This window comes from Melanotaenia boesemani, chromosome 3 (genome assembly GCF_017639745.1).
Source record: "Melanotaenia boesemani isolate fMelBoe1 chromosome 3, fMelBoe1.pri, whole genome shotgun sequence".
Taxonomy (NCBI): Eukaryota; Metazoa; Chordata; class Actinopteri; order Atheriniformes; family Melanotaeniidae; genus Melanotaenia; species Melanotaenia boesemani.
In genome coordinates this window covers 10168414-10240502 of record NC_055684.1, presented here as the reverse complement: position 1 = coordinate 10240502, position 72089 = coordinate 10168414, and the positions used below count along the sequence as shown (strand labels likewise).

Sequence of the window (72089 nt, the reverse complement as noted above, 5' to 3'; positions counted from 1 at the left end):
TATTACTCTACTATTAAAACCAGGTAAAGACCCGACACTTCCATCCAGTTACCGTCCAATTTCATTAATAAATGTAGATCTTATAATAATCAGCAAAGCTTTGGCCAGAAGAATAGAAAAAATAACCCCTCTAATAATACATCCTGACCAAACAGGCTATATTAAAGGTAAACATTCCTCTACTAAGATGTGTAGATTAATTAACATCATAGATTATTCTACTCTACATAATCTGGAATCCACAGTCATTTCTTTAGACGCAGAAAAAGCATTTGACCAAGTAAACTGGAAGTTTTTATTTACAACATTAAACAAATTTGGGTTTGGGTCATCTTTCATAGATTGGATAAAAATATTATATAACAACCCAAATGCATGTGTGAAGACCAATGATCAAACTTCTCCAAGCTTCTGTTTGCAGAGAGGCACCAGGCAGGGCTGCCCACTTTCTCAATAACTCTTTGCTATTTTTATTGAACCCCTAGCTGCTGCCATAAGACAAAATAAAGAGGTTAAAGGAACCCATGCCAAAAATATAAACCATAAGATAAGTCTGCTGATGTTATGCTGATGATGTATTATTTTTCCTCCAAAACTCACCGACATCTCTCCCCCAGACAATCACACTTATTAACACATTCTCATCAATATCTGACTACTCTATTAACTGGTCTAAGATTATTGTTATGCCCATTAACTGTGACCTACAAAACACACCCAATACTACAATACAGTCTGGAAACATTAGATATTTAGGCATAAACATTTCCCCCAGGTTATCAGAACTAACAAAGCTAAATTTTGTCCAACTACTTAAAGCAATAGAGGATGATCTATCACGGTGGAGGCGCTTACCCATATCACTCATGGGGAGGGTTGCCACAGTTAAAATGATAGTTCTATCTAAAATAAACTACCTGTTTTCAATGATACCCACTAAGTCATCCTCCAGCTGGTTTAAGTCACTGGACTCACATATATCTAAATTTTTATGGAAAAACAAGCCATCACATATCAGTCTAAAAACTTTACAACAGACTAAAGATAGAGGCGGATTGGAGCTACCCAACTTTAATCACTTTTTCTTAGCTAACAAGCTGCAGTACATCTCCAAATAGCTTAAACCTAGCAGTCTGGATGAACCATGGTTAGATGTAGAGCAAGCATTGTGTGAGGATGTGTTTATCTCTGACCTGCCATTCATCAGCTCAGCCATCAAAATACATAAGTGTTTTAAAAGCATCAATATCAGTTCCTCTTTAGTGGCTTGGTGGGAATTTCTAAAAATAACCAAATCCTTCACTTTTTCCATGTAAGTTTATACCCCTCTGGAACAACCCTGACATCCTGCAAAACAAAAAGCTTCTCAATTTCACTCAATGGAATAATAAAAGAAAATAACAGTTAGAACATATAACAGAAAATGGAAACTTCTTCTCATTTAATATTCTCACTTCACAATATGGAATCAGTAACAATTTTTTTTAGAATATCACCAGCTTAAATCTATTATATGTAAAAAATATACCATCAATCAATTAAACTTACAGCTACCTATTAGGGTGGCAGAATTCATGAATCTCAATGCCCCAAAGCTATTATCAAAAACATATAGACTATTATCTAAACTAGAAGACTTCTGTCTTCCAACTTCAAAATGGGAGGGTGCCTTATCCAGTAACTTTAATAAAGATGAACGTTCACAAATATGTTTAAACACTTTTAAAATGACTAAGAATTCAAATATGCAACTAATACAATTCAAAATTCTGCATATAACTTATTATACAGAACAAAGAATGGGTCTGTCACAATCAAGCATCTGCTCCCACTGCAATGAAAACACAACTGACAGCTATCTCCATGCCTTTTGGTCCTGCACACCTGTCCGCAGGTTCTGGCTTCAGGTATGTGAAGACATGTCATCATGGTTTAAATGTACTATTCCTGCAAACCCTGCACTGTGTCTAGTACGTGACTTGGGTGACATTAACATGGCAATTAACTCTGCACACATGATATGCACAGCATTATGCATCGCAAAGAAAACTATCCTTGTGAACTGCAAAACCAAAAATAATCTGTGTATCCAGCAGTTTAGGAATCTCTTAGTTGACCACATCAGTAGTGAGACAATGTCTGCCTGCTCAAAGAACCATTTAGCTGAATCTCATTCCCTCTGGTCCCCTGTGCTTAGCTCCATCACTCAGTGTAGATGGAGGACTGTGACCTCTTTGCTTTGGGGGTTGGAAAATGGCCGGGAGTGACTGGTGGTTGCGGGTTCTTTGTGGTTTCCCATGGTGCAGGACCGGGCTGCTCTGCGGCGGGGGTGGCTCTGGGTCCAACCCTGTCAGGGGCTGTGGGGGTCAGCGGTTGGGGTTGCCTCGTGGCGGGGGGTGAGGCCACTGGTGGCGCCTGGGTTGGTGGGCGTTGGTCCAGGGCCGGGCAACCGGGCTATTCTGGGGCAGACTGGGCTTGGTGCGCCAGGGGTGGTGCGCCGTGGATCTGGGCTCTCCTGCTATTCTCCTTCTGCTCCTCTCCTTCCCCCCTGGGTGTCTGGTGGGTGGGTGTCTTCTGGGGTTGGTGGCGGTTCGTTGGCTGCAGTTGCTACGTGGCCTGGCTGGGCAGGGCAGCTGCCTCTGACCTGTCTTGCGCTGTCCTATGGTCCACCTGGGGTGTTGCTATGATGCTGGACAGGACAGGTTAAAAAAAAAAAAAAAAAAATTTTAGAAAAGAAGCAAAATTGTGCAAATGCTACAGTGAGCTTTCTTTGTGTGCATTTTAATTTAAATATAGGATGTTTTGTCTTATATTTGACATTTAATATTTGTGATTTTATATCAATAGACAGGTCGTTACTTTAGTCAGGTTTGTGATTTAGTCAATAGAATCCTCAGAAAGATGCTTTTAAACCTAAAGATGGGGATGTGTTTTTTTTCACTGACCTCCCAAGACATTCTTCATTGCTCATGCAGAATTCATGCTGAGGAAAAGAAACAACTCTTTTTATAGTAGTTTCAGCAACTTGCATTCACCGTTTTTTAATTTATCATTGGAGCTGTGTGATGTTAGATTGTCATCTTTTTGACTAACTCGGTCTTTGGAAGATTCAGCTCTTGCTGTTTCTTGTCATGGCAACTAAATGTCAGCCACTTGCTAATAATACCAATGACTTTACTGGCTCTGGCTCTTTTTGCAGCACGTCATTTTTCCAGCCTGAAAGACCGACTGGACTCTTCATTAAGTCTGTATCAGGAGCAGTGAGAAAACCACGCATGTCCTCCAGACAAATTCATCTAAAAAAAAAGAAAAAAAAAAAAGAAATAATAATAATAATAAAAATAAAAATAAAAGGAGATCAAAATCTGGAAAATAAATAATTGGTTAAATAAAAGAATATTTTAATTGAATTATTCTCCAGTTTTTACTTGCTGTTTGAGTGTTTTTATGATTATTTGCTATTAGTATATTTATCCAACATAAAGGGTGAGTGATTTACAAGTCTGACAATAGCTGTCTGAAGAAGGGAAGAGTAGACATGGTATTAATTTGTGAGACTGTGAGCAGAGTGGAAAGCAAGGCTCTGTGTTGCATGGTGCATAAAATAGGCTGCTACATGAATTTGAAAAAACTGGTTCTTCAAAGAAAGAACATATCAGGTGTGCGCTATCACTGCTATGTTCAACATTTCATACAAGGGAGAATGCTCATTAACAAGGTGTTTTCGTTTTAGCGGCATCATAAAAGTGGAGATAAAATCCAAAGTGTCACTTTCCCAAATAAAAATAAAAATTAGAGACTGTCTGAGGTGCTGAATAGATCGCCTGCAGGTAGCCTGAAGCAGAGCTGAATCCTCCAAGTCTACATATTCATCCAGGGCAAGAATTTTGCTTCAGTGTTGGGAACAATTTAGGATTTAGGTTCCTTCCAACAGTCTTCACATTTAAAGGTTCGGGGCCTCTCCCTGATTGTGATCCAGTCACCTGAGGCTTCCGGTCCTACTGATTCATTTTCACAGCAAATTTTGATTCAGTTTTAAAGTCCAGTGACTAGATTGGCATGAGTTTTAGTCATAACTTAGTCATCCCAATTTGAATTTTAAGCTGAATAAGCTATACAGACAAAAGGTATCCAGTGAAAACTGTTGCTCTATCCTGCAGGGCGAGACTGTGGCGCCATGGCGAACTTGGATAAGATGCCATGACATCATAAATTAGTATAAATCCCTTAATTCTCATCCAATCCCCGTCACCCTTGCAGGGATTAATCAGGGTCTAGCCCTGAACAGATCCATATGACCAATTCTGGTCTAGCCCAAAGCCCCGCCCACTTTCAATAGGAAGTGCTTTTTTTTCAGATGCTGGGGTCCTTCCTCAGGAATGAAACCAACACTCTAGAAAGTGCTTCACAACAGGTCAAACCCGTTCATTATACAATAAAAATTTCAAGTTCCTTCGCTAAACGTAACCTTGGCGAAAAGTGGTCCGACGCCATGACACAGGAAGTCCTTGTAACTGACCCATTGTACCGATGATCTCCACCAAACTCACCACAGAGGAGTGCAGTCAGGCCGGGAACTCAGCCACATTGGCATATGCTGGAAAAATTGCAATATGGCTCTACAGCACCCCCTACAAATATTTAATTGATCATAACTGCCCACTACATTGGCCGATATGGCTGAAATACAGGATATTGATAGAACTTGGCATGATGTACAAAAAAGCCTGTTGGACCTATACGATAACTTCAACAGGAAGTCGGCCATTTTTGCATGTTTTGCATGTGCCTTGCATTTAAGCTATCTCCTCCCAGGCATTTGATCCTGCTCGCTTCAAAATCGGTCTGAAACTCCAGAGGCATGTGTGGTCAAAATTTATCTAAAATTTTCTAATAGGAGGTGGCGTTCAGCGGTGGCGCCTCATCAAGTTTTCATGTTTCACCATCAAGCACGGAATCCATTATTTCTGACATACAACACTCAGTCTGCACCAAACTGCATATATATATATATATGTGTGTGTGTGTATGAATATTCGGCTCTTTGGTTCAGTCAGGTTGTTTTAAATGTGTTTATTCGAATAACAGGGGGTCTTTATAGGAGCACAGCATCAACTGCTCTTCAGTGTCAGAAACCAAAAGTGGCCCAACTGATTAAATTACATGCAAATGTAACAAACAATCAGTCTTACCTCGAAGCACTGCTCCAACCCCAAACAAGCTGCCCTCAGGGGAGCGAGGGCAGATCCCAACGCATGACCCCATTTTGTTAAAAATGACCTCTCTGCTGGTTCTCATAAAACTCAAACGGCCCTCAGTGATGGAGTAAAACCAGAGTAGATAATAGATGGAGAGGATTAGACACTTCTGGCCTCAAGGCAAACCTGTTTTCACAAAGTGAGGCGTATCCAGAGGCTTAGTTGGAACAGATGGGGACAGAGTAAAAACAAACATCTGTCACAGCTGGCACTGCCGTCTCTCTGTTTGCCTCGTGTCCGGTCTTTCACATTATCTCAAGTGTTTGCTGACACATATAGTTCATCTGATTCTCTTCCTATATGTCTCCACGTCCTGCCTCATTATCACAGATCTGTTCACATCATTATTGTTTTTCTTCTCTATTGTTAAAGATGATGCACAAAATTTCAGTTCTTGTAAAAAAAAAAAAATAATAATAATAATAAGAAGAAGAAACTACAAATATCTGAGCCACAGTTACTAACTTTCTTACATTTTCTGATGTTTCCCAAAAGTTTTTTCTTTTTTTCAGAAAGTGAGTGTAATACCAAAAAAAAACATCTTATAAAAACATATAATAATAATCTATAAGAATAAAAACAACAATTGTTATAACAATAACAATAATCTTTCTTTCTATAAGCCAATAAACATAATTAGGACGATGTTAATATTAGATTTAAAGCGAAAACTGCAGGCTTGGCATTGCAGCATCCCTGTGGTCTCTCTGCAGAGCGGTCAGAGGTCACAGAGCCTTGTGGAAGGACATGTTCACTGTGTTGAACATAATGACACCGAACTGGAAAGTTTCATTGTGGGAGAATCCTCTCCAGACCACCTTGCTGCAGACGCCCCCTGTTCCCCCACCAGAGAACTGCAGAACACATAAAACTCTCCCCAAACTTCCAGGCTGAAGAATTAATAAACACAATCCGCTCCCATCACATACTGTACAGCACTTACCATCTCAATGCAGAGCCGAGTGAGTAATGTGTATTGGGAAGTGTCTTCAGGCAATTTTTCTCTGTCAGCTTCATAATTTTCAAACCTCAAAGACTGTCTGTACACACACACACACACACACACACACACACACACACACACACACACACACACCACCCTACAGCCCACACACACACTGTCATTCAGAGTCAGCATGAAAGCACCTGAATCTGAAAGACTACACACACTGCGAGCCCTGCTTACATAATGAAAGCCCAGCACCACAAGTCACCTTTAATGGGCTTCAAGCTGAACGCAGGACTTTGTAACTGAACTTTATGTCAACAGCACAGATGAGATTTTTCCCACTTAAATCCCCGTGATAGTAACTCACGGAAACACAAAAAGATGTAGTGCAGAAACGAAACAAGCTAAGGTCAGAGGAGCTGCTACCAGAAAGATGAGATTTAATAATTTAATCCTCTTTTATCTCATCTGTGTTACAAAATAGAGTAAAGCAATGTGGACTTCCTGTCCACTCAGTGCAGGCGTTCCAAGGAAGTGGCTCAATGTGTTGTTGGGGTGTGTTTCAGTATCAGCCAATCAGAACAGCTTTCCTGATTCTCTTCAAAACCAAAGTTTCCCATGAGAAGGCTGAGTGTGTACACTGAAACATTCGGGTGGATAACTTGTCTGTGTTTATGATACACTCTGAAGATCTAACCAGCATATGGTTAACTGGATCTGTGCAGAAGAAACTAAATCTTCCCACCAGGAAACTCACAAATTAACATGTAATGTTTTGGTTTTCCTGCTGTGCACAGGACGATTTCTCAGCTCAAAGCTGTTACCAGACAACTGGTGGAACAACACCAAGCACTTCCTGTGCTCCATCATAACATGGAGCAGCGCTGGCAGCTGCAGGGATATTTTTACTAACTGTTCCAGGATCCCCGGCTACACCCGCACTGCTGCACTGGGTTTTGTATGTTTGTCTTCTGCAAGAAACGCTAATTGTTGTTAATTTTATGTATGACAGTATTTAGGTATTATTTATTTTTACGTGTTAGGGGGCCTGTAAAGTGTAACTGCACCAAGTTTAAGTTTAGTTTGTTCTTTATTATTTTAATTTGTTTTCCTTTTTTGCTGGCATGTTTTAAAAAATGTTTCTAGCTGTAAATAACTGAAACTGCCAAAAATGAAAATTAAATGCAGAAATATAAAAGTACTTCATTAAACTTATTAATAAAACAATTAGCTTTGTTTTCCAAAAAATAAAGAATAAAAAAAATCATTAGGTAATTTATAAAATGTGACAAATTGAAATTTCTTTTGTAATTTTTAACTGCTGCACTTTATTGCATCAGTGTTAAGCTCCCTATTCTGCCGTTTGATTTAATGTTTTATTTATTGTGCATGAAATGAAAACAAATTGTATTCAAAGAACTAAACTGATTTGTGTAAAATCATCAAACCTCATTCATTTATTAAACAAGACTAACATCAGTAGCCTTGATTGACAAAGTAGTTGCTCATATAACAAGATTTGATTTTGTTTTTCTAAAGTTTTTAACTGGAGTAAGATGAATTACAACAAATTTGGCTCTAAACTCGGTAAAATGCTGATCTGATGTAAACTGATTAAATTGAACCAACAAATGGCAAAATGTGTTAATTTGACATTGTTAAAAAAGGGTTATTGTACTTGATTTACTTACGTAGAAATGTGTGCCATCATCAAGGTTTGTTCATCCCACAGATTGTTTATTTGAGTGAGAAAATAAATGGGAGAAAGTCAAATACGTGACTTTTCCTACTTTGGTTCCTGTGCAGACATGAAAATAACTACTTTTAAAATGTAGCCTCGCTGTACTTTATATACAACACACACACACAAAAAACAAACCAGCAACCAGGTATAATAGGTGAAAATGTTCATATGAGATGAGGTTAAGGGGTTTAGAAATAGTTACTCAAATGTTACTGATAACCAAGTTTTTCTTTTCCTATTTTTTCTTTCTGAAACAATTTCTTCTAAAACGCTTGTTTACAGTTGATGTTCTTTTCACCTGCTGGCCAGGTTTAGGCTTCGATACAACATGGTTATGTTTAGATATTGAACAAAAACAAAACGCTACTTTCAGATCAGCTGATCATTCTTCATGTAAACTTTCAGCTTGTCAAACATCTGGGTTTTAGTTTTTCCAATTTAGCTTCTTTCTCCATCTATTTCAATCACGGACAATCTCAGACAGGTTAAAGCTTTAGTTTCCAGGCGAGCTTCATTAAAGAGAAACTAGTAAAGCAGGTTTTTACGTTGTATTAAGACAGGCCCATATACCATGTAGTCTGGGGGGGAAAAGAAGAATCTTCCTGCAAAAGAAAAGAGAGAAATGTCACAATGTCTTGTGAAAGAAATGAAAACATTGGACATTTCAGAAGAAAAATTAGGTGAGATTATCGTGAAAAAAGGTGAGTGCGTGATTCAGAGAGCAACAGGTTTGTTTAAATAAAGGCCTGTGTAGGAAAGTCTCCATCAGGAAAATGGATTGTATTCAGAAATAATATGTTAAGAAGTCACTGATGAGCAGTAAGCAGGTATTTAAAGGTGTTGGTGAAGCTTTCCATCAAAATACTCCAAAGGCTGCAGATGTACATAAAGCTGTATCTGGGCTTCCCTTAACCAAAGCCCACAAAGAGAAACTTTTACAGTAGACTCAGAAATACATGAAGCCTACTTTTCTAAGAGTTTTCTTCGCTGATGAATGCATTCACTGGGTCGTCCAGATGGAGGTCTGGATGCTCGGTGGAAGTCCCAAAAAGGCTGCCACATCAGCGAGGTGGTGATGTTTAGCACTAGAATAATGAGAAGGTAGATAGTACGAGCTTTTAGGGTGGCTTCTGCTAAATGTTCAGCATCTAACTGACCATCAGTTTATACCGAGGTGTAAAGTGAAGAAGCGTTCCCTCTCAGAGACATCTCAGCCTCACACAACACTCCATCCCACGTTGCAGAAATACCAATGAATCTTTGGCTGTTATGGGTCTAAAAGAAGGAAAACTCATTGTGTGGTCACAATCATCCCTTGACCTTAACCTTTCTGAGGGCCTGTGGGGCATCCTTAGAAGAGAGCTCTATGAGGATGGGGGGCAGCTAATCTCCCCAATGAGATCCAGGCAGAAACTATGCATGGACTTAAAAGTTCAATAGATGAGAGTTTTTAAGGGGATATCAGGAAGGGTTCCCATGTCAGCATGGAACTGGATCTTGAATTTTTTTTTTAATTGTCTCCTTGGTGGAAAGATACAACATGAACATGCAGTGTTGCCAACTTAGCAACTTTGTTGAGTTTTCAGACCCCTCTAGCGACTTTTTCTGGTTATTGGAGACTTTTGGAGACTGATGTGAATCAAGGTAGTTTATTCTTCCCAACGAGGAGCGGGTGCTGCGCAAAAGCACTGATAAGAGGCATGGTCTTCTCGCAGGAGCAGCAGCAGCAGCAGCAGCAGCAGCATCAGCAGCTGTATTCAAAGCAAACAACGTTCACCTCTGTTTCATCACCAGGCTGATAATGAAACGTATAAAGCTGCTGCTGGAGGATCCTGCGCTGGCTTACCGTCAGAGTAATGTCTATTAATAAAGAGTGTGGACAAAAATATTTAAAAAGTTAAAAGTGGTCTGACATATTCCATACTTCTAATTAAAAAAAAAACAAAATACACTTAAAAAAGCAGAACTAAAAAATAAAGAAAATATTGACAGAATTATTACTATTTTATTTATTTATTTGGCTTTTCTAAACTTTTTTAGGTTGTCTTTTTTTTTTATCAATTTTTGCCTTTCCCACTACGTCCCTCTTTATGACAGCACTATATGTACTAGGGTGATTATGATAATTAGTGACTTCTAGTAACTTTTAGGACAGCCAATAGCTACTTTTATTACTGAGGAGTTAGGAACAGTGTTAAAATGTCACTTCTTTAAAACCTGTTTATTTTCTAAAACATTGTCAAAACATTAATGCGGAACACTGGATTTTGAGTGATTGGACAAAAGCTGTTTCATCATTAGTAGTTTTGTTCAATGAAATCCAGATTATTTTATATAATAGTTTTAAATATTTAAAAAAAAAAATGTTGATATTGATTATCTAAAAGAATTGAAGAAAAACAATAAATGTAGAATGACTGTAGAGCTTTTCCGCATCCATGTAGCAACCACAGGGGAAAAGAAATGTTATGTATTTGTGGTCTGTCACATGTCCTACGCATCAATACTTGTGTGTTTTAAGTGTATCACCATCATCAGACATTCAGGCATATTTTAGGTTCTCCTTCAAACCTCACCCAGTTTCTCACTATGGGAGGTGCCTTCAGCTTCCAGTGAAAGATGTGCCGAGGTTAGATGATGTCTCCCTATGAATGAATACAGTTGATTAGGATGACTTGAAGAAGAACTTTCACACACATTCACACACTTGTTTATTTATTCTTGTTTGTTTTTTTTCTTTTTATCAAAAGAATCCTAAGGAGAAGCCGAGGATGCTAAAAACAGCCGAGGGTTTGGGGGATGAGTTGTTGTGCGAGATGCTCAGATTAGTGCCCGTTCACTGACGTTGCCTCCGGGGCGTCCAGGCGGATCCCGGCAACAGAGCCCATCATTTAAAGAGTCTGTTCAATCCGACTGCATCACAAGCCACCGTGTTGCTTTCTCACATCTCACATGAAGCAGAAACAAAGACTTGTTAAAAACAAAACACAAACACAACTGTCAGAGGAATATTTAAAGTAGCCTGGCTTTTTGATGGATGAGAGGAAAGCAACACAGTCACGCAACCGTTTTTAGAAACATCTTAGCCTCATTCATCTCTAAATGAAGGAGGCATAAAGCAAAATTCTTTTTTTATGTTTTTGTGTTTTCATGTTGAATGCCTCCATCTCATGCTCTCCATCTTAAACTGGATGTTTTATATGTTGCTTTTCAGAATGCTGTGAGGCTGCTGCAGGAGCTGGTCACAAACTAAAAATTAGAATATTGTGGAAAGGTTAAATATTGAAGAACCTGGTACCACACTAATTAGCTAATTAACTCAAAACACCAGCAAAGGCCTTTCAATGGTCTCTTAGTGTAGGAGCCAAAATTGTGGTAAGGATAGTTGAGATGTTTATTGTAGGTTAGGTACAGAGAAAAAAGTTTTTTTGACCGTCACCAAGTCATGTCACTAAAAAGAAGTTGCCACAGTAAGTGCCAACTGAGAGATGTTATAAAACCCAAGGGAAGCTTGGCTCAGCAAGGTAGAGCGGTCGTCCCGTAACCCGAGGGTTGCCGGATCGATCCTCGGCCAAGTTGGGTTCATGTCGAGGTGTCCTTGGGCAAGACACCGAACCCCTAATTGCTCCTGATGGGTCGTGGTCGAGCGCCTTGCATGGCAGCTTCCGCCATCAGTGTGTGAATGTGTGTGTGAATGGGTGAATGTGATATATAATGTAAAGCGCTTTGGGTATCATCCCAGGTACAGTAAAGCGCTATATAAATACGGACCATTTACCATTTAAAGATACTTGGAACAACGTAAAATAAAACCACAAACACAGCCTGAGGCTCCGGTGATTTGTGAGTAAGGAAAGGTAACATATTTACGTGTCAAGCCAATCTACCCTCACCTCCTGTTAAAAGTTAAGAGTGGCTCTAAAGTAAGATCAGTGGTTGCCACTACACTCAGTCTAGTTCTGTTGGTTACACAATCATGGGGAAGACTGCTGACCTGTGAAGAGGAAGATGCGATACGCCAGACCCAACAATGCAGAAGAGCTGAAGGCGACTATCAGAGCAACCTGGGCTCTCATAACACCTGAGCAGTGCCACAGACTGAAGGGCTCCATGCCACGCTGCATTGCTGCAGTAATTTAGGCAAAAGGGGCCCCAACTAAGTATTGAGTGCTGTACATGGTCATACTTTTCATGTTCATACTTTTCAGTTGGCTAACATTTCTGGAAATCCTGTTTTTGCATCGGTCTTAAGTAATATGCTTATTTTCTGGGATATTGAATTAGGGATTTTCATTAGTTGTCAGTTATAATCATCAAAATGAAAAGAAATAAACATTTGAAATATGTCAGTCTGTCAGGAATGAATGTCTACATTATACAAATGTCACTTTTTGAATGGAATGACTGAAGTAAATCAACTTTTTCATGATATACTAATTTTATGTTGAGCACCTGGAGCTAAGATTAGATTATTAGACTTTTCAGATCATTGATGGGACAGAATGATAATAAGGAATAGCAGTAGTCCGATGCATGGACTAGTTTTTCTGACTGATAAATATTGTTGTAATGGCAGAAAAACAGCATCAAAACTAAAAGAGTCAAACTATGGCTGCACTGAAGAGACTGAATCAGAAAACAGGTCTGAACAGTTACTGCTCATCAGGTCTTTTTTCCCCTTCTAAATTACATTCATCACAATCTGCCCTCACTACCAAGCCTCACCTCAATGTGCAGATTTCTTTTTCCTTCATCATCCACACCTCATATTCTTTGATTCTCAATGAATAATGCAGGCCGAAGGTGTTAGTCTGAGCCCTGTCAGGCGCTATCTGCAGGGCAGATTACAGCTGAGGTGTGATTTCGGGATCAGTGTAGTCTGCACTGTCCCACCGTATCAAACACACAATGAAGGGAATGATGGAAGATGTGCATGTGTGAAGGCTGGCTTGTGTCTTATTTATTCATTTGTGTAAAAGTATAGAAGAAGACGCCATACACACAGTGATGTTAGATTTTATTCATTCGAAGAAGTTCAACCCGCCACGCCTCAAAGCAGATCCTCCTCAATGAGGTTTAGAAACATAAAGGGATGATTTGGTGTGTGTGCCTTGACTTCGCGTCTCATGGTGTGCTGCAGGCTGTCAACTCATCTGTTCAATAATACCTGTTCACACTGAATCAAAGACAGTTCAGTCTGATTTGTTTGCAACAAAACTTTTACTTTCCCTGTTTTTTATGGGCCTGCTCTTTTCACTTTTATGATGCATCCAGTCTGAAAACTTTTGTTTGTACATTAGGACTGCAAACTGGAGTGTGTTCAGGGTCTTTGGTTGCACTTCATAATGCAGACCAGAACTACTTTTTCACCAAGACAAATCTGGTAACCCTACATTAACACAATCAGTTGCTTCATTAGAGGCACTGTGACATCTGTTATGTGCATTTCTGGAGCGGTCACTCCCCAGCAGCGTCCCGAGGATGAGAAACCCAACTATGCAACTGCTTCTTCCAGCATGCCGCGTGACATTGCAGCGGAGTTTCACTTTACACACAGTCTAGCAAGCAGATATGAACACACAAAAGGCTGCTTTAAACATGCACCATGGCTGATTCAGCAATGAAACGCAAGAAGACATTGTAGTATTGGAGGAAGTAAGGAAAAGACAGAGAGAAAGGGACAGAGAAAAAGGTAAGAAAAGAGGCACGTTGAGACTGTCTTTTACTGGCTGGAGAGAGCTCACAGTGCAGGTAGGATGCAAGATGGAGGCCAAATCAGCCAGCAATACTCGGAGCGTCTGACAAAATTTGCAAAAGTTCTGTAGTGTAGTTTAAACCTAGTTAATGATTTATCATGTTAGATCAGTAAACATTCAAACTCAGTTTAAAGGGGCAATAAGTAGAAATTCATTATTTTTAGATTGAAGGAATTAAAAAAATCATTGTGAAGAACTAGAGGTGTAACTTCATCTAGATAGCATGACGTCACACACTGTCTCTCTGTATTGATCTTCAGCCCCGTGTTTACGAGCCGGTCCGGCCGTGTGGCCATGTGTTCATGTTCATGTAAATTGCCGCCTCCTCTCTCCTCTCGGAGCCCTCAGCCCTACCTTCCTATAAAAATCTTGAACAAGCGAGCAATGGCAGCTCATTTTCTAAGCAAAACGGTGGAGAGCAGAATGAAACGTTCACCTGCAGATGACCAGGATCCTACATTACCTATAAAGAAAGGAACATAACATGGATTAACATTGACCCTGTGCTTCCAAAGTGGAGAGCACTGCGGGGTCTAAAGAGGCTACAGTTTGACTCGGAGCTAGCTCTCTTTCTCCTGGACAATAAGTAACAACATAAACATTATAAGTTACTGCATGTTCCAGAATGTGGTGATATTATTTTGCCCAGTGTGTTTGCACTTTGTACATTTGTTCGCTGATAAGGCGAGTTGGGGGACAGGGGAAGAGGTAGAGGGAGGTGTGGCACATCACACACTTTGTTTCTGTCTACAGGCAGTTCACAACAGCAAACCTTGCTGTAAAACAGTTTTGCTAAATGAAATCTTTCAGAACACAGCTGTGATGTTTTTAGTTTCCATTTCCTGCTGTGCTTCCTGTCAGACCCTTTCCCATCATCTTCATTCATTTTCTGTCTGTTTTCCTTTACTTGAGGACATGCCATTAATTCCACCATCCTGTTGGGTTCTCTTCTTTTGCAGATTTGGATGAAGAACTTTACATTTGGATAGGAACACAAGTAGAGGCTGTTGAGAGATTCAAAATGACACACAAACTGTACTAAATAAATAATTGGAGACACACAACAAACCCATCTGGATGGATGTCTTTATTTAGCCTCTTTCAGCTCATGAGTTTCTTGTTCCGCTGCTGGACAAATGAGGGGCTTTGCATGTAATCCATCCATTTCCTCCTTATTTGTCACAAATCTGAGGCAGTAAAACAGAAGAGAGGAGGCAGATTGTCAGCCGATGTTTTTCTGTGCAGTGGACTGACAGCACGTCAGATTTCAGAAGAAACATCTCAGCACATTTTGAAATGTGGAGTCAGGACTGACCTACATAAATATGCTGAATAACCCCCCCACTGCTTCAATCACCCCCGCCAAGCTTAAAGCCATCAATTATTAATTCACATGCCTTCATCTGCAGACTGCAGACTGTCCAGTGTGAAGCACAATCAAAGAGAAAACATCTCCGGCCTCATTTTAACTTCAAAACAGAGATAATTATTTTAGTTGTTTCCTTCTTTTGTTTGGTTGTTTGTTTTTGGTTTTGTTTCTCTCCACTTATTAGCAAAGAGAAAAAAAGGCTTCACAATAGATGTTTAAATTATGTAGCATTACAAAGTGTTCAGCAGCCATCATGTAATCAGTGTTGTTCGTCTCTGTGATTTAAGTGAAGCTGCTCAACATCAACTATTATTACAATGAAAGCAGCGGCTCAAAGAACTAACCAGCAAACATCAGACCCATTTGTCCCAGTTTGAGCTGTCAGGTTTTATTTGAAGCCACCAGGAGACACGCTTTCACAAAAACATCAACATCAGCAACCTTTTTTTATCAGATGATTACTGGGGAAGGTTGAAAAGTTTCTCAGATTCGCAGTTTGGTAACATTGAGGGAAAACATGGAGGCTGCATTTTAGGAAGCAAACAAGCGCTTGATAATCACAGTGGTGAAAAAAAAAATCAATTCCACAAACTGCTCATGCATGAAAAACACATTCACCTGAAAGAAATCTTGACAAACACATAATTTAAGTTAAAAGTTGAAATGATCAGTCGGAGTATATTCGTCTGTTCTCGAGGGTCGTGGAGCTAGAGTTTAATACACGGGGTGGCCAGAGGGTGGAAAAGACTTTTTCAGGAGGAGCATGATTGTGTTCCTCTCTCCAACACACACTTACATACATTGCTGTGATAAATGTGTTCACATTAGAGAAACATGAGAAATAAAACATCTTTACATTAATGATCTGGACCACCAAGTTTAAATATTTGAAAAAGTTCAGTCGTCACATCTGCTGGTTTTATGAGAGATATTAACACCATGGAGACGGTTGGTGAGATGATGATATATGAATTCTGAATTATGATCTAGAACATGGTAGAGATTTAGAACAACATATAAAAGTGCATTACATGCTGCATTTACTGACCATTGGATGTGACGTTTATCCGAGGGAAGGTCAGTTAATAAATATTAGTAGTTTTGGCTCTTTCTGTTGATACAACACAGTAAAAACTAGCACATTTCAGGCATATAAAAACTCATGAATGGTGATAAATCATGATTAATTTGTAAGCTGTGATTAATCTGATTAAAAATTGTAATAATTTGACAGCCCTAATATATATATATATATATATATATATGTATAAAACATTCAGTATGTATATAAAGTAGATTAGTTTTGTAGTATAAAAAATTTACTAACCTGACTGATGTGCAACACATCCTCTAGATCCGTTTTTCTCCTCTGCTTTGTACATTCATTCATTAATTTAATTCATACATTCACATTAACGAGTCAGAGCTTGATGAGGAAGCCTCAGGGTTATTTCTTCAATTGAATCAGGTATGTTGGAGCAGGGAAATATAAACTATGCAAGCCAGAACTCTGGTCTGGTTCCCTGATATAAGATAAAAATGGACTTTATGTTGATTTCCTTAACCTTCTCTAACATAGCAGAGTCTGGTTTAGATCAATTACACAACTTGCAAACAGACACATGAACCATTTAATTTTGTATCAGAATGACTTTCTCCGTCATGAAGTTAAGGGACTTTAGAAAATTTATCTTCTACTCTGGATAATCCCATGTGGAAAAAAGCAGACAAACAGCAGAGACAGAAGGGAGGGGTTTTACTAGATGCAGGTCCAATTTCTTGGTGCTGTTTTTTTTTTTTTACTGTGCAGATAAAAAACATCTTATAGTATCTATTCTTTGGTTTTCTGATAATAGAAGCACCCTGTTGATTATGCATGCTGTTATCTGACTACATGCACGGCGGTGATGAATGCTGTATGCATAGGGCCGCATTTTCCAAGCACCCTTTGATGTTATCTGTTCTGACAACAATGGAATCAAAGGACAGACACAACTAATAAAGCAGTACACTTACGCAGCGTGAGACTCTGTAATCCTCTTTGCATCTGGTTTTTATTCTTAACGATCTCACACAAGTCTTTACACACTAAATGGAATATGTGCACGGAGTACAAACACACGTGTGTGGATTCATGTGTATTTTGTCCACAGACAAACACACTCGTTGGTTTGTGCAAACACACACCCAGAGACCAGCAGATCAGCTGGGGAGTGATTTATTTGTGACTTTGTGGTCCAGAGGCCCGCCCATTGTGGGTTGGCATGGTTATAAACATCACGCTGTGACCTCATATCCTGTCTGTGGGTTTGTGTCTCAGCAGGTGTCTCCAGAGGACACTTTACAAGTTGGGAAGTTACTTTGACAGTGTCCTTGAAATTTCTCCAATGGCCCCTGGAACATGTCCCAGCTCTAATTCCATTGACCAAGAGGTTAAAAAACACTTTAAAGATTCAATAAAGTTCATGTAATTTGGGTTTTTACAGGATTTTGGCAACATTTCTACACAAACCTGAACTTTGTGTGATGGAACTTGATTTTTTTTCTTTTGATTCCTGCTTGTGCAGGTTTCTTTCTTGCATGTTAGAAATTATCTGGCTTGTGTGATTGAATGTGAATGAATCACCTCAAACATGTAACCTGTAATCTAAACAGCGCATTATTAATTGAGGACAATTATGGCTGCCACACTATATAAAGACAACAGCAGCTCCGACACTGAGGCTCTCAGGGGCAAAGAGGACACTCTGGTTGGTGAACCTAGCAGGTGTAAGAGGCCAGTGAGAGTATATTGTTAAGAGGGAACTTGGGATGGAGGTGATAGTGAGAAACCATCACAAACCAATCACATAGTATCGAATAGTACTTTTTAAAACAATATCAAGGAAACCTGGAAGGACTTGCGCAGTTTTTGGCTGTTCGAAGTGTAAAAACTTCAATTGTGGAAAAAAAATGAATGCAAAAAACATGAAGATTGTCCATGTATGACATTGGTGGAGGGTCAATGGTTGATGCTCTCTGTGGAGGCAACATGTTTGCAAAGGGGAGGAGCAACACTCAAACAGAGCCGAGGAGAAATTATATACTGTCATGTAAATAACATAAATAGAAGGAAATGACTCATTGAGGGAAAAACTGTGAAACGTAGGGTTTTTTGTGAACAGAAAATAAAAATCATTCAGTCAGTAACATTAATATATCACATACAGTATTCTCCTGCAGCTGAAACACTAGACACAACAACACAATGTCAAATATCTGGACTTTTATATGCATTTAGATCTTGTTTTGTAGATATTGTATTTTTTTATTTTTGTTTTTGAATTGATTGTTGTTTTAGATTTTTTTTTTTTTATCAGATACGTTGTTTGTCATGCATATCTGGCATGTTTCAACAGTAATCCTTCCATCTTCATCAGAGGGTTAATGTTGTTTTCTTTCTTTCTTTATTTTTTTCTGTTTGAATTTCCGGTTGATCTAATCAGTCAATCCCATGGCAGCAGTTCAGTGTATTTAGTCATGTAGAAACGATCAAGACGACTTGCTGAAGTTCAAATTCAGCATCAGAATGAGAAAGAATAGGAATTTAAGTGACTTCAAGAATGGCATACATGTGGGCTTTTTCGAGTGTTTTAGAAACTGGTAATCTACTTGGACTTTCACACCATCTTCTGATGGCTCCTTCCAGCAGGATAATGCACCATGTCACGAAGTCCAGATATCTCCAACTTTTCTCTTGAACATGATTATGAGTTCTCTGGACTCCAACGGCCTCCACACAACAGTCACCAGCTTTGGGATGTGGTGGAACGGAAGATTCTTATCATGGATGTGCAGCCGACAAATCTGCAGCAACTGCGTGGTGCTATCATGTCAGTATGCAGGCTGCTCTCACAAACTTTTTTTTTTTTTTTCTTTTCTTAAGAAAAACAGCGCCTGGATATTTGTGTATATTCCTTTGAATGATCGAATGTCCAGGTGACTGAAAGCACTTAGTCATGCCATCTGTAGGACTTGACAACAAAAACTGACCAGACAACAAAAAGACAGAAAATGCAAAAAACACGCTTTTAAATATCTTTATCATAATATTACTGAATTAACTATAATACACCATGAAAATTTTGTACACTTGCATTGAAAGCGACCCCGATTCAGACATTCTCACTTGACCAAATTTATATTATCCGCGGTTATCAGCACATTCATAGGGAGCAGTTGGCTGTTATCATTTTGCCATATTGCCGATCAGCAGCAATGATCCAGAAAGACTCCTGATCTTGACAGACTGGTATCCAGTCTGCCAGCAGACCTCAAATCCTCTGCATTTTCAGACAACATGACATTTATGACATTTAAACTGTGACTATGATCAAACCAGAAATGAAAAGGTTGCTTCTTGTTCCCAATGGACCTTAAAAATTAGATTATTGAATACAAAAAAATAAACTTTTTTTTTTTTTTGCTACCGTGGTTGTTATGGACCACGGCTGCTATGACCGTTGCTATGTACATGGCACGTTCCACTTCAGTTTTGCCATCTGCCGACACTGGGCTGTGTTCCATTTCAATTTACCGTTGTTCAGCGGAATTAGGGTTAGAGTTTTTTTTTTTTAAGAATTACTATATTCCTATACAAAAACGTGGTCACTATTTAATTTTGCAGATCTTTACAGATGACTTCTCTTATTAAATCCTACTTTACTTCCATTTATTTAATCAAATTGGATTACATTAAAACTGCAGCTGTGCTTATGCACAAGCAAATACTGAAATGTTTTATGTCCAGTTTAAAAAGTAACAGTTAAAAAACAATTTAATTTTACATACCAGGTCTTGCACACGCTCTCTGAAACTAAGGCTCTGAAGGTCTCCGTCAATTAAATGACTTTGGCACCATGCAGCTGAAAAAAATCAGCACCAAAGTTGTAGTTTTTCCAGTTTTTAGAGCAGCTCTTAAGATGGGATTATGGAGATATAAATTTGTTTAATGAATCAAATACCCAATAAAACCAAGCTAACTGTTACACTACTTCCAGATAATATATGCTGATAAAGGTAAAGATGATGGTTTATTTGAGATATATATGGCCTAATTTACTAAGATCCCTACTAAAGAGTGCAAAATTGCAATGTACACAAATAGATTGCACATATTGTTTGTTTAGAATTTGCAGGTGATCAACTAACAATGTTGGCACAACTGATAAGAGCCGCAAACAGCAGCATTCAAATGAGTATTTAACGGGCTTTATGGTTTCTCCATGGAGAGTTTAGAAGGACACCAGGAAGGTTGCAAACACAAAATGAAATTTGGCCTGATGGAGCTATAGCTATTAGAAGAATCAAATGAAAATATTGCTGATCTCTAGCAAATAAATCTAAACGTCATTGGTAGGACTTTAAATATGGAAGAATTTTTGCAAAAAAGTAAAACAAAGAGACCAGATAGGGTTGATGAGAAGAGGTAGGAAAAAAGAATTTGCATACATATTTATATATATAAAAAGATTCAGCAAGAGATGTCTCAATTCCAACAGAAGTTTGAAGAATACCTAGGACTAAAAAAAAAGAGGTACAAAAGAGTGGCAAGTGAAAGTAACAGTGGTGCCAGTGGCAAGCCAAGCACTTAGTGACTCCCAAACTGGAAATAGAGAGCACCAACAGATTTCAGGAGCAACATGTGAGTTCTCTGTCCTGAAGAGCACAGTTCAGGGAAAAGGTGAAGATGAGACAGACTCTTCAGGTTTCCAGACCTCTAGTTGAGGACCTGAGCTTGACAGATGGACCCACATTCATTTTGATTCATTCTTAGCTAGTTTGTGCCTTTAGCTTACCAGAAACACATAACTGTCATAACATGACTTACTTTATAAAATACTGTTGTTACGGACCCCTTCTGGTCTAGGGGTGGAAGGGGTTGAGTAACACAACAAGCCGGTGTTAAGTCAAAATAAACAATGATTTATTTACACAAGGTTCAATATTTACAAAACTTAAAATGTCCTTTTCAGGTGAAATATAACAATAATAAACAAAAGGAGTCCAATAAAAGGAGAATGCACGCTAACCGGCGGCAAATTATAACTCACTTATACAAAAACATAAAGGAAACTTAACCAAACAAGAATCTATAGAGTCAAACAAAAATCAATATAACTAAACAAACAATCCTAAATAACAAAAGGTGGGGAGTTTCTCCTAATGAGAAAACTCCCTGACAATCATTCTATTTAATCAATCAATAAGCAATCCATCTGTTGAACAGTCCAGTCAGAATACCTAAAGTTCAAAGAGCAACCAAGTGTCCTCAGACACATAAACTATACAAACAGCTCAAAGAACCACACAATTGTTAAACTCTTCACAAACCACTCAGAGAACCCAACACGAGGTGAACTGTGTCCTAGTGACACAGCTGCCATGAATAATGACAGGTCCTCCTATTTAAGGGCGAGGCATCACACAATGATTTCCAGCTGGGATGAGCGGGAGCAGTAGCGAGCTATCGGTGAGGTGGAGGGGAGGAACTGCAGCTTCTGGTCCACAGCCAATCCCGAGGCAGCACTGGCCCAGCAGTATTTGCATATCCATAGGTGGAGTGACAGGCCAATCCAAAAGGCCAGGGGACGTAACAACTGTTCATAACTTCTATGGAAAGAATTTCTATGTGAAGCTTGTGTGTTGAAGGGCCTGATCTGGTGGAATTGGGTCTCTGATTTTTGTAAATGATGTGGTCCTGTTATCTTCTTTGGGCCATGATCTCCCTACTCTCACTGGAGTGGTTTGTAGGTGATGGTGAAGTTGCTGTTATGAGAATCAGCACCTCCAAATCTAAGACCATGGTCCTCAATTAGAAAAGGGTGGTGTGTCCTCCACACTTTTCCAATCAGGAAAGCGATCATGGCTCAAGTGGAGAAGGTGAAGTACCTCTGGGCTTTGTTCAGGACTGTGGGAAGAGCAGGAGACCGGTATTATGTTTGGATGATGTGGACTCTGCATCAGACTGTTGTGGTGAAAAAATGAGCAGAGCCAAAAGATGAAATCTCTGATTTATTGGCTGATCTATGATCCGATCCTAACCTATGGTCATGAGCTGTGGGTGGTGACTGAAAGAGTGCGATTGTGGATACAATAGGCTGAAATGAGTTTTGTACTCAGGGTGTCTGGTCTCTCCCATAGAGAGAGGCACAAAGTTAGACAAGGCAAGTTTATTTGTATAGCACATTTCATGTACAAAACAATTCAAAGTGCTTTACATAAAAAATAAATAAAAACAATAACAAGTGCATAATCAACAAACTTTAAAAGAAATAAAAGAAATTAAATAAAAACAGAAAGAAAAAAAGCTAAAATAAAATAGATAAAATTCAAGAAATAAAGTTCCAGTGTTGGGGATTTAACAGTTTTGATAAAAGGCAGCAAATAGAAAAGTTTTTAACTCTGATTTAAAACTGCTGAAGGCTTCAGCAGACCTGCAGTTTTCTGGGAGTTTGTTCCACATGTGAGGAGCATAAAAACTCAACGCTGCCTTGACCTTAAACCATTCAGTGTTTTGTAAACTAACAGAAGTCAATTCTTTGACAGAAGCCAGTGTGAAGATCTGAGGACTGGAGTTATATGATCCACTTTCTTGGTCTTAGTGAGGACTGGAGCAGCAGCGTTCTGGACTAACTGCAGCTGTCGGATGGATGGATGGATGGATCTAACTGCCCATAAAGTCAGCCTACAATGAGCCTGTGTTCATATGTTTGCTTGTAAGTCATTCAGTAGATACATTCACGAATACCTAATTACACTGGGAACACAGATGTTTGGTTTTGTTCATCAGCTGTCAGGCATGAAGCTGCCTCAGCAACAAAAAAAAAAAAATAAACCTCCTCAGTGATTATCCAAAGCGCCTCATAATATTCTATTTTCTGTCTCATACATAATGCTGGAAATAGCACTGAGAGGAAAAATAAATATATAAAATCTTCAAACAGCATATGTCGGGATAATTAGTGAACTCAAACAATTAGCATCTTAGACACCTCGCCAATTATTTTCATTTGCGCATTTCAGAGTGGTGGAGACGGAGAGAAGGTGGAAGTTAAATGAGCTAAAAAAAGGCAGTAGGAGGCAAAAAAAGAGGGTGAAATACAGAAAGTATGACAGGAGAATGAGGAGAAAAGACTTTAAAGGAGTAAAGAGGGAAACATTTCCTCCCTTGATTGTAAACAGTCATTTAGCAGCCAAAGACAGGTGTAAAAATAAACTAGAATAATTAATTGGAGGTGGATATAAGTGAGTGGAAAACTCCCTCAAGGACAATAAACACTTTCTGGCTGAGATATTTTCAGCTGGTGGAATAGAAGACGACTTTTGTCTGCGGTCTGTCCAGGCTGGTCTCCTTCTGAAATGGTGGAATGGATTGTTTGAGGTGGACCTGATGAATGTTTAAGCACTTAAAACATGTTAAAGCTGGAGAAAAATCATTATAATCCACCATAATACAGTCTCTCTCTCTCTCTCTCTCTCTCTCTTTCTGTAAATAAATGTATATTTTCCACAGATGTCACCAGACGGGACTCTGTATTGATCAAAATGAAATATGAATTTCTTTCAAACAGTCAATCAATCAATTTTTATTTAAAGTGTACAATCAACATGAAACACATTCTCGATACTTCACGATTAAAAGCAAACAGAAGGAAGCATATATAAGGAAAAACATAAAACAATAATAAACAATAACCAACAGAAACGAGAGTTTCTGTTGAACAAACAATCAATCTATCTAAGCCCCTCCCCTTCAAAGCCTCCTGAAAAGGAAAGTTTAAAGGCCTTTCTTAACCACACTGAGTGTGTCTGCCCCCAACATCCAAGCTGGAAGACAATTCCACAGGAGAGGAGTCTGATGACAGAAGGATCTACCTCCCATTCTGCTTCTGAAGACTCTAGAAACCACTAATAGGCCTGCGTTCTGGGAGAGCAGAGCTCTGGAGGGGCAATAAGACGCTATGAGCGCTTTAGATAAGATGGTGCCTGACCACTTTCCAGAGTAGACTCAATGAACTTTGGAAGTTAAAACAAAGGGCTAACAGGATCTCAGATTTTAAAATGTCTCCTGAGTTGTTTCCTCTACAGTTTGTTTTGGTTCTTCCTTACCCTTTCACTCCTTGGTTTAAACACTGAAGAGCCATGTGCAGATGTGTTCTGAGTTATGAGCAGGGCATTTAAAATTTCATTACCAATGCTTTAACTGCAGTGGCCAGTAAAGCTTGACTGGAACATTTTTTTTTTTCATGTAAGTGTAAGGGTAAATAGTTTAACGAGCTACCTGATAAAAATCAAAGTGGCTGGAACATCAAGATTCAAGAAGATAACGCTAACGTTAGTGTGCAACAGGCAATATTAGCAGCAATCAGTGCAGTCTCGAATGAAATTGTGATAAAATTGCAAATACTGCCTTTGCCCACTCGGACCAACGTCACTATTTACAAGACACTGTGGAAAGACGAACACCAGCATGGAGGCTACAGCGAGTCAGGTCAGAGCTGGAGTCAGTGGTGAGTGGCTACTCTGATGCTATTAGCACTCTAGAGGCTGAGATGATGATGTAGTGTCTACTCTGAAGGAACACTGTGAGGCCATGGAGGCGAGGTCTCGCTGTTGTAATTTCCAAATTATGGTGGTGAAGGAGGTAGAGGTGACAGACAAAATAATGACTTAAAGTCACTGTTTCTCGATAAAATACCAAGCACACCCTAGTCTTCACAGTAAGTTCACGGATAAGAATGTGCCACAGTGGGCTGTAGTTGCCAGACTTCACTACCTCGGGGAAAAATAAACTATCCTGGTGGGATCGGTTTTTACCATGTCTCTTCCTCCTCCTCATTAGCACATACCAGGTGCGATCCATCAGTGCTGACTGCAGGGAGGAGCTGATTGCCTGTATATCTGGGCAGGTGCTTGGCCATCAGTGTGTGTTCTCGCTTCCTGGTGTTTTTGTGGCAGATCGTTAGCTGCCGTGGTGGAGGCAGTTGAGCAATTCAGCTGATTCTACTGTGAGTACCGCACCCCTCTCTTTCCCCTGTCAGATTTTGCCCATCTTCGGATGCTCATGTTGGCTTTAACTTCTTTGCAGCATGGTGGAGCGCTGATTACTGTGATCGGATTGGAGTCACCTGTAACGAGTGGCTTCACCTTTGTGGATTGGCTTCGTCATCTATATGGTGGCTGAATGAGCTGAACACTGGGTGATTCTGTATATCTTCCTGATGCATCCCATGCATGCTGCTCTTTTTCACCCTCTCTCTGTAGAAACTACATACATTGTTAAAGTGGTTGTCCTGCTAATGTGATTTTAAGACAATCAAAGCAATAATAATATGGATGTGTGTGTGTGTGTGTGTGTGTGTTTCTGTAGGCCAGTGAACAGGTGCTAAGGGCAAGTTCAATCACTTGTTACCAATTGAGGCAAATATTTTAATTTAATCCAACTATTCTCTCTTGTTCAGTGTGGTATCCTTCTATAAATGTAACAGGTCATATACTGTGGAAGTACAGGATTCCCTGTTTTTGTAATAATAAACAGTATAATGTCCTGGTAAATTTCTGCCAGGACATTTACAGACATTTTCCTTAGAGTGTGCTGAAATAGGCTTTAGCCTATTAGATTGCAGCTGGTGGCATGGGTCACTGGGCCGCCCTACTCTGCCTCTAGCCTCCATAGAGGCGTGGTCGCATTTGCACCATCACACTCATGTCTGATCACTTCTCATTCCTCATCCTCTGCATGCGGTCCAGCTTTTGTCTGTCTGTCTGTCTGTCTATCTGTCTATCTCTCTGTCTAATGATTAATTTTGTTGTCTTTGTTGTTTGTTTTAGGAACTTGTCAGCTTGTTTACCAGTTAAAGCTGTAGGGAATCCTCTATTCTGTTGCTGTTGTATCTTTGTCTCCTCTTTTCTTTTTTCTATTCTCCTTTTTTTTTTTTACTGTATTCATCACATAAATTCCATAATTCAAAATAAACAAATATGATTAAAATAACTAAATCAGATTATCCAGAGGAGCCTTATACCCATTAAACTCCCCTTGGCGAAGCAAATTTGTTCAGCACAACACAGCAGCTAGTAGTTAAGCTGGACAGGACAAGTTTAAAAAAAGAAAACAAAAAACAATGTTAACACTTAAAATGTAAACAGCTACATTAGTTATTCTTCTGTCCACCTTACCACCTGGTCTGGGATCTGCTGCATTCTGCATCAACATGGGGCTCCATGGGTTTTTGCTTGAATTGTCTCTTTTTAAAGCAGAAAATATAATTGGGGCATCTTTCTTTTTACTTAGAGTCTACTAATGAGAAATCAAACTTAAGAATTTATTTGCTTGATGCCAAGTTGGCTGTTATATACTAAAGACTGAAAGCCTGTTTGTGTAAGCCATGGGCCACTCCTGGGTGAGTTTTCTACATAAATATTAACAAATGAAGTCTTCACACATCAGGGGTCTCATTTATAACCGTTGCGTACGTACAAAATGGGGCCTGAAACTGGCGTACGCCTCTTTTCACGCAAAGGTTGTGATTTATAAAAAACAAACTTGACGTGAAAATGTGCGGTCTTTCACGGCAGCTCTGACCCATGCGTACGCTGGTTTTGGAGGCTGGGGGAATTGGCGACACAGATGGAGAGGTGGGGAATTAACAACACACTGCATCCAGAGTCCTCTTGTGGCAGCGTGGGGTCCTGTCACCATGTCTCCAATTAATTTTGCGCTCTGGCTGTATGACCGCAGATGTGATTTCGGCTCACTGGTCAGCGTGCATGACTTCAACCCGGCAAGAGTTCATAACCCGTCTCCGCTGTCTATGCGTCCTGCTACACTCTTCCACATCCAATTTCTCTATATTGCAGGAGAACAGACCGACATTAAAAGGCAATTTGCAGCAATGTTCGGTTTTCCTAATGTAATCGGCGCAATTGACTGCACTCATATTGCTATAAGGGCCCCATATGTCGATGAATTCATGTATGTCAATAGGAAGCATGTGCATACTATCAATGTTCAAGTCATATGTCAATCCAACATGATGTTGACAAATGTAGTTGCACGATGGCCTGGCTCTACACATGACTCTTACATCCTAGCGCAAAGCAGTGTAGAGAAGAGACTGCAGGCAGGCGCTGTACGTGATGGCTGGCTTCTTGGTAAGACAATAACTTTATATTGACAACCAGCTTAGCCAGATGCAGACCACTGATGCACTGTTTCATTGAAATGCAGGGGACAGTGGCTACCCCCTCCGGCGCTGGCTCCTGACCCCCTTCCCAAACCCCCAGAGCGCAGAGGAGACCCTGTTCAATACCGCTCACTCCCGTGCGCGCTCAACTGTAGAGCGCGCCATCGGCCTTTTAAAATGCCGGTGGCGGTGTCTGGATGCGTCAGGGGGTAGATCATTGTACCATCCCCAAAAGGTGCGCAGGATCGTGAGGGCGTGTGGCGTGCTGCACAACCTGGCACTGAGGCACGGCATCCCACTACCTCCTGGCCTCCCCCCTCCTCGGAATGCCGACCCTCACCCACAGCCCCCTCCCAGACACAGGGAGTTCCAACACGGGGCACGGCTCTGTGAGGAGGTCATGCAGCGATTAAGCAGACAATAAGGTTCACTTTTTCACAAGCTCTTTTAATGTGTTTGAAATGTCGAACATAATGTCACACAAATTATGCAGTGTTGTTCTGATTTCCCTCAGTTCATTGATGGTTTCTTTTTGATCTCGCCATGGTCCGCTCTGTCCCGCTCACAGAGTTAACTGAGGTAACTATGTGTTGCCACTCACGACACTTACTCTTATTTGTCACGCCACTACTGTGGCTACCAAACAAAATAATTTTTCGACTCTCCACCTCACTCACTAATGCATCGATTTCTGCCTCTGTGAAGTTGCGTTTTTTGGTTCGCTTCCCTGCGGTTGCCGTTGTTCATGGATCACAACATGGATCAGCTGGCTCATTTTAATACACGCTGAGCTACTTTGCATGGACCATTTATGGTGGAAAGTGGGTGTGTAGTGGGCGGAACATGAGCCAAATTCACCTGCGCAAACTTCAAGGACGAGTGTGATTTATAAAGGGGAAATTGCTTGCACCTGTGCGTACGCACGGTTTTATAAATCAGAATATTTTATGGCATACGCCAACTTCCGGTTTTGGGCGTAAGTACACTTTTAGTAAGAATCCTACGCACAGTTTTATAAATGAGACCCCAGAACTTTCATCCTCATCTGTGTAGAACACCTTTCTTTCAGCACTGAGCTGTTTAGCACCTCATCCCACTGAAGGGAATATCAATAATGAGAAGTAGTGGAGAACATATTTCTTTTTCAAATTAAATCAAAATCTGTCAGAGTTTACTGAGGATGCCTCAAATGTTGATTCAATTAATTCCTTTTCATGTCAGCTTCAGAACTCAGCATTGATCTTTCTGGTTTTCAGAAGGCTGCAGAATCTTTTAATATTAAACAAATAAACAAACTAAATGAAGCTGACATCCATGGAAAACTCTAAAGACTTTTCCCTGCGGGAGCAGAACAACTGATCAATAAGTGGTTATGGTGGATAGTTGCTAAAATGCTGCAGCCTCAAGTCTTTATTAATTTTTTGTGAGTCTGAACATTAGGAATCTTTCAACCTGAACATAGCTGTGAATGAGTCAATGATCAAAATGACATCCTAAATCCTCCTCAGGCTTCTGCTACAACTGATTGTCCATCTGTTCACATGCTTTGTGTTGAGGATTCATTCAGTCAGATAAATTTGTCAGTTTTCATTTTCATTTCCTCCCTGGAGCATTAAATCACATCTCACAGGACAGAAAATATGAAAAGACTCACGGGTGTTGGTATACCTTTTAAATTTTAGACTGGTAAAGAGTGGAATATGAGTAATGTCAAAATATGTTTTAATTCAAATTCACCATCCACTTGCAGGTTTTTCCTACAGAACCACTTTATTTGTTGGTTTCATAGATTCAACAAGGTGTTGGAAACATTTCTCATGTAGACAGTAGCGTTAGCCAGTTATTGCACAGAAGGACCAGCTTTATTGCATGTTTTTGACCAGTTCTTATTGGTGTAATTTGCAATTGTTCAGTGTGTTTTTTACTCTGGGAATGAAACTGTCTCTAATGGCTAGACACACGGGGGGTGACCAGTGACAGTGACAGGTGAAACTGAACACACAGGACGTGACAAACAGCAGCGACGGTGGCAGTGCCTCACACCCCGCTCTCCATCTATCACTTTTCTTTAAGAAATTTGATTGGTTATGATATTGGAGGAAATTTTGACCTTTTCAAAACAGCCGGTGAATTGTCAGAAATCTTGCTGTTGACTCTATTGTACAACAGAAGAAGACAACCCTGGGTTCATCCTATTTTACAAACAAGGAAACAACATGGTGAATATCATCATTTGATGGCGGACCTCACGGCTGATCCAGATAAATCCAGGTCCTACATTTAGACAAATTCACCTTGGCGCCACTCAGCTGCCTTTTTATGTACATCTCTATACTATTTGTGTGAAGTATTCTAAAGTATGGGAAAGTCAAACACAACTAAAATGATCTGCTCTTCAATGCTGAAAGTGTTTTTAGACAGTGCTGTCTAGCCTGCTCTCAGCTCATTGTTCAGTCAATGAAGCCCCTCGCTAGTTGGTTGTAGTGCCATGCGACAGCAACAAAAATTTAACATTTTTCTATTTTCTAGTGTTGCGTTGTGAGCCCCCATGTGCATGTCCATGTGAACGAGTGCAACATTTCACATGCACAAATGTCGCCTGTCGCTTGGCTGGAGGAGGACAGAGATTTTCCTCTAATCACGCAAATTCCATAGGAAATGTTGGAGAAGGAGCAACGTCGCCTCCTATGTGTCAAGCCCATTAGTCTACGAGTCCGGGCTCTGTGTGACCTGTAGCGCCATCCCGAAGGTAACAGCTCAAACAGGTAGTAAGTGGGGTGAGACGAGTCTTTGCTGATGTGTTGAGCTCTGCTGAGGTAGCGAGAGCTGGTGATGTCCTCCAGGCTGAGCAGAGAGCAGCCTGTGATCTCTTGGTCTGTGTTGATCACTCTCTGGAGCGCTTTCCTTTCCACTGCCGAGCTCCCTGCAAACCACGCTGTGATGCAATATGTCAGGATGCTCTCTATGGTGGCTCTGTAGAATGATACCAGCAGCTTCTCTTACAGGCTGTTCCTCCTGAGCACCCTTTGGAAATGGAGTCACTTGTGGGCTTTCTTCAAAGCCACCGTGGTATTGGCAGTCTAGGAGTGGTCATCACAGATCTGCATGCTCAAGAATCGGATAGAGTGAAACCTTTTCACACAGTCCCCCCGTAGAGAGGGGGCAGATTTGTTCTGCCCCTCCTCAAGTCCAAGATGATTTCTTTAGTTTTTGTATTATCAAGTGGGAGATTGTTCTCTGAGCACCACACTGACAGTCTGTTGACCTCTTCTCTGTAGTCAGACCCATCCTCCCCTGAGATGAGCCCAACCACAGTGGTGTCATCTGCAAACTTTTTGATGGTGTTTGAGAGGTGGGTTGGATTGCAGTCATATGTGTAAAAAGTGAAGAGGAGAGGACTCAATACACAACCCTGTGGGGAATCAGTGCTGAGCGTGAGGGTAGAGGAGAGGTGGGAGATTGTGGGGAGTCAGTTAAGAAGTCCTTAATCCACTGGCAAGAAGAGGCCCAGATGCAGGAGTCTCTGCACTAAGATCTCAGGGATGATGTGGTTGAAGGCAGAGCTGAAGTCCAGGAAGAGCAGCCTTGCATAGCTTCCCAAATCTGGTGGATGTGGAGGCCATTGGAGTACAGTGAACTCATTGTTATGTTCTAGAAAGTAGTTGGAGATAATTTGAGCTTTGTGACATGGAGCATTATCCTACTGGAAGGGGCCATCAGAAGATGCCACACTGTGGACATAAAGAGATGGACATGGTCAGTGACAATACTCAGGTAGGTTGTAGTGTGTAAACCATGCCACATTGGTAATATTGGGCGCCAGCTTTACAAAGAAAATATCCCCCACACTATTATACCACCAGCACCCTGAACCGTTAATGCTAGTCAGGATGGATTCATGCTTTCGTGTTGTTTCCACCAAATTCTGACCCTACCATCTTACTGTGGAATGTGGCTGAAATGGAGACTCATCAGGCCAGGCAACATATGTCCATCTTCTATTGTCCAGTGCTGGTGGGTCTTTGTGAATTGTAGCTTCAGTTTCCTGTTCTTAGCTGACAGGAGGCACCCGGTGTGGTCTTTTGCTGCTGTAGTCCATGTGCTTCAAGGCTGGATGGATAGATGAATATTTTATTGATCCCGAAGGAAATTTGGGAGATAGGCAGTTTCTGAAATACTCAGACCAACAACCATGCCATGTTCAATGCCAAATCCTAAATCCTCTTTCTTCCTCATTCTGATGCTCAGTTTGAACCTTAGCCAGTCTTCTGGACCACGTCTACATGACTAAATGCATAAGTGAGTTGCTAGTATCCTATGAGTGTACAAGACCACTCTTTTTTGATAATCTGGCTGCTGAAAAGAAATTGTTACAGATCTTCTTATTGTTGTATTCTGACAGGTAAGCAGGAGAGGTAAGCAGCCTGTTGAACGATTGAGTATAATTAATGTATAGCAAAGTGTGCATGTGAAAATATCTCTATAATCTGGCCTGCAAGCCAAATGCTCATAACAGCAGCCCATAATAAGTCTGAGTAGATTATTTCAGCTTATATGGCTCGAGCATTTCAGCAGTTCTGTCCACTAACAGACTAACAGAATCTCTCACAATTAAAATGATTCAGTTACTGGAACACAATAATTGACTTACACATCATATCTGTTGTCTTATCAACCTTGACATGTTTCATCAGCCAATTTCTGATGATGAACATCTAATAAACAATAAAAAAATTCATGTTTGTTTCGTTTGTCGTTGAAGTATTTCCGGCAACCGGTGATGAGCTAACTGGCTATCTGTAGCAGAGAACTGGTTAAAAGGGTCATCCAGCCCCAACTGAGTGAAATGGAAGATAATCAGACCTATATAAAGATGTCTCAATAAAATTAAATAAAGTCTGCAGTGTGTCCCATGAGATGGTGCCAACTTTGAACACTACTGTTTACACTGCTCAGACTCATATTTACTATATGTGGACACAAAGATTAAGGTCATGGTCTAAATAGATTAAACTGTTTTTAATTTAATTAATTTCATCTTTATTTCTGCATCACTAACTCACAAGATACAGTCCAGTTCAATTAAAACAAATCCATTATATGATCCGTTTAAGTTGGATTTATGTTTGTTTTCATATAAACCAATAAAAAAAAAAAAAAAAAAAAACAAGCTACGGAAACCGACAGATCGTATAAAATCTTCTTTTGGATTCAATCTTCCATCCTGAGCTGCACAAGGGGACAGCTGAGAGGAAAAGATCCATTTTAACAGGAAGGAGAACCAGAACCAGGATGGACGGCCATCTGTCTGGACTAGTAGGAGGTGCAGAGAATTTTTATTTTTATTTTTATTTTTTTTTTTTCTGGATTTAACAAAAAGCCAATTAAAAGAGGCTGAAATTGTATTAGACTTTTCAGAACATTTTTGGGTCAGAATAATATTATGGAATTGCAGCAGTCCAATGTTGAAGTAACAAATATATGGACTACTTTTCTGCATCACTCTGATGCAGGATGTTGCAAGACTAATCTCAATGGCAGAGATGGTGTCTGCTTCCTGAAACCAAACCGGAAGTTGGTTCCACAGATTGGAATCTGATAACTGAAAGTTCTACCTTCCATTCCACTATTAGAGCCTTCAGGAACCACAAATAAACTTAGAGTCTGAGGCCACATTTACACCACAGTGCTGAGTTAGTAAAACACTCAAGTTTTGTTGAGTTCTGGCCGCTTGTTTACACGGTAACAGAGTTTGGGGGTGGATAAAACCCCAAAGATTGGACAACGGCCTCCAGGGTGAAATTTTCCCACAGCGCAAGGCGAGTCCTGTCAGTGTAAAGTGGAAGTGGAATCTTTTGGCAACTATGACGTTTTTCACTTGTGCATTCAGACCCTGCTTAACCCTCGAAAAGCACAACAGCAATGGCAGAGCTTTATGTCATGTTTGTGGTGCTACATCTTTTTAATTTATTTTGTCTGTTGTAGCAGAACCTGTTTCTGGTGGAGTATTTATGCCATCAGCGAAGACGCAGAGGTTTCATGAGCCAGACGACTAGCGGTTAACACGTAATGCTTCTGTTGTTATGATCTATTTGCAGTCTTATGAAGATGCTGCCCACTAGAGGCCTGCATGCCTGCTACATAATGTCTGGCAGTCTTTGTGTTTTCTCCTGTGTGGACATAGTTTTTGCTCCACTGTTGTGTAAATGCTTTTTTTTTTTTTTTTTTTTTTTAATGTAAAGGAAAAATATATGCGTTTTGCTTGGAAACAGGGCCTAAAAGTGACATTAAATTTCTGGACCATGATTACCCTCTCAAACCTCAGTATTGTCTTCAAACTGCAGGCCCCTCCAGCATGACCAGGACCTCTGAGAGTCCTACAGTTATAATGTATGAGCATAGCCAGCTCATTTAATAGACTGAGGTGTGATTACATCCTAGAGAACTTAATTTAGATAGCAGTCAGATGATCCTCTACGCCTGTTGGGGGCCTTCTTATTAAATCTATGCAGAAATCAATGCAGAAGAGTCCATTGCCCCGACAAAGCAATGCAACATGATTTATAACGTGTTTGGGTAATCTATCGATTTATAATGCAGTGGAAACCATCAATGTTGTTTTTCCTATTAGACGAAAGTAAACACAGCTAGCTGTGAGTAATGGGTTGTGACCTCTGCCTTCCTCCTCCACAAACACACATTCTGAGAGACACATTTGATCTCTGGGAATTATGTGCACGCCCTTACAGTTCACACAAAGCAAAACTCCAAAATATGTCAGACACTGTCCCACATTACCTCACAGACAACCCATCCACATCCAGGCTGGTTTTAGGAATTAAACCTCTGCACACATTCATTTCACACATTCATTTACATGAGACATTGAGCTGCTGCTTTAATGCAGAGTGACATGGTGCTAGCAGCAGTAAGTCAACATTCATGAATAAAATGAATGTGAGTGACCTGTGAATAAAGAGATGCAAGCACACCTACACATACAACCACATCCTAATCGATCGACACATGCATGAACAAATTTAATTCAACCGTTAAACGACACACACACAAAACAATGCTGGTCTATTTTATCGACCCGAGCTCAGGGCTTAGCCTACTGGGTCCTTGTTCTAGGTTTTTATGGAGCCAAAGGTTCTGATGAGAATTATGAGCAGAGATCATATTTCTCCAATTTTATCTCCTCTTCATTGACTCCCTGTTAAATCCAGAATAGATTTAAAATACTTCTCACAAATAAATTCTTAAGGTCCATGTGCTCCCTTTATGCACGAGAATAAGGACATGGGTTACAAACGTCATACGTTGCTGTCCTCGTACTTCCACGCGCCTTTTACCTTCTCATGGTTGTTAAGTCAATTCCTCCACTAATGGGTAGTGCTGAGTTTAGAGTTTACTCCCCCAATCCATCATTAGTTTCAGACACCAGTTGGCAGCAATAATGCATCACTATAAAGTTATTTCCAGCCACACAACACACCATAAACACTCGCATATAGTCTTTCTTCAAAAGCTCACACAATTTCTACAGTTGTTGTCCTTGTCTTCATTCTTCTTTTGCTCTTTTCTTTTCTTGTTCTTGTCAGCTATTCTGCTTAGTACTGCCCCCACGGTTTCCGGTGGCATGGTATGATTTTCTGTGTTAAGCAACGGATAGCTAAGCTCAGTAAAAACAGACCAAATTACTTACATACCGTTTCAGAAGATGGACAAAACTGTCCATCTGTCTGCGTTTTTGCTTCTGTGTCGAGCACAACTGGACCATTAGTGACCAACCTCTGTTGGATCTTAAAGATGTCATAGTTCTAGATTTTCCCAACAAAGAACTACACTCTCAGACTGCAGGTTCACTTGTTGTTCCTAGAGGATATAAAAGTATAATGGGAGGCAGAACCTTCAGTTATCAGACCCCTGTCTGTGGAACCAGCTGTCAGTTTCAAATTTTTTTATGAACTGGTTTATATGAAGACTTAAAAGGCCTGTACCAGAAGACCTCAGAGTCCAGGAGGGCTCATAATTTAAAAACAGATCTGACAAATAAAAAGGCCCAAGACCGTACAGGCATTTAGAAAATGACTAAAGGCCCATTTATGCTTGACGCAGAAGACAGACACACAGACTGACAGACAGTTTCGTCTGTCTTCTGTGTTGGTTATGCACATAATTTGGTCCATTTTCAGGGAGCTTAACTGTCCTTTGCTTGATGCAGAAGACAGAGCAATACCACTGGAAAGCGCGGGGGCAGTGTTGAGCTAACATGCTACCAGTGAAGGGAACAAACCACAGAAGAAGAGGAACAGGAAGACGATGATGCAGAGCCCCCAAATAAAAAGCACCCAAAGAAGAAGAAGATGGATATGATGAAAAAGAAATTGAGAGAAATTTCTTCTTCTTTCTGGTTTTCTTCTTATTTTTGTGTTTTTGGATGCTTTTAATGTATCTTGATCTGAAGATGTGGAAAAGTTGGCTCTCAGGACGCTGACTTGAATAATGAAAAGAAGTTTATTACAAAAGTTCAGGCATCAATACAGATTTCTATACAGAACGAAGACCTGAAGGCCAGATGTACAGTTCTGTCTTACATAGGGTTTAAACAAAGTAAATTCCTCAGTCCTGTATCCTCCAATCATAGATCAGACACAAGTTTATTTATAGTATGTTCGTGTGCTTAGAATATGCGTTCGTGTGTAAATCCAGTGTGTAGGACAGAGAACCTTATATGGTAAAACTTGAGTGTGTATCATAAAAATGCGATGCTTAGATCCCTCAGTTTTAAACAACCTAATAGCGGTACATTACCGCCACCGACCGGGGCCAAAACGTGGAAGTAAACTCTGAACTCGGCACTCCCCACTTGTGGATGAACTGACTTATTACCCATGGACACATAAATAATGCATTAAAGTATGAGGGCGGCGACGTATGACTCAACTGTCCATCTTTTACGTATTTGTCTTCAGCATTGAGCATAAATGGGTCTTCAAAGAATCTTGAAATCAATCCTGGAACACATGGAGAGCCAGTGATGCGATTTTAAAACTAGTGTAATGTGTTCCAGCTCTCTGGTCATTGTTAGAACATGTGCTGCTGAGTTCTGGAGTAATTGTAAATTCTTCTTCGAAAAACCAGAGAGCAGAGGATTACTGTAACGTTTCAGCAGACTGGACCCAGTGAAAGTCAGAGACCCAAGGATTGGTGTAAAGAACGTTTTATTGGCACAAGGGAATGTAGTCAAGATGGAAGCGTCTGGTTCCTTTCTGGCGGCTCGTCTGTGGACGTATGAGAGCAGGATAAACCAAGACGATCTGACAGAGAGAGGTTGTCACACACAGGAATATAAAGAACACAGTGCAGGTGGAGCGCATCAGTAATCAGAGCAGACAATCAGAGCTGGAGGGAGAATGCCTTCAGGGACGGCTGGGAAATCTCAACCCCAGCCAAACCCCGTGACAGATTACAATAATCTATTCTACTAGATATAAAAGACACATCAGGATCTCCATGCTGACAAGAGAGAAGAATGGGCAGACTCTGGTAAAGTTTTTAAGATGATAAAATTCTGTTTTTGTGAAAAAAAAATCCAGCTCAGTCGAAAAATGATTTCTCTCTTGTCTTCAGGATTGATAATTAAAACCTCAGTTTTGTCTCCTATCACGTGTTGACTCCTGCCACTACTGTGTAAAAGTTTGACCTAATTATGTCTGACATCTGCAGTTTTGTTTGGCCCGAATTTGACCCTGACTTATGATGTTGAATCCATGAGCCAAAACTGAGCCACATGACCACCACATGGAAATAGCTGGCTCCTCATATTTAGGCCACTCCTGGCCAACAAAACCCTTACCAGTGCCATAACTGAGCCCTAAATGCCAAAAGAAGCCCAGATTAGGCCTAAATATGTCTGCTTTGTGGATGGGCTTTACTAATGCCAGAGTTAATGTTAAGACGTGTTTCCTTTGTGGACAATATTTTAATGATTTGTAGTCTAAAGTGTGTGTAAGATAAAAACATCCAAATAGCCCTTTAAGAGTTTCCAGGTGATCTGCGAAGAGGATGATTGTTAATGTAAAATGTATGTGTACACCTGTTTTTATAGTTTTAGGGTGCATGAATACACATGATCAAGTTTTGTCTATTTCCTTTCTTTGATGTTAAGTTTCTGTTAACATGAAAAAATTACAGATAAATCATATTATAGCTACACCAGAAGCTGTTGTATTAGTTTCATATTTAATATTTTACATTCTTTTTTAACATCTTTCTAAAATCTGCCATAAAAAAGAAGACAATACTAGTGAATCTTTAGATGGAGAGCCTTGTTGATCAAAATGCATTTATAAGGTTATGCTGACAGTAGTTTTAGGCATTGCTGCTCCTCCCAGAAAAGTCTTTCTGAATGCCCATCTTTAGAGTTTCTTCATGCAGTATGATGGGTGCTGAAGCTCCCTGAGGTGAGATAAACTTCTAATCTGTGTGTTCACAATCTGTATGAATGTCACAAAAATCTTGATGATCAACATTAGTAAAAATATGTTGGTGTATAAGAGAGTGAATGTTGGTGCATTTGTGATCCTGTACACATACATTACACACCGTAAAAAGAATAAAATAACCAGGTTTTTCAAGGCACCCAGTGTGCTTTACAGTGAGTCATTATTCATTCACTCATTTGTTTATACTTTCATACCCTGGAGCAGACTGACAGAAACATGGCAGCCAATCAGCGCCAACAGCCTCTTCAACCATCACCAACATTTGTTGATATTCATACACCAGCAATGCTGACATTATATTCCTTAATTTACTGTTGAAGGTATGCATCTACACCCACCATCCACATTATCAGGTCCACGTGTTCAACTGCTTGTTAGCATAAATATCTAATCAGCCAATCACATGGCAGCAAGACGATGCATTTAGTCATGTAGACTGGGTCAAGACAACTCGAAGTTCAAACAGAGCATCAGGATGAGGGGGAAAGAGAATTTAAGTAACACTGAACACAGCATGGTGGTTGGTCTGAGTATTTCAGACACTGCTGATCTACTGGGATTTTCACCCACAACCATCTCTAGGGTTTACAGAGAATGGTCTAAAAAAGTGAAGATATCCAGTGAGCAGCAGTTGTCTGGACCAGAATGTCTTGTTGATGTCAGAGCGAACTCACCAAAACAATAGAAGACAGAAAAATGTTACCTGGTCTGATGAGTCTCCATTTCAGCTCTACATTCAGATGGCAGGCTCAGAATTTGGTGGAAACATCATGAATCCATCCTGTCTTGTGTCAACAGTTCCGGCTACTGCTGCTGCCGATGGTTTAACGGTGGGGGATATTTTCCTGGCCTACTTTGGGCTCCTAAAACCACTTCAGACTCCACAGGCAACCTGAGTGAATAAGTAAAAGCATTTTATGTAACACTTTTCACAAATAAAAACCACAAAGTGCTTCACACAAAAAAAAACCCCAAATAAAAACACAAATTAAAAATATAACAGACATTTCTCTGTTTAACTGATGAATAAACACATCGGCTCTGCAATTATCCTTCCCACTTTAAAGGAAGGATGATTTAAATCGTCTCTACATTTTCTGAACACTGAGATCTTTTTAGAATCAAACTAGATTTCAATGAACGTTTTACAGAAATTCAGTAACATTAAGGACACAATAGATGTTTAAACTAAGCAGCACAAAAATGAGAAGTATGGAGGCTGTGTGGGGACACAGTCGGTGGGTTTATCTTACTTGGTCTGGGTCCAGTCTTCATCTGTCTGCCTCCATCTCGAAATCAGGCTCTTTCTTTTCTCTTTTTTTGACCTAATTTATTTTTTTTTTTATTAATTTTTTTTGTTTTGTTTTGTTATTTTTGTAATGTACAATTAAAAAAAAATGAATCTGCCTAATCATTAAGGCTTTAAGCCTAAATTAATTGAAAGGCTCCTGTGTTACAAATTTGGGCTTAATTATAGTTGCATAATTGATTCAAAATTGGAAAACTTTTATACAACTGCGAATCAGTTTTTTTTTCTGTGATTAAATTATGTTTTGTTTTTGTTATCTTTTTCAGTTTTTACATGTTTGGGTGATGTTTTGGAAATAGTCTTAGTAAATGGTTGTTTTTACTTCTTGGCTCCTGAATGACTCTGCTGTATTTCTCAATTTAAAATAGCTGCCAATTTTCCGAATTTAATTATTTATTATTGATCATGACTGATTTATATTAACTTCCTACTTAAACATTCTAATTTAGTCCCATCAGTGCAGATGTGCTGTGTTTGGGGGAAAAAAAAAATAGTTGAATTGGATCATTTTGTCTGGCGTGAATTTGTTGAAATGAAATTCTGCCTAATGTTATTCTGCCAGGTTTAATTTGGGTCAGTCTGGTTCACATTCCCGTTTTGAATTCTATATTTGTATTTTCTCCAAACCTTTGGGAGGCCTCCTAACAGGGAACATGTTACACATTTGGATGCATTTTTGTAAATGATCAAGTTTTACCAACACCAGAAGAAACTCGGTCTGAAATTGGAGGTCAAAGTCTGTTCAGTTACTGCAGGGTTTTCTATAATTGTCTGCAAACATTCTCAGGCAACAGCAGTAAAGATGACCATTATTCCATTTTTACAGCATTTGAGGCTGACTAAATTAGAAATGCAATCCCTCTATAACATCCACAACACTGGACCACCATTGAACAACCAAGACTCCAGACTGCACCGTCCGTACTAACATGAGATTTGTTGGATGAAACAGACCTTGACAGCTGAGGTCTTTCACATCTCTTGGAAGAATTTGGTATATATTATAACCCCTTTAATAAAATGTGCCATGTTATATGTTTTTTACTCTCAATGGTCAACATGAAAAGCTCACCATGTGCCAGTCACCAGTGACTCATCCTTTTTGTCAAGCAGAAGTGATGCTGAGTTTCAGGAGCATCACATTAAAATGTGTTTGACTGATTCTGCTCTCTTTCAGCTGAAGGAAGAATCATGGTAAAAAACCAACTTTTGACCAATCTGTCACCATGGAGACAGTCTTCGTCTTAAAAAGATGGATCAACTCAAGAGATGAGTTATGCTGGTAGACATGTTCAGAGCAGTGTGTGTCTGAAAAAGCAGTTATTAATCAGTTTTTAATCAGTTTTTAATAATTGTTTTAATATTTGTATTTTCTATATTTTGTAACAGATGTGGATTAAAAGCTGTAAAGGAATAAATTTACATGGAATAAAGTTACATGTTATGGTAGCAAGAACCAGGACGAGAGGATTTATGCATCTGGATGTCAGCAGTGTTTTGATCAGTTAAAACTTTAATTGTTCCACTTTTGATCAGTATTTCCCTCTGCTTCAAACACATGGTCAGGTACTGACCGGTTCCGCTCACATGGCTGAATGGTGTTCCTAAACAATGAAAGTTATCAATTTCTTCTGCATTATCTCAATTTGTTGTCGAACAAATAGTCAGCCCATGAACCTTTTTAAGATTAAGTTTTCTTTATTTTTATTTGTAGGTTAGCACAAAAAAATTGGATTAGCACACGATAGCTGGCGTTTCCTCATTTAACGATTACATTAGAAACAGAAAGTAATATAAGTAAAAATGACCAAAATACAAGAGAGGATAAGTATTCCATACATAGTCAACATAAACATATGTCAGCAATGTTAAATGCCCAGCATTTTAGATGAAAATACCAAATAAAGTTAAAATGATCAATATTGCACAGAAGATATTGTGCACGGATGTTGAGCAGGTGTGACTCTCTTATTGTTTTCTTTTTCAGTTCAGTACTCTTATGGCTGTTCAATCTGGTGCTTTTGGATTGTTTGGTAATGTTCAAACAGATGGTGAGCTGGATGAGATGAGCCCTTCAGGGTCTTTCTTGCCTTTCTGAGGCAGCGAGAGCTGATGATCTCATCCAGAGCAGGTAGCTTTTTGTTTTGGTTTGTAATTTGTAGAAACTTTTGGTTTCCATCATCCTCCATAATATCCACCTGTAAAGAACACAAGTGGACTGTAGGACAGGACGGCATGAGTGTTGACAACCAACAGGAGACTCTCTAAAGTTCATCAGGTTCTTGTGGATTCAACAGTGGTCCCACAGGAAGACCCAGAAGAGGCGAATGGTGGTGAGATGTATGAAGCATGAAGTGTGGTGGCTGTAGTGTAAAACATGAAAATGCTTATTTTGATTCTAACAACTTTAATACTAATATGCATACATTTTTGATAAATGTTTATGCAGCGAAGACTTCGGAGGTGAGAGCATCCTCTAAGTCCTGCCTTGCTTCAGCCATCAGCACCACCCGTAGAGCTTGTACAGACACAGTAGATACATAAAACTAAAAGTTTCACAACTGCTCTAAGAACTACTACCAATAAAAAATTAATTCTGATGCTTTTAGCGGACGCAAGAAACCAGACCACTTCACCCCTATTAAGATCTCCTCAGAACCACACATCTTCTCAGATTCTCACTGTAAAATGATGCTGGCTGGAACTGGAAAGTTAGAAACTGGAGGACACAGTAACTGACTCATCAGTCCACACTGAAGGTTTGGAGACATTAAAATTTATCATATATTTGACGCTGCAGAAGTTATCATCATACTTTCTACTGGTCTTGATAATTTGGGAGTAACTCCATTGGTTTTATGACTTTCTGCCACACTGTCCTGAAGTATGTCTAAAATAAATTCAGATTTTTGTTGCAGTAACATTCTTTGAAACGTTGTTCTCCATCCATCCATTATCTGTATGATTTTGTCCATTTCAGGTCGCAGGAAAGCTGGCGCCAAACCCACCATTCAGCAGCTGAGAGGCAGGTACACCCTGCACAGGTCACCAGTCCATCGCAGACGTTGTTGTCTTGTCTGATTAATAATGATCTGTTGTTGAAATCTGAAGTCAGCTGATTTGTGAACTTTTCATGTTCGGTAAAGTGAGGGGCTTGAGGTGCTTATATGTCCTGCTTCATTTGAAGTTTGTTCTGGTAGAAATCCAGACTGAATTCCGCTGACGAGCTCAAATAAGAGTTCATCTCATTAAAAAGACCCCATATTCTTATGTTTTACTTTGATGCAGTTAGAAATGGCTGGTGTGGTCTCCTGCTGCTGTAGTCTATCTGCTTCAAGGTTTGAGATGCTATTTTGCATACCTTGGTAGGAACCAGTGCTTATTTGTTACATTTCTATCATCTCCAACCAGTCTGATCATTCTTCAGTCAACAAAACATTTTGGTCCAGACAGCTGCTGCTCACTGGATACTTCTTCAGATTGTTCTTAGTAAACCCTAGAGATGGTTGTGCAGAATGTTTCTACAGGCTAATATTCAGCTTGTTTTAGCGCCACCTTGTGACAACTAGAAGTTTGCCTAATATGACAAACATTACAATGTAAAAAAAAATGATTTGTGGCTGTTCTACATAAAATGAATCCAGATTATTGAATATTCATCACAAAGTATTACCAAAGTATCAAATTTATTAAAAAACCCACATTGTTCTGATGAATAATAGTTGGAAAAACCAACAGATTGAATCAAATCTTCTCTTTGTTTCAATTCTCCATCCTAAACTGCACCAGGAGATGAAAAACTCCCGTTTAACAGGAAGGAAAACCTCCATGAGAAGCAGAACCAGGACTGGGTGGAGGTAGAGAGGATAGGAAAGAGGGGTTAACATGCAAGCACAGTCCATAGAGGAAGATGGATGGATGGATGGATTTTTTTATGTGAGTAAAACAATATTAATAAAAATAAAATCTGATTGCTGTTCTATCATATGACAGGTTTTTTTCTCTCTGCTCATCTTGAAGGAATTTTTAAGAGAGTGATGGAGGAAAAAATGACACCATTCTGCTGCATTTATCGACTCAATAGGTGAACCAACATGGATGATGGGAGGGGGGCACAAAAGCCTCTTTCATTCACAGATAGAAAATGGTTTGTGTGTGTTGTTGCTCAGGGATTTGAATGTTTGTTTGTTTGTGGGTATTCTCTGTATTTGTCACTTGGAGTCTGATTGCTAGTTTGATCAGTCATTTCCCTTGCTGCCTCTGAAATAAACCACATGCCATTCCTTTTTCTCTGCGCTCCCTGGAAGTCTCCTGAGTCTTCCTTCTACCTCTGCAAACCTTCAGTCTGTCTTTCCTCATTTTCTCAATAGGTGAGGTTTCACGGGATCTTTTCCCCAGAGAAAAGGACCTTTTTAGTTAATTCAGGACCTCAGCTTGTATTAATACTGCAGTTAACCTGATCTAATAAGATGTGTGTTGTGACTTTAAATTTTATTCTCAGTCATCCCTGGTGTGATTGTCTTTGTTTGTATATATATATATATATATATATATATATATATATATATATATATATATATATATATACAGTGTGTGCAGAATTATTAGGCAAATGAGTATTTTGACCACATCATCCTCTTTATGCATGTTGTTCTACTCCAACCGGTACAGGCTTGAAAGCCTACTACCAATTAAGCATATCAGGTGATGTGCATCTCTGTAATGAGAAGGGGTGTGGTCTAATGACATCAACACCCTATATCAGGTGTGCATAATTATTAGGCAACTTCCATTCCTTTGGCAAAATGGGTCAGAAGAGAGATTTGACGGACTCTGAAAAGTCAAAAATAGTGAGATGTGACAGAACCTGTCACAGGGTAGCAGGTACCTGGCAGAGTCCAACCCCAACTGGAAGCAGATCCTAACTGAGGTGCAAGAAAATCACTTGAGTGAAACTGATTTCCCCATATTCTTCAAATCTTTAAAATCAAAAGTGATGTCAAATGTTTGTGCTGCTAAAATTTTTGGTTGTTATCATTATAAAAATATTAATAAAAATTTTCAGAGGTCATCAAAGGTCAAACAACAATTTTACTTTGGTGAGAGTGTTTGGAGCCAGGACGCTGCGTGATGTTGCAGCTGAGTACTTTAAGCACCACATCACATGTTAGCAAGCAGACATAAAGAAAAAGTTCGTTCTTTCTTTCTTTCTTTCTTTCTTTCTTTCTTTCTTTCTTTCTTTCTTTCTTTCTTTCTTTCTTTCTTTCTTTCTTTCTTTCTTTCTTTCTTTCTTTCTTTCTTTCTTTCTTTCTTTCTTTCTTTCTTTCTTTCTTTCTTTCTTTCTTTCTTTCTTTCTTTCTTTCTTTCTTTCTTTCTTTCTTTCTTTCTTTCTTTCTTTCTTTCTTTCTGTTTTTTATGATCAATTTACATCTAAAATATCTGTATCTGTACGGCTGAATACCCAACAAAGCTTTTAGTGAACCAAGTGTGAAATCATGACTGAAAAGCAGCACGTCAAGAATGTCTCAAACTGGAGACACTAACAAAGCATTTCAGGGCGGCTGGTTCTCAGCTCATAAAATCTGATTTTACAGCTGCAGCATTATCTAAGAAAATGTTAATCATCGTGGGTTTTAAAAATATCTCTATACAGTCTTTACAAAGAAATTAGGAAGCTACAAGAACAACACTGACCATGTGCAGCAGCCAGGTAAGGTAACATTGAGGTAACATTGACCAGCAACATGAACATGGACTATAAATCCAGCTCTCCTCAGCAGGTGAGATGGTCTGACAGATGGTCCTCAGAAAGTCCCACACTGTCTCACCTCAGCTGAAAATCCTAACATGTTGTGTCAAGCTATTTACACAGTAAGGTCTACATGTTACAGCATCTTGATGAGAACAGAACTCTGGGAGGGCCAGACCATCTGCTGCATGTTCCTGGTGTGACTAAAGATGACTCTCACTGGGGTTTCAGGTGTAAGGTCATGTCTGCAAATGTAACTATGAATGTAACTTTCCATAGAAAGTCCAGGATCTCAGCTAACAGCTCAGTAAAACTATTTCTATCACTACCAAACACAGTTAAGACAGCAAACAATTAAAAGACCAGGTACAAAAAAATATGTAAACACAAATTATGGCATGAACACAGACAAACGACACCTCTACTAAAAGCTCAAATATCACAGGTTCCAAAAATGTAAGTTTCATCTTGCTGTGACCAAGATTCATCAAACCAGAGCAAAAGAAGGCCCAATTTATGCTTCATGTTTGTACAGCATAGCCAGGAAAATAATTAATTATGTAAAACACTGCATTAATATTTTTAAAAATTCCAAATTTGTTTGATAAATAATATTTTTCAAAATGATCTGGTGACCCCCCTGAAATTAACTTGTGACCCCCAGTTTCAAAACCACTGCTCTAAATTTTCCCTAGGAGTGAGTGTGAGCATGAGTGATTGTCTCTCTGTGTTGGCCCTGCGATGGACTGGCGACCTTCTCAGGGTGTACCCTGCATCTTGCTTGCTAATTGCTGGGACAGGCTCCAGCTTCCCCACAATCATTAAATGGACTAAGTGGTACAGACGATGAATGAATGAAACGAAAACACGTATGGAGTTTGCATGTTCTCCCCGTGTATGTGTGGGTTCTCTCTGGGTAATCCGACTTCCTCCCACCGTCCTAAGACATGCATGTTAGGTTAATTGGTGACTCTAAATTCTCCCTAGGAGTGAGTGTGAGTGTGAATGGTTGTTTGTCCCTATGTGTTGGCCCTGCGATGGACTGGTGACCTGTCCAGGATGTACCCTGCCTCTCACCTGTTACTGCTGGGATAGGCTCCAGCTTACCTGCGACCCATTTTGGGCCAAGCGGTACAGAGAATGTATGAATGAATGAAAAAACGACATCAAGTCTGTGAAAAAGTCAGCGTTAGATTGTGACTTTGAGGCCTGTTAAGCTTTTAAAAGTTATTCACATTTAGAAGTGTGAGTGTGAACAGGAGAAAGAACATGAAGAGAAAACGTTTTTTGTGCATCCATGTGTGTGTGACTTCATCAAACACTTGTCACTTGCATCCGGTCGTTTTGATGGAGTCGCATTCGAGATTCATCTGCCAGCATCTGAAAATAGTCTCTGTCATCCTCTCCTCATGTTATCAACATATCACTGCTGACACTCCCATCGTTCCCTGACCACCTTTCTCAGGCGGATCTTTTACAACAGAATGAGAATAAAAAATAGATTTATGGAGCAATGAAGTTTAAATTTAAATCAGCTCTTTTTATATGCAGATGTAAAAGATAATCTCAGTGTGGGATACGTGAAGTGATGGAACATTTCTTCTCAGTGACTCTCCTGCTGCTCTCACTGAGCAGAACATACAGAGTCCGTTTGAAATGGCCAGCTCTAAACTATAAGAGGCATGAGGCAGTTATATTCCAGAAGCAATTTCCCAGCTGTCTGTTTCCTGTATTGGTTGGAGTCAAAGCGCCTGTCAGCTGTTCACTTAGACCGAACTAGGAAGAAGAGACGACAGCATCGCTGAACTTTTTTTCAAGCAACCCTCAATTCTCTCTTCCTCTGCTATCTAATGTGGACATCCCTCTGCAAGCTCAGAGGAAAGCTGTTTCTCCTCTAAACAAAAAGGTTGTGTCATCTGTCAAATTCTTAAATTTTACTTTACAAGTTTGTCACATGAATAATTCACATTTTAGATTGTAATCTTTACTTTTCTGAACACCAGACTAAAGTTAATGAAACGAAGGAGTTCAGATCTGTGAGCTCAATTGTCATAAAACTTTCACAGCTGTAAATTAATCTTTGCAAATGATTTGGAGTTTGTATTTGTAAATCAAGTTAGTCATCCTGCATTTGAAAAATTCAAGTTTGTGAATGTGCAGACAAGGACTTGTTTGGTTATCAGATAGACGTATAAAGACAGGGACAAAATTCATAACCACAGCTTCAGAGTCTCACATGCAGTTTTGTGCTTCGCATCTGTGGACAGGATGTTTGCAAAAGAATTTCTATTATTTTCCACAAATACAAATCTTTTAACAACCACACAAACTCTTTTCTGGACATTTGCAAACTTAATTTTACGGCAGATGTTTTTTGCAGAATGGCAAACTTGATTTACAGATAAAAAACTGAAATTGTTTGCAAACATTCATTTACAGCTGTGAAATCTTTTTGACTTCATATTGAGGCCATACAGGTCACTTCCTTTAAAACAGGGAATGAATGAATGATGCAACACGCCGATTGTAAAAGGAAACTACGAATCCAGTCAAAGTTAACTTCTACAAAACGTTTAGGAACCACAGTTGACCAAAGCGCTACACAAATTGAGTGACCATAAAAGCACCAGTCTTTAATGGTGCATTCACACTGGTTCTGTTTGGTCCACTTTGAATGAATCCTAGTCCACTTCCATAGATAGTACAGTCAGTTTGGAGCAGTCATTCGCAATCTGCTGCAGACCAAAGAAGCAAACTCTGGTCTGGTAGAAAGCAGGTTCTCAGTTTACTTACACGTGAATGTGGTTTGCTAGCTGTGTGAAAGCAAACACACCATCCATTGAACCAAAGAGAGAAGTGTTGGACAGCAACATGCCAGACATTTCGCTTCCTCTCCTGCTGCTAATACTGGGCAGATTCTCATGAAAATTGCATTAGGTTCAAACACCAAAGTAAAAACAGAAACCCCAAGACTGCATAAATTTATTGTTGCTTCACTGTTCACCAGCAGTAAACACGTGTTGTTCAGTCCTGGCAAGTCAATGAGCCAGTTTTTCATCTTCTTTCTTCTTGATAGGTGTTTGTCTTAAGGAAAATCACCCCCTCAGGACCAGTTGCTGTAACTGTGTGATGTTGTTCAGGCAGTTTTGCCGACCGAGTAATAAATTTGAAAGCAAACCAAATCAAAGGAAGGTTTGAAATTTTGTAAAAATTCAAATCTCAGGATCATCTCCCGGACTACCCTGGTGATAATGCACCCTAAAGTCCCATTTATGCTCATTTATTCACGGGACGTAAGTTTCAAATGTTGTCATACATTACCGTCCTCACACTTCCATCTTTTATGTCTCTAAGGTGTTACACAAAGTACACATCCACAAGTTGACGTCAGTTTCAGACACCAGATGCAATAATGCATCACTATAAAGTTGTTACAACCGCCCAACACGCCCTAACACTCGTATAGCTTTTCTACAAAAGCTTGCACAATTTCTACAGTTATTGTCCTCGTCTTCATTCTTCTTCTGCTTTTTTTTTTTGTTCAGTCACTCTTCTTCTTCTATGGGTTGTTACTTTCGCTCGTCGCATGTTAGCTATTCTGCTCAGCACTGCCCCCCGCAATTTACAGTGGTATTGCAAGCAACAGATGGCTACGCTCTATGGACCAAATTACGTGCATAACTGTCTGTCTGTCCATCTGCGTATCCATCTTCTGTGTTGAGCATAAATAGGCCTAAAGACAACAATAAATGTGTGAGAAACACCGTTAAATGAACTGATAAAATCTGTGAAACAAACTGAACCACAGACTGATTGGAATGCAGCTTTGTTGGTAAATGAGACCAAACATCACCAACAGTGATGAACACAGAATGTGTACAAAGTTAATGAGTTTATTTCTAACTTAGGTCATTGTACGTCAACATGCCACCATCCTGAAGTATTTCTTTAACTCTCCTCTCAGCAGGAAGCTTGTCTCCTTTCCCAACCATCTCCCCCCCAAAAAACACCTCTATTTCACATTCCACCGGGACAAAGGACAGAGTGATGGATCTATATAAATGTGACACATTTAATCTGCTGCTGTCTGACCTCCTCTTAACTCAAAGAGACAGTCGGAGGAGGAGGAGGATGTATGACGCACACTTGTGTGTGAGGACACACAGATACCTGCTGTTGATGCAGGCTGCAACACTCGATAAAGGATTTCTTAATGTCTCCATTCTGACAAATCATTTGTGCTGGGTTGGATTTTGTTGTAGCTCAGGTAGACAATGTGAATGTTAAATGCTGTTTCAAGCCTTTTAGAAAAACATGCTGCGGCTGGAAAACCTTGTCGCTGTGAAACGGTGTCTTCATATTTCTTCTAGGAGAAGGAAAGGCTGACGCGAGTTTTTAATAAACAGCAGATAAAAAAGAACAACACTTTTAGCTGAAGAAAACCAGATTCCTCAAATGAAGCAACATAATATTAAACTTTTTAATCATAAATTTGACACCCCATGTTATGGCAAACTAAAATGCTGCTATTGAGCCATACTGAATATGTATATTACATTTAAATTGAAGTTAAATTTATGTCTGTAAATTATTTATGTTTATCTGAAAAAAGAAGGTATTTAACTTGTGTTTATACACTCGTAGACTTCATTACGTCATGCTTGGTAGATTATAGATCATTTGGTTAGTAGCTAAATATCAGGTGGCATGACTGGAGGCTGTATACATGTTTGTGTTGTTTCCACTTTTGACCATGCAGATTGGATTTCTGTTAATATTTTTATTAAAAATATCTATATATATATATATATATATATATGCAGATTAAAGCTCCATCATGCAAAGAAGAAGCCATATGTGAACAGGATCCAGGAACACTGCTGGGTTCTCCGGACTAAAGCTCATTTAAAATTGTCTGAGGCAAAGTGGAAAACTGTTCTGTGTTCAGATGGATCAAAATGTGAAATTCTTTGTGGAAACCTTGCAGATAAAAGAGGAGAGGGAACATCCAGCTTGTTATCAGCAGACAATTCAACACCCTGCATCTCTGATGGTATGGGGGCTGCATTAGTGCCTATGGCGAAGGCAGCTTCCACATCTGTGAAGCTTCATCAATGCTGAAAAGTACATGGAGGTTTTAGAGCAACATCTGCTCCCATCCAGACAACGTCTCTTTCAGGGAAGACCTTGCAGATGTCAACAAGAGAATGCTGAACTACATACTGCATCCATCACAACAGCATGGCTTCACAGGAGAAGAATCCAGTTGCTGAACTGGTCTGCCTGCAGTCCAGACCTTCCGTCAGTAGAAAACATCTGGAGCATCATGAAACCAAAAACCCAGTAATGAAGGTCCAGGACTGTTGAGCAGTTCCTGCATCAGGCCAGAATGAGACAACATTCCTCTAATACAACTCCAGCAACTGGACTCCTCACTTCCCAGATTTTTACAGACAGTTGGTAAAAGAAGAGGGAATGCTACACTATGCTAAACATCACCCTGAAACTACAGTTATGATGTGTTGCTGCCATCAGATTCAAAATTAGCAAATATTTCCCATGAAAAAGTAAAATGTCTCAGTATCAGATGTGTTGTTTATGTTCTGTTGGAAATAAAATATGGGTTGAAATCATTATAATTCGTCTTTATGTTTATTTTACACAAGATCCCAACTTTTGGGGAATTTGAGTTTTGGTCACTTACAACATTTCTCAGAAGCTGTAAGAGATTACATGTACATGTATATTTTATTAATGCAACACAGGTAATCAGTTACTTCCCAACACTGTTACATCCACCAGGAAAAAATAACTGAATATACACATAAAATGAAACCTGCCTGCAGGGAATAAAACTGGTTATTTTCAGACAGAAAGAAGGTTTGTACCTTTTGTCATTAAATAAATTGAGAGAAGTAATTTGAGCATGAAGGACCTTCAACAGGAGGAATATATTTGCTGTTGAAGAGGCCTCTGGCTGATTAAAATGAGATGTTCTTTAACTTTGATAAGCAGGCTCGATGGAGCATTGATTACCGAAGTGCACCTCTGAGTTGGCTGCAGATTTCAGATGAGAATAACGTGCTCCATTAGTCCAAAGACAAAGTGGGTCTAAGTGCACACAGTGGACTTTGCAGGGTTTTATCTGAGAGGAGCAACCCCATGGTGTTTTCTGACTAAGGTGAGTCATTGTTAAGTAGCCTGGAGCGAAGAGCCACGCCGGCTCGAGGGTAATATGACATTTAGTAGCAGGGTCAGACCTCGTACTACGTTAAAATCCTAACACATGTTGCAGCCACACAATGACAGGTTTCTGTGTGTGCGTTAGCTGTTTCCTTTGATACAGTAGGACACGCTGAACACACCGCTGAGACGGAACAAAAGAGCAACAGAAAAAGGTCAGCAAATGGAAAGAGCATTGATCTGGACGTCTTACCAGACCACACTGCTAGTTGTTAACATGATCACAGAAAAACTGCTCCATGAGAAGAACTTTACGGCAAAAAGGGGTGTCGCACACCTGCAGCAGGGAGTAAATGACAGGAAAATTCATTTAGTTTAAGATTAAATTCTGAATAAAGGAATCTTCCAAACTGAACTCATCTTCAGCTTTGGCAGATTTACATATTGAGGCATTTGCATCTGTTGCTTCTTTTGCCTCTTTGTTGCATCGTAACGTGAACATTCATTTGAGTCATTTCCTGGTACTTAACCACTTTTTAAACTACATTTTACAATTAGAATATTATCTTTTTTAATGTGTTTTTAGAAATAAATGTTTGAAATGTTTTATAATAAGACTATTACTTAAAGATCCCATGTTATATATTTTTACAACAGTTTCATATGGGTGTCAGAGGTCCAACAATATTGTTTTCGCGTATAACCCCAAATTCAGCCTTGGTCCTTCATTTCAGGCATTCCATATATATATATATATATATATATATATATATATAATCATGATTAATCAGGATTCGCGAATATGCCTGAAATCTCTCCGTTTTTACTGGGAGTTGTATATGACTTATGTCACTCCTTTAGTGTGGAGTCTTCTAACATAATGTGACCCTCACATAGCCAAGATCACAGAGGTCACCATTTCTGATAGCCATCTGAATGTGTGACTTTACTGTACCTGCCTGACTGTACTCGTCTTCTAAGACGTTCATGCAGAGAAATCTTCGCTATCGCTCCCTGCGGTCACAGATTCTGACACAGATTTTGGTGAAACACCCGCTGAGTCATGTCTTTGTAATTTTGTTTACTGAACTTGCAAAAGTCTTTCATGTCAATGTAAAGTTGCTTTGTGTGTTGTATTCAGAAGAAAGAAGTTTGCATCAAAGAATATGAAAGTTTTTTACATTTTATACAGCTATTTTTTTCTGGAATGTAAAGTTGTTTAGTACTTGGTGAAGGTGTTCTGTCATCGTACTTTTGTTTTGTAAATGTAAACATGGCTCCTATAATGTAAATCTCAGCATTTTTAAATTGTGAGGTGATAAATCTTCACTTTCATTCATTCGCCTTTGGTGGTTCCTTATCCAGATGTCTTGCCTATAGATTCTCTATTTTTGCTTTCTTAGCTTGACTGTTTAGCTTAACTGGACACAGATTTAATTTGACAACTAAGACAGAGTTATCTATTTTTATTTTCAACCTCATGAAACCTTGTTGAGCTGTTCTCAGCTAAATTCGCTTTTCTATTATCTGCACTACTTACCACTGGCTTGCTCTCTTTCTTGCTCTTCTTTTTCTTTGTTCTTTTGTCAGCGCCAGAGAGACAACTTCTCTTCATTTGATAACTTTGCTCTCTACTATTTCTTTGCAGACGCAGCAGACACACCACTGCAGAAAGACAGAGAGGTGTAAGTAAGGCTCTTTCAACTACTATCATTGCAAACTTTCCACGTTGTCACTGTTCTGTAGTGAGTCAAAGGTGGTCGCCAACAGTCACATGCTATATTTTACACATATATAATCAAATTATAATGAAAACATTCTAATGAGAATATAAAAATAGACATTTAAATAATAAAATAGCCTAAGGAAATTATAGAAAAATCATGAAGAAATAATTTAAATAATTATAAAAAAATCACAATCCCAAAATATAATAAAAAAAATTATAAGAAAAATTATAATATGAAAAATACAAATACAAACAATAAAAAACATAAATAAAAAAAAAAAAATCATGAAAGAAAAAAGCCTCTATGGCATTAGTGATGAGAATGACGAGGAGAGGACATGATTTGCCAGGACATGAGTGAAATACAGCCGTGATATCACGTCATACACCAGCAGAGGCAGGAGAACGAGGCGAGCTGATGACTGATGAACGGTAAAATGAAAAAATGCAGGTTGGACAGACAGATGCAAAGATGACAAAAAGATGAATGGGCGTCACAGGAAGTGATGGATTAATGGATACGGGGAGGCAAGGGAGGACAGGTAGACAAGGACGCTGGAGAAGATGGAGATAAGTGCTGCGGCTAGCGAGCACCCGCACAGACTGTGACACACAAACACACCACCTTCACTCCCAAACAAAAGGAGGCCGGAAAGTTGTTGACCTTTTAACTTGATTTTTCACAGAAATCCAAACAGTCAGCAAGCCACCTGAAGGAAAGAAAGTCTTTTCAGAGCAGCAGCTTGACACATCGGTAGGACGTCTGTGTTCAATATGAGCCTGCGCTGCTGACCTTTCCCTAATGGCCGGTGCTGCTAAAGCAGCGACGGCACGCTGGTGATGCTGATGTGATGGTTGAAGTTCAGCATCAGAAAATAGGGAGGCTGAGAGCTGCAGCTGCAATGATGAAAACTTCTGGTCTTTGTGATTCCTGCCATGTTTTTAGGTGTTTACTGTTTGTTTGTTTCTTCCCTTTTGTCTTTTCCTTTGCACGTTGAATGAAACCCTTCCGCTTTTTCTTTCTTTTTTTTCTTTTTTTTTCTTGACTAATTTAGATTTAGAGAGATCAGACTCAGCTTTGCGGATTATAAAAAATAAAATACACACTCATGCACATCTGCAGAATACAGTCATTTGTTGGCTGCTGCATCTAACTGCATGTTTAATGCTGACCGGGTTCAAACTTCAGTCGTAAACCTGATATTTAATCCAGAATTATTCTTATCTATTTTCCTTCCTCAGGATATTTCTAATCTTCCCGCTGTGTGTGTGTGTTTGTCGTCCTTACATCAGCACTTAGAAAGTCATTCTTGATGATCATTTACATTTACTTTAAAACAACATCAGGTGGAAAATCAAATATCAGGAGGGATTCCTGTTCTGTTTTTTAAACAGTAATGTCTTCATCCGCCTCATTTCCCAGAGCTCCATCCATCCTCACAGGTCTGGGATGCTGTCACAAACATGTTAACACACCAACTCCTAAATTCACTCAGACCCACAGCGGATGAGCAGGTGAGGTAATTGAAATGGCTGGAGGAGCCAGATTTGAAGTTATGTGAGAGAATCCACCCACACACCACAGCGACTGTCAAAGATCTCTGTAACCCTTCAGTGTTTAAAGTGAATTAAAAGTGACTGACTGTTTTTGAGGTAAAGCTTAAATTTCAGTTTTTGAAATTTAATTGATATTTGAAACTGACCTCCACTGTTAAGAATATTCACGGAACTCAGAATCAAGATCAACTTTATCAGCTGCGTGTTAACCAGAGACTGTACATAAAAGATGGACGGAGCCTCCGTGACGTCACCCGTAGGTTTCTGAAGAGCAAAAGTGAAGCTCGTTGGGCATTTCCACCGTCGCCATCTTGGTAGCGTCACGCTTGTCTTTAGTCCTGGAAAATCCAAAAATAGGCAAAGAGGTGGAGTTGAGAGGGGGACTTGAAGGTGGGGGTGGATGATTGACAACCATCAAACTCCGTGCTGCTTGTAGCTAAGAGCTAACCGAGCTAATCCCGACCAACGGTAGCTAACTAGCTAATGGAGGTAGGCGGACAACAGCTAAAGCGCACTGTTAGCTGGCTAAAAACTTGTGCTTGTGCAGCACTCTCCCTTCTTTCCACAGATACTGAATACCTGTCAATCAAAAAGACACACCCCTAATTATGCCAAATTTCAAGATTAAATAACATCCAAATGGATGAGTTAGAAAAAAATTCACCCCCCTCACAGTTGTCATGAAGGTAAACTTGACCTATTAATCCTAAAATGGATTTTTGTACCAGGTTTTAAACATGTTTATTTCTGCTGTGAAGTTGGTCTTTTAAACATGGGGTCTATGGAGATTTACTCTGTTTTGGAACCAGCCCCTAAATCCCAGCTGGAGGGAAGGATGTGTTTGGGGACACCTGGAGAGAAATGCTGCAAATGTGATGTAATATGGCCCTTCAGCACTAGTACCCACTTAGCCCATTTCTACACCACCCCTCATGGTTTGTAGGTCTTCCCATCAGGATTTTACCGGGATGAGTGGATACATTTCTAAAACCTACTCTGTCAGGGTTCTGCAAGTGCGGAGCCGGGACAAAAGCCGTGTCATGTCGAGATAGCAGGCCACGATTGGCTAGAATTTGACGCCATGGAATGAGTCACGAGAGTGACTCCATCTTTAAATCTTCAAAGCTGTGACTGTGAATGTTTGCAAGGCCCACTCGTGCATGAATGCACACACACACAAACACACACAAATTTTTCACATTACATGTTGATTTTAGAATACAATTTACAGCTGAAAAATATGGTAAATAAAAAAAATCGGTGGTGTTAATTTTAAAGCAGTTAAAACAGAACAGTCCATTTTAAACAGTGACACTAAAGTAAGGGGAAGCACGTGAACAAGACAGGAATGTGTTTCACAGGAGGCAGACCATCTATCTGCATGCCATGATGCTGGACAGGACAGGTAAAATAAAAATAATAATAATTATTTAAAAAAAAAACAAAAAAAAAACAGTAGTAAAGGTTTGAGGGGTCCAACCTGGTTCTAGCATGGTGGACCTGGTTCAACCAGAATTTTTGGAGTTCTCCACCTCGTTCAACAGCATCAAATTGTCACATTAATTAGTTTTACCAGCCAATGACGTCACTTTTTTGTTGTTTTCTTTTTTTTGTTTTGTTTTGGGATTTTTGTTGAGAATTTGTTTTCTGGTACTGAGAGCTTTCTTTAACTGAATCAACTGCAGATGACATATGCACATGTTTGATCTAATAGTTGATCTTACAGGATTTAATTCCAAATTATTTGTCCTTTTTATTATTTTTTTTTCCATAATAATAACGCAGCCATCAAATGCAGATCATGGAAAAGGAATTGATGGATTTTCTTCTGCCATGGGAGTAAATAAAGTATAATGTATTTACAGTAGTATTATCACTATCAGAATGTACACGGATTAAGTAAAGTAAATGTATTCTGTTACTTTTCCTTTCTCCTCTCCTGACTCAACCTCCCTGCCTCGTATTTCATCCTTTCTGCTAATCTCAGCTCTCCTTCCTCTTCTCCTCTTCTCACCTCACATCACCTCTTCTCCTCCCTTAACACGTCCATTCGCTGCTCCATTCGTATATCCATCAAAGTGTCTCGCCCTCTCCCCGGCCATGCTTTCCACCACTTGCAGCATAAAGAATGGCAGTATTTCACACCTACCTCACCCTCCAATCGTAATCTCGTCTCTCATGTCGGTGCATTTCATCTCCTCCCACCACCAACGACCTCGGCAAAACTAAACAATATTCAGCTTATAGATGGAATGAGTCTGTGTCTCTCCCTTGTCTAGAATTTTATTCGTTTTTATAGACATCAGAAAAACTATGTTGCACAGTAATCGGAGCTTTATAATTACACTCTTGTTATTTTCTATTATCATTTGCATATTATTAAGTTTCTCTGAGCGTGAAGTGGAAGAGCACCAGGCCGGGGACTCAGGAGACATACCTGCATGTTGCCCATAATGTGCCTGAAATTAAAGTGAAGGTGTGAAATGAATTTCAGATTTGTTGCTGTTCGCTGTAATTTTCTAAGCTGCAGTGTCTTATTTGTCCATCCACCACCTTGTTAAAGGCAATTCAAGGACACAAGGGGAGTGACTGAAGCAAGACACAGTTTTCAAATCTGCATTCACCCTGCAAGCCCAAACACTTTCTGTTTCCTTTTTCTTTTGCTCTTCTCTCCTTTTCTCTTCCATTTACAAGAGGTCCCTTGTAAATGTAAATTTCTCTGATTTGTGCTCCATCTCTTCGCTCTCTGTCTCCTCACCTCTCATTTGTACCAATCATCCACATCCATCCAAGAAAAATCCTTGTTCTCTCAAACCATTTTCACACTACTGGATGTAAGATTTATTTGAAATTGATTCTCCCACACATGCTTCTGTATTGCTGATGAGTTTGTATTTGATCTGATCTTATGATTTTACCTGATATCACAATGGTCTGACAAGTATGCAGTCTGAGGGACATGGATGATCAATACAAATTCATTTCATCTCCACAAAGAGGCTCAAAATTTTGTCTCTTCTGCTGAAGAAAAACTGCATTTAACCGACTGAACACAACTACTCAATCAATTCCCTCTGTTTACTTTAATGTTTAAAAAAAAAAAAGTCTTGAACAATTTGCCATTTCTTCTGTATTTCCATGGAAACAGAAAACAGCTGCAAAAATTTATCAAAACCTGTGCATCCATAAATGTAAATATACTTTTTGCCAGAACCAGAGTCAGTCCAAGTGGTCTGAGCATTTTTTTTCTTTGACGGAGTCTCAACCCTCTGAGACAGCTTTTAAACATTTCTTTAAGTTGTCCTCAGGTATAGTTCTACAGGCTTCTTGTGGGACTTTTCAAAGCTCTTCTTTGGAAAGTGACATCTGAAGGTCAAAGTCAAATTTATTCATGTAGCCTAGCACATTTCTAACAATTCATGCTGCCATAAGTCCTTTATAAACTAAATAAATTAAAAATAATTATAAAAATGTATAAATATTAGATTGTAAATCACTAAAAATCTTGATGTGTGCAGACCTGCAGACCTTCGAGACTGAAACCAATTTTAGGTCATGAGTTTCCAGTTTTTTGCAGTGGTGTCCTGTAATGATTGACTGATTACTTGCTTTATCTAAGCTAGTTCCTGCCAATCCTCAACATAGTCGCTTTGAATGTGTCTGCCTTATGTTCCATTCTAGGTCCAGACAATCCAACACTGCTTCAGTAATGTTGAGGTCTGGGCTTTGGAAGGTTTCATGACACCATCTGTCATGTTTATGCCCTGGTTGTGTGTGTATTGAGTGTTCCAGGTGTTTCAGATTGGGGTGAGCAGGTTTCCTGAATGATTCAGGGCGGAGTCTGGAGAAACAATTGGATCCACCTGCTGTCATCAGGCTGCTTTTTAAGATCCAGCAGGAGCTCTAGTCCTTGCTGGATTATCTCGCATGACTGTGCCGTAATCAGATCTTCTTCTGTAAGTCTATTCGTGGATCCATACAGCTGTCCCCTGGCTATTTGTATTTTCCTCAGTTTTTCGGGTAGCTTCAACAAGCTGCTGGAGAGCCTCTGAAAAGAACGCCGCATCAGGACTTCCAGCCTCGTTCACGTTTTGCCAACCTGCCTGCTCGCCCTGCCTGCCGCCAAACACAAGTCACACAGACAAAGCTGTTTTCCAGACGCACCCCTCCGCCATCAGCCACCTCGGAATGCAAGTAAGCTTCTGATTCAGTCTGCAAAACTAAGAATTTCCCTCCGGTCTCTTCTAATCCTCTGTCCTCTCCCAGGAGACGTAATCATCACCCGGACCAACTCGCCAACTGATGAACCCAAACATAAAATAAAAGCCGTGACACCATGAGGCCTTTTTTCACTGATTTTCAGTTATTGCATCATGTGGTATATGTCAGCCCTTGTTTCCCTTCCTTAAGCATGACGTCCTGACATCCATCGTTCCACAGTGACCATTTTTGATGAGGAACCCAATGGGGGGGGGGGTCCGACCGTTTACAGCTAAAATAAATCTTTGAAATTACAAATATTTCCTAAAATTTTATGTTTCACCCATGTGTGATAATCCAGGTTTCATTTCCTGGTCATTTTGGCCAACCTTTGTAACGCTCCACTAATAATTTCAGGGATTAAGCATCTGGATGTGACTGCTGTCTGAAGATAAGCAGGTTGAGTGAGTTAAGTGGTGTTGCCTGGCATGGGGCCAGACCAATGCCTGGGGACCTGGAGGTGCTGCTCCATTAGAAACCTTGTACATCAGCAGCAGAGTTCAATACAAGTCACCACAGGCAGCCTGTGGATGGACTCAAGGGAAACAACATGAGAAAATGCAGGAGGCTGTCATCAACTGGGCATGTGTTCTCGATAAGCTAAAATGGTAAGCTTATATTTGTATTAACGATTTCCTGGTTCTGTGCTTCTCTGTTAATAAAAATGGTGATTAGATGAGTCATTAATGACAAAAACACAAGAACTGCCACCAACAAGAGAAATGAGGTATTTGCATTTAAAGGCTAAACAAATCTAAATGTTTCATTACAAACATATAAAAATCGGCCCTTCAGCCTTCCTCTGTAGGACTTTTGCTGATTCAGTAAATGTTCTGAGTTAAAGCTGCTTTACTACAGCTCACTGACCACAGCTTAATATATCGATCTTCTGATGGTGTGCTCACTCCTGGTCATCCTGATTCTGCTTAAGAGACAGCTGATCTAGTTTCCACAGAATGTTTTAGAGCATGCACTGCCATCTTAATTTGATGCTGAGAAAGCTCATTTTTTGCCCTGAAAAACATGCTGACTTCTTGCATTTAAAACATTGCCTCAAGTTAAAATCAAGTTTCTAACCTTTTGCACTGTGTCATTAACCGGAGCTCACCACTGCATCCGAACTGGAAAGCAGAGTAATTCATTCCTATAGAACAACACCAAGTCAGGTATGAAGAAGACACTCATGTGAAAATCACAATCCATGAAGTCCAGGGTAAAACATCCATATTTTAAACAAAAAACAAACAAAAGAAAACATCCATATTTTGGGCAGAGAGTACAAATCTGAGAGAGCAATTACAAAAACAAACAAAAAACAAACTTCTTCAGCATCACCTGTACAACACTAATAATGAAACTGGCACTTTCCTGCTGACAGTGTTTCACCAGCCTCCAGCCTTAATTGATTTGACCGCTAATGATGGGACATTTGAAACTGAGGCTTCAGGGCATGTACAAAGTATGAAGGAGGAGTTCTTGATGAAGGGCCCACTTTGATGCTTGTATCTTTTTGCACAGAACCACAAGTCCTATGACAGATGAAGCCTCATATTCATAGGACACGTCACTGGTTCGTTTGAAGTGTCATTTTCTGGCTCAAAGTACCTGGTACTTTGTGGATTTTGCAGAAATAAGTCTGGATTATGCATGCACTTGGCCTACAGATGTTGCTACTGAGTACCGTTAACTGAAGCTTTGGGTAAGGAAACATTTAATCAGTGATCTGGAAAGCTTCACTGCTTCAGGAAGCTTCATTTGGCCTTCAATAGCACATCCTCACAGGTTGGTAAGTGACATCTCACTTGTATTTTACCTTATATCTAATATAACCTCATTTCAACCCAGACTATAAAAACAAGTCTTAATCCTGCTGACCCTCCAAATGTTATTTAAAAAAAAAAAAACTTTCAGCTGCAAGCAGTTCTGACATCCAATGATGCAGCTTTAACAGTCTCCAACATGCCTTCTATAACCTACACCTTCTATTAAACACAAATAAAAATAATTAGTTATTTCTAACTGTTACTTACCTCAGACCACCTCTGATCTTAATATCGCCTCACCATTACGACTTAACATTCATCAACACATTGCTCTGAAAAATCAAACCAAGAATCAGCTTCCTGTAACTCAACAAATCCTCCTTTAGTCAATCTGCAAAGCAAACTCTGGAGAAAATGACAGTCCTCCCCATCTAGGATTATGGTAAAACTTCAAAAAGACTGGGTGTTATGTCATACTTCAATCCATTTTGTTACTGGTGCCCCTTTCAGCACTTGTACACCATACCCACTTGTCAACCTGTCATCACCTTCCTGTAGGTTGTTGGTACAAATTTATGAACAAAACCATCCCAGGAAAATTCCCTCTTTATCTTTGCTCACTGCTTAGTAATTTTATCATAATGATCATTCCAAAAGTCCTCTTTTTGCCATTCTTCATTTAAATTTCTTACCTCCAGTGACTGGAATTTGTTGCAAAAACACTAAAACTTTGTCCCGACTTTCCCCACTTTTTACTTTCAATAATTTATTAGGACCGATGGTGTCTGATCAGTGCACCTGCTCTTTTGGAATTTCCTTGCTGAATGTAATGTATGCAGTATGAGTGTTGCATGGCTATATTCAATTGTTCTTAATTATTTTTATTGTTTTGTTTGTTTTTTATTATTTTATGTGAATGTATCAGTTGTATAAAATGCCATTAGCTTTTGCCACTGGGCCTGGTTGTCATCTGAAATGAGAAGCAGTTTTCAACTGCTTTACCTGGTAAAACAAAGCTGTGTGTGTGTGTGTGTGTGTGTGTGTGTGTGTGTGTGTGTGTGTGTGTATATATATATATATATATATAAAAAGAGAGAGAGAGAGAGAGAGAGAGAGAGAGAGAGAGAGAGAGAGAGAGAGTTGGGGTGGAACAGGGTGTGATTTCCTATTTTTCATAATTGCTTGTATTCTGTTTTTTGTTTATCTCTTCGTTTGCTTACTTGCTTTGGTATTTGTTTGTTATAAATAAAAATAAAGCCTGATTTGTAGACTGATATTTGACTTTGAGTTAGCCCAGTGATGCATAGTGTCCATTACAGTGGACAACTATTTAAAGGCTTTTTTCTAATATATGCAGGGGTGTGAATGGCATGTTTGCAAATTAACCACTTCATCAGTGTGTCATCCAATACACTACAACTCACTTCAGAATAAATAAATATATTTTCAAATTGAAGAATTTGTAATCACCCAGTTTGCCTTAGTGAGTAACAAGGCAAAAATAATACAGCTATATGTTTATAGAATATTAATATGTTGTAATATCAATATGACAATATGTTATTTAATCCATATTTTTATAGGGTATATAAAAAAATAAATAAAAAGTCAATAGAGATAAAAAATAAAGAAAACCATTACTGTACATCTTTGTAGAAGAAAACTATTGTATGTAAAAACATTGTGTCTTTTTTTAATAATTAATGCAACAGAGGGCGGGTGCAGGGATGTCATATTCTCGTCTCTGAGGGCCCCGTCCTGCAGGTTTTAGATGCTTCCCTGCTTCAACACCTTGCTCAAATGAATGGGTCATTATGCAGAATTTGAAAACAAGCTGGTGGATCCATTTAATTTGAATCAGGGGAGCTGAAGCAGGGAAGCATCTAAAAGCTGCACTGGAGGACCAGAGTTTGGCATCCCTGCTCCTAGCTTACCCTGTTCAGGGGACTTTCCTTTTTCCTTGTTATCTAGCATTACCTGTAGATGTCCTCGGCTCCTTATCTGCTCTCTGGATCACGGTGCTACCTCCTGCTCCTTGCTGCGCATCACCCATCCATATTTATGCTCCTTGGTTTCTGCTGTTTGGGGTCACATCCTTGTTGTTTTTTCCTTTCATCACCACCTCATCTTTGGCTTTTGTTGACTCACAACTGATCCAGTCTGGTTCAGTGTAATCTGAAAACCCGTTCAGTGAGGTTAAACATTTCAAAGAAAGTGAGCTTCAGACAACAGTTCCCAACCTGAAAATAAGAATTAAAAAGGTAGATTTTCCCTGTTGTCTGAGACATTTGGACCCCAAAGAACAAACTTCAGTAGTTTTAAAATCTGTCAATAACTATTTTATGTTGAAAAGATGGCTCAATGTTGATGAAATCATAGTTTGTCAAGTTTCTCATGAGGACAATCCTCAGAAGATCATAATGTTCAATTTGCCATCTGAGATTATTTTTTAAGCTATGAAGCACAAAACATTAAAAGTCTTTCAATTCAACTCAAAAGAATATTTCAACATTTTGTGATATGCGTACTGACGGGGAGATCACAAGCTGAGCTGAACTTTGACCAAAAAAAGAACAGTTAGTTATGATGAAGTCATGCTCCACTACCAACAACAGACACACTCACATGAGGCTATAAACTCTACTAATGATGTGTTTGAATGCAGCTGGATGAATCGCTCTCCGGTCTGAACCAGGGGACTCCTACAGGAACACATGAAGAATTTATACTGCAGATGCTGTGCTGGTGCAAAGGCTGTCTGGTGAGGCAAAGCTTGGCCTAAGCTTTTTGGAGATTGTCCTCACTGGAGAATCACTCCAGTGTTCTTGGATGGATCTGATCTTCAAATTTTACATGCAGTGCTGATGCAGGAAGCTTTGTGTGATCTGACATTTGCTTTAAAAGCAACTGCTTACAGATTTTTGCAGGTGTCCATGAAATACCTGCAGGTCCAGAAGCAGCATGATCCAGAGAGAGAGTTGTGTGCATCCATGAAATATACTTCCTTTGGTAAGTCTTAGGTTGTGGAAAGAGCTCATCCCTTCTAGACAAAGAGCAGGGTTAACCCCGAACAACTGTCTGCAGCTGCACCCCATCAGTGAAAGGCACAAAAATGCTGAGATGGAAAATCTCCCACTGAAATTCTGACCTCTCCGTACAAGAACCACAAACAAGAGGCTTTAGACCACCTTGAGCTCTGGGCATGAGCGACCTGGGCAGTCGCCTAGGGCACCATCTGTTGGAAGGGGTGCCAAACTGCCGTCAACAAAAAATAAAAGAAATATATGCTCATTTGATTTCCATTCCATTTCCTCGTAAATAATAATTAGACCAAACAAATTAGAAGCTACAATATTCTGTGATGATGACGACCTCCCTGCCTGACCTGCAGCTGCGGGCTGGCAGGTGAGAGAGCAGCGCATCCAGGTTCTTAAAGATATTACCGATGGACGATGTCACCTTGTTGTGTGTTGCCAACAAGAAAATAATTTACAAAGTTTATAATGGAAAGACAATCCAAGCCGTCTGGTGCTGCTTATAGAGAATGTAGGAAGGAGGAGGAGGAGGAAAAACAAGCCCAAAGTAGAGGTATGTCTGAGTTAACATTAAAGCAGCGTGTGTGTTAACTTTTTGTTTTGACATCAACAGTGGGCTAATGCTAGCTAACATAGATGCTATTGTACCATAACAACAATATCTGAACAACATAATAATTAAAGTACCACCAATATTATGCGGGATAAAAAAAAGATGCAAGTCATAATGTCAAAATGACATAAAGGTTTGATACGACATAAAAACTTTCTAATTGTCTTTGCAAAGCAGTACTTATTGCAACTGTCTGTTTATTATAAGGGTAGGCTACAGCAATTTAATGTTATATAAAATTTTATGTAATGTGTTTAATTTGTATTTGTCCAGATGAGCTGAGAAAATTGCTACTGTAGAAGCTGCTAGAGAGGAGGCCTCAGCCTCACTGTCTGCACCACAGGCTCTCAGTGAAGAATGTAAGTTAATTCAACAAAGAATAATGACTGCAGTACTAGTACATTTCATAATGTTTTTTATCTAACAATTATTAAATAATATTTGGATCTTAGCAAGCAGATGTAAATGAAGAACACTGAATGCACAATGCAGAAATGTCATAAAGACGATTGAGTACAGACAGACTGTGTCTCTGAGTGGTGGCCTGGTGGCTGGATGGACATGAGGAAATTATCTTAAAAACTAAATCACTTTAAGTTACAATTTATATATGAAACATGCTTCAAAAATGTAATTTGATTGCTTCAATGATATTTTTGTTTTACACAGTGGCATTACTTTGTTTTGTTTATCATACATGTAGCAGTTTTTATAGTTTAATGTGTTTTTTAATTGCACCATTTTACATTGTTTTAGAATTTGCCATTTCTTGTGCCATTTCACATTATTTATTTTTTAACTAAATGTTATTTATTTTTAACTAAATGTTATTTATTTTTAACTAAATGTTATTTAGTTTTTGTTATTTATCATTTTATAGCAGTTTGTTTAGTTTAGAGTGTTTCAGTGTGACTTTGTTTTGTTTGTTAATAAAGACACAAGAATTTGTACATTAGTTATAATATGTGTGCAACAGAGTTATGTAACTTCAGTTTTGGTAAGCATTTTGCTGCATGGGGTGGGGACCAAAACTCCTGTTTTGCCAAGGGCACCTGCTGAGAGGCAGCCCTGACCTTGAGACAGACCACTTTCTCTTTTTTTCCATTTACTGACTAATTTATTAGACTTAGGAAAAGATTGTGATTAAATCTGAGATACACCCACCATCCACTTCTTCTGGTTCACCTCGCAACACCGGCTTTGATTCCCTTTACCTTCAGAACTGCCTGATGTCTTGGTATCACAGATTCAGCAAGGTGTTGGAAACCTTCCTGAGAGATTTTTTTCCATATTGACATGACAGCATCACACAGTTGCTGCAGGTTTGTCGGCTGCATCCATGATGAGAATCTCCCGTTCCACCACATCCCAAAGCTGCTCTGTTGGATTGAGATCTGGTGACTGTGGAGGCTGTTGGAGTCCAGTGAGCTCATTGTCCTGTTCAAGAAAGCAGGTGGAGATGGTTTGAGCGTTGTGACATGGTGCATTATCCTGCTGGAAGTAACATCAGAAGATGCTACACTGTGGTCATGAAGGAATGGACATGGTCAGCAACAATACTCATGTAGACTCTGGTGGTTAAACCAGGCCATGTTGGTACTAAAACCCTGTTTCCTGTTCTTAGCTGACAGGAGACACCCAGTGTGGTCTTCTGCTGCTGTAGTGTATCTGCTTCAAGGTTGGATGTGTTGTGTGTTCATAAATGCTATTGTTATCATTCTCCCCTGACATGAACAAGACATTTTGGTCCAGACAACTGCTGCTCACTGGATATTTCCTCTTCTTCAGATCAGTCTCTGTAAACCCTAGAGATGGTTATGTGTGAAAATCCCAGTAGATCAGCTGTTTCTGAAATACTCAGACCAACAACCATGATCCAGTCACCCAAATCCACTTTTCTTCCTCATTCTGATGCTCAGTTTGAACCTCAGCAAGTTGTCTGCATCATGTCTACATGACCAAATGCACTGAGTTGCAGCCATGTGACAAATGTGGTGCTGGTGACTTCGTTTGATGATATCAGAAACAGTGTTTATAATCTGCTTCATAATTAACCCATTCAAAGAGCCTCAAATTCATTTTTGGGGTATTAGTGGAACATGTTTGTTTTGTTTTTGCTGAATGAGGAATGAAATATTATTTATTAATAAAAGCAAATGGATGGAGCCCACCAACTAAAAGTATCAAAAACACATCGAAAAATCTCCACTTTGTGTGTGTGTGTGTGTGTGTCCTGGCTCAGCAGAGGCTCACATTATGTGAAACCTACTTTCACACCAGAAAATGAAAACGCTGTTTGCTTTGGAGAGGCTTTAATTATCCCTAATCTTTGATGTGAGCTCCGGAGAACAGCCCATCTGGGGTCATTTTCAGTGCGCTTTGATGTTAAATGAGTTATAACCATCTTAGAAATTCAGAGCAAGAAAAATAATGTTTAATTTTCCAGACACAAAGATAGAATACTATTTAAGCTACTAGCACCAAAAAAAACGCCTGAACCTCTTGGTGCCTCTGAAGTGGCCTTGATTTCCCAGAGTTGTTGTGCATATGTGGAGTTTTCAGGCTTTGTTCTATTTGCTGTTGGTAATATTATAGGAGCAAATGTTTCATATTTTTATTATTAATTTGTATTTTCATAGCTTTGTACAGTTCTCAGTCTTCATTTTGTTGCTGCTCATTTAAAATTACTGCCAGTGCTGTTGCTTCTTCAAGCGTTGCATTTCTTTGCACACTTAGGTTGTGAAGTGTGCTGCTAACTGCATATTTTTCCATCAAAAGCTTGAATAAACAGTCTATTTAAGGTTCAGTGGTGTAAATTATAGCCGCCCCTTAGGGCATACTCTACAGCATGACAGAATTGGACTGCATGAGTTTTCACATGCTCAAACTAAATAGGAGGTGTGGTTGCTTTATGACAGTTTTACTCTGTTTCAATCCGTTTGAGAGACTTTTTGTGGATTTGAATCAAGCCATCTTGTGATGATGTCATCAAGCCTCAGATGGGTCAAACTAAACTTCCATCTTCTTGGCTTCAGGAGGTTTCCTTAAAGATAAATTTTCAGTTTTTGACTTCATTCATTTCCCTCAGTTCTAAAAGGTTTCCATGATTCTGCCACCACCGTGCTTCATTGCAGTGACTGTTTGAGCTGCAGATAGCAGAGCTTACTGCACGTATGCAACCTGACCCATCGGATAAAATCTTTTCTCTCTCAAAGTCTTTAAATATTGCTTAAAAACCTCCAGACAGGCTGTCATGCATCTTTTATCCAGATTAGTCTCAGCAATGGTTGTCCGTATAGCAGTTTGTCTGCAGAGGACTGGTGATCTTGTCTTACAGAAATATATATATATATATATATATATATATATATATATATATATATATATATATATATATATATATATATATATATATATATAATCAGAAGTCTTTATAGACTGACCTACTAGATAAGCAGTACAATTTCTGGTGACCTAGGCCTTGACTTGCCTGACTGGCCTGCTTGTAAAAAAAAAAAAGAGAGAGAGAAAGAAAGAACAATGTCTTCGTGGTACTGTCATCCACCCACAGACTAAACAATTTGTTCCAGTCATTTGTCTCTAACTAGCTAATGTCGACTGGTCAGTTGCCTGATCAAAATTTTTCTTGATAAGAATTACTGTAGTGCAATTTTTTTTGCTTTAAAGTGGTGCAATAGGTCTTCATATGATGATTAAAGTGTTATTTTCAGTATATGTCTGTATTATTGTATTAAATCATAGGGTTTGTGTATTTTTCATTTCTACAAACATGTTACTGTTTATTTACAGATGATGATACATTTTTGAAAATGTTTGTTTTATCTGCTTTATCTTTTAATGAATCCCAGTAAAGTCCAATTACAAACCAAAACCAGTTGTTGGAGTTGCACATTCAAAAAAATAACAATTTACTACAACACCACCAGTTTTTTTAGTAATGAGTACTGTAAAAGTTATTTATTAAGAGGAATCTTTCAGAGATCCAAAACACATTTACCACATGCAGTCTGGTCAGGAATATGCAATACCAGCTGCAGTAGCCTGAACACAGACTAATCCAGGCAGTAGACACAAGATGGACCCCTGTGTTATACATGCTGGAGAGACCAACAGGCAGTTGTCTTGTGGGAACAAAAATAAATAAATAAACAAACAAACAATAAAGCAATCGCACACACACTGTGCTTGTCCAAGAAAGAATGGTCACAGATCAGTGAAGTTATTGAAGCCCTAAAGTCCTTTGAAGAGGCCACAAGGGAAAGGTGAACAGCATGTATTATGTAAAACCTCTGGTCTGTCTCCTCCAGAAAGTAGCTACATCTGCTGGACAGGAGGGAAACACGCTGGCGTCACTGCTTGCAGTGAAAGCAGCACTTTCAGAACATTAAGCACAACAATACACTTGCAGCCTGCACCTTGTTGGACACAATGTTGAAAAACATTGTTATTTGTGACCTTGGAAATGTTGAAACGATGAAATCAAGGCTCATCAGAGAGATGCACAAACAATGAAGGCAACAGTGGGGACAGCTCCACATCAAAGACAGGGTTAAGAAAAGAGTGTGATAACCGTGTGATGGTTTCTCAAGGAAATCGGAATGCAAACACACCCCGTGTACATCGAGATGCTCAGATTCATGGAGGAAAGAGTCGTCCCAGGAAGTGAGGAAATCAAAAAATGTGAATGTTACTTTTCTTTAACATCTATCCGAACCTTGAATGATTTATGTTTTCTAGCAGCTGGATGCTAGATAACATCCTAGATAAGGAGTGTAATTATCTTGGTGGTGAATATGTTGTTGTTGTGAAAATGACCTTTTTGGTTGTTGCTATTGATGATGACAAAGAAAGATCCAGATGCTGCTACCGATGGTTAGTTGTTAGTTACTGTAAGTTCTCGGTAATGATGATCTGTTGTTTTACTTGTTGTATGTAGGCGCTTCAGCACTACGCTCAATTTAAGAAATGTAAATACCTTTTCTTAAATCTTTAGTCTATTTTCATTTACTTTTGTTTAATTTATTCATTAATTTATTTTGTTATATTTGAGGAGAAATTCATTCAAATATTTGTGTTCAGTTGTGTGATTTTACTTTAAAGTGCAAAAAGTACCGTTGTCATCCTTACTTGCTGTGTAATGATGTTTTTGATGTAAATCACTTCACGTTGCAAATTCTTTGTATGAAAAGTGCTTGAATGAATGAATGAATGAATAAATGAATGAATGAATGAATGAATGAATGAATGAATGAGCGAACAAACGAACAGATTAGTTCTTCTGCTGCAGGCCTCTGCTGCTGGGGGATGTTCCATGATGCACTGGGCTTCTCTCTACTCTCTTTACTCTCCATGTATAAATATTGTTGTTGTCATTACTTTGTGTTTCTCTTCTTCTTTCTCAGCAGGTATCCCTGGCTTGGTGCTTGTTGATCCCTCTTTTCTGTCGTCTCCACCCCCAGCCGGTCCATGCAGATGCCCGTCCTTCCTGGTTTTAATTGAGTTGTTTCTTCCAGTTGAAACATAGTTTTTCTTTTCCACTGTCATCTTGTGCAGCTCAGGATTGAGGACTTAGAGAAGATTTGATAAAATCAACCGGTTTCCTTAGCAAGCTGATGATTTAATGAATTGGTTGACATTGACACAGTTATTATAAATTGTACTAATATGGATCATGTAATGTATTTGTACAAATTGGATTATAATTGGACTGGAATGAATTGGATTGAAATGGACTGTGTTTGTAAAAGTGCCTTGAGATGACCTCGTCATGAATTTTATTATACAAATACACCTGAACTAAATTTCCACAGAGTAAGAGACAGGAAGCTGATGGGAGCAAAAGTAATGAGAATGAAAGTGGTGGATATGCAACAAAGACTTGGTTTTAGCTGTTTGGGACCTTCTACTGTGAACCATCCCTCTGTCAGCGACTGCACTGTGCTGCACCATCAGACTCGGGGCCAGAGCTGTTCCGGTGTCCTGGTCCCAGAACAGCACTAACAAGCAGCAGCACTGCTCGAAAATTCACAGCTCCACTTGTTGTTTACCAAACCAAATGAATAAAAAATAATGCAACTCAGGAAACAACATGATGCAACCCAAACTCACTGCTGCTGAGCCAGCTTCTGCTCAGCAAACACATGAAGTTGTTTAGACTTGTGTGTTTCTAATCCCATTTGGCTCCCATTACACATGCAACTTGACACTTCAGCAGCCCCAAGTGGCAGCAGCGGATTATTTTATTCATGGAGAAAACATGCTCAACTAAAGTGCTGACTGTTTCTATGTTTCATCAGAGTCGAGTTAAGGAGACCAACAAATTAGGACAGTTTTGGTTTGACACATCGCTTCTGATTTCAGTTTTTTTTTGTTTTCTTTCATCATGCGAATGAATGAAATTCTTCCATTAACAACACATGGCAGGCTGCTGCATCACACCAAGGCTCATTTTACTAAATATTTCAGGAGAGCTCTGGGTTACGTAATAATTACATATATTTGTCTTTCTGCAACCTCCTGCATCTTTAATGGTCTGCCTTTTTTATCTTGGGTTGGATTTAAATGGTTTTACTAGCAGTTTCACCTCTTGCCTGGTTCTTTGCACATCAGATCCACAGCAAGAGAATGTGAACAGACAATATGAGATAGAAAAACAGGAAAGAACAGAATATGAAGATGTTGACAGATGGATATATAAACATTATCAGAAAAATATAAAATTAAAAAAGATAAAGACAATGCAAAGACTAAGACAAACTGCACCCATAAATGTAAAGTGTGTTTAATTTTAATTGATGACAGTGTTGCGATGGAGGTGCAAATGTTCAATAATATAATTTTTGATATTTTCTCATGACTGGGTTAAAGTGATGAATGGTGATGAAAGTGATTACACAGTTTAATCTGAGAGTAAAATACATTTCTATTTTGAACATGAACAGAAATTACAGAGGTGAAAGAAGATTAGCTTTTGTTGATCATACTGCAGTAAAACTTCCACAAACTTGAGTATTTGTCATTTTTTTTTTGTCATACTGCCATCGTCCACAGTTTATTTGGCAACTTTAGTAACAGTATTTTGTCTGTGTTTGTTTTTCTTTTTGGATTATAACCTCTAAATTCTGAAAACCTAAAAAAAAAAAAAAAAAAAAAAAAAAAAAAAGACTGTGTCATAAGGGTTTTGCTTTTTATCCCAAAAATATGATGAAGAAAATTAAAAGCCCCAAAGAAAAACCTTGAATTTGATCTTCTGTCCCTTATTAGGCTGATGACACTCAGCTCTATATTACCATCTCACAAGGGGTTCCATACAAAACTGTAGTTCATGTCACGGTTGAATCAAAACTTTTCTTCAGGTAAATAAATATAAATCATGTTTAATAAAGTTACTCAGTCTGAGCGTTGTTTAATCCCATTCAGTCTGCCTTACCAAGGAGCAGAGTATGACTGAAGGGGCTTGATGTCACATGTGACAGCCTGGCCTGCGTGAGCAGCTAGAAACATTGACATGATGACTGCAGTTTTGTTTTATTTTACCAGACATCGATTTTGAACCAGGAACTCACTCCATCCTGTTCTAGAGCAGTCAAGCCTCCACCAGCAGCCACACCAAATTAGCAAACGAGCCCCACTTATCTCTCTTGCCGCTGATTGGACTAAACCACTCTCCCAACAGGTGTTTCTCCAATTATAAACCAAACTTTTCCTGCTAAAATTGTCCCATACAAAATCTTTAAAAAATATTTACACACCTAAAGTATTTCTCTAACACCCAAAAATAATGTAAACCCAAAACCAATATACAAATAAACTTTTAACCCCTCTGCCCCCAGAGTCTCTCCTAAACCATAAAGGAGTGTCCAGGCCACTTGAAACCCATTTGCCCGAACACCCTGGAGAAGACATGAGCCAGGTGAGTCAACACCATTATACTAATACTTTACTTTCACATCTACACATAATGTTCCTGTCTATTACTACTAATGGTTGTTTTTCACAGGTATCTTCAAGACAAAATCAGATATATTAGTATTCCATTACTCAATAAACAATTAAA

At 39.3% G+C, this 72089-nt stretch overlaps 1 long non-coding RNA gene across 1 annotated transcript; it reads left to right on the top strand.

Annotated features, from left to right (window-relative positions):
• The first annotated feature begins 36017 nt into the window (after positions 1–36017).
• On the top strand, positions 36018–55212 carry LOC121637236. Its single transcript, XR_006009816.1, has 4 exons — positions 36018–36090; positions 42311–42313; positions 51182–51189; positions 55201–55212. It is a non-coding gene; the product is annotated as an uncharacterized LOC121637236 (long non-coding RNA).
• Positions 55213–72089: the final 16877 nt, after the last annotated feature.